The 71,246-nt window shown below is 44.9% G+C and overlaps 3 protein-coding genes across 6 annotated transcripts in view; 2 read left to right on the forward strand and 1 right to left on the reverse strand.

Moving 5' to 3' along the window:
- Window positions 1–9,012: 9,012 nt before the first annotated feature.
- XPNPEP2 (X-prolyl aminopeptidase 2) lies at window positions 9,013–33,804 on the forward strand. The gene is made up of 21 exons (XM_011384200.1): window positions 9,013–9,061; window positions 11,283–11,356; window positions 12,907–13,017; window positions 14,143–14,206; window positions 15,223–15,327; window positions 15,584–15,670; window positions 16,540–16,686; window positions 19,370–19,471; window positions 20,142–20,223; window positions 20,474–20,669; window positions 21,429–21,518; window positions 23,044–23,153; window positions 23,861–23,938; window positions 25,085–25,156; window positions 27,207–27,267; window positions 28,689–28,758; window positions 29,274–29,378; window positions 29,807–29,866; window positions 30,379–30,455; window positions 32,919–33,008; window positions 33,615–33,804. The coding sequence occupies exons 1-21, from the start codon at window positions 9,013–9,015 to the stop codon at window positions 33,798–33,800; spliced, it is 2,016 nt and encodes a 671-aa protein (XP_011382502.1). The 3' UTR covers window positions 33,801–33,804.
- Window positions 33,805–44,077: 10,273 nt separating this feature from the next.
- Window positions 44,078–57,450, forward strand: SASH3 (SAM and SH3 domain containing 3). Its single transcript, XM_011384201.2, has 8 exons — window positions 44,078–44,311; window positions 51,243–51,338; window positions 51,684–51,830; window positions 53,279–53,420; window positions 54,660–54,808; window positions 54,959–55,168; window positions 55,300–55,450; window positions 55,931–57,450. The coding sequence occupies exons 1-8, from the start codon at window positions 44,255–44,257 to the stop codon at window positions 56,119–56,121; spliced, it is 1,143 nt and encodes a 380-aa protein (XP_011382503.1). The 5' UTR covers window positions 44,078–44,254; the 3' UTR covers window positions 56,122–57,450.
- An 8,705-nt stretch (window positions 57,451–66,155) lies between these two features.
- Window positions 66,156–71,246, reverse strand: part of ZDHHC9 (zinc finger DHHC-type containing 9) — a 47,447-nt gene continuing 42,356 nt past the window's right edge. For all 4 annotated transcript variants that reach the window (XM_023525479.1, XM_023525477.1, XM_011384202.2 and 1 more), the window contains 2 exons: window positions 71,142–71,238; window positions 66,156–67,706 (listed from right to left, as the gene is read on the reverse strand). In XM_023525479.1, coding sequence (XP_023381247.1) covers window positions 67,590–67,706; window positions 71,142–71,238 — 214 coding nt within the window. In that variant the 3' untranslated portion in view covers window positions 66,156–67,589. The remainder of the gene's footprint in view (window positions 67,707–71,141; window positions 71,239–71,246) is intronic.

Genomic DNA, 71,246 nt, shown 5'->3' on the forward strand with positions numbered 1-71,246 from the left:
AAATAATCATACTAAGCGAAATAAGCCAAACAGAATAGGTTGAAAATCACATGATATCATATATGTGAGATATAAACCTGAAAGCAACAAACAAACAGGACAAACAAATAGAGACTCATGGACATAAACGATAAGCTAGTGGTTACCAGAAGATAGGGGAGAGGGTGGAGATAGATGGGGTAAAAGGGGTTAAATATGTGGTGACAGAATGAAATCTAACTATGAGATGTGAACACACAATACAATATATATATGTATGCCTTACTGTTAAAATCTACAGCTAAAACTTACTGGATTTCGTTAACCAATGTCATCATAAATAATTAATTATTTATGTGGTGACAGAAAGAAATGTAACATTGGGAGGTGAACACACAGTTTAAATATATATCTATATATATATATCTATATATATATACATATATATACACATATATATATGCACACACATATATATATATACACATATATATGTATATGCCTTATTGTTAAATGTACAGGTGAAACTTATTGGATTTCTTTATCAATGTCACCATAAAAATAATTAATTAATTTTTAGAAATAAGCACATATAAATAAAGAGATTGGACCATTAAAAATAATAATAATTAATCTAAAAAAAAAAAGATTGTCTACGGAATGGGACAAAATATTTGCAAACCATGTATCTGATAAAGAATTACTTTCCAGAAAATATTTTTAAAATCTCTCACAACTCAACAAGAAAAAAACTAATTTGAAAATGGACAAAGGACTTCAATAGATATTTTTCCAAAAAAGATAGGCTAATGGCCTACATTCACATGAAAAGGTGAATAACATTATTAGTCATTAGGAAAATACATATCAAAGCCATAAGATATCACTTTGCACTCATTAAGATGCCACTTTTTTTTAAAATGAGAAATAACAAATGTTGGCAAGGCTGTGGAGAAATTGAAACCTTTATATATTCCTAGTAGGAATGTAAAATTTTGTGGAAAACAGTTTGCTGATTCCTCAAAAAGTTAAATGGAATTACCATATGACCCAGCAATTCCGCTCTTATGTATATACCCAAAAGAATTGTAAACAGATGTTGAAAAAAAACTTGTACATGAATGTTGATAGTTGCACTCTTCACAATGGCCAAAAGGTAGAAACAACCCAAATTTCCATCAGTGGATGAATGGGTGAACAAATTGTGATATAGCCATACAATGGAATATTATTTAGCCATTAAAAAAATGAAGTACTGATATATGTTACAACTTGGATGAACCTTGAAGACATTATGCTAATTGAAAGCAACAATTATGTGACAAAAGGTCACATAACTCATGATTCCATTTATATGAAATGCCGAGAATAAGTAAATCTACAGACAGAAAGCCGATATGTGGTTGCCAGAGGCAGAAAGAAGAGAGGAGGAATGGGGAGTAACTGCTTAAAGGTACAAAGTTTCATTTTAAAGTAGTGAAAATGTTTTGGAGCTAGATAGAGGTGGTGGTTGCACAATGTTGCGAATGTACTAAATGCTATTGCATTGTTTACTTTAAAATGGTTAATTTTATGTTATGTGAATGTCACCTCAATTAAAAAAAAAAAGCAAAAAAGAACAACATTCCGGCAAACAAGGCAAGGAACTGTATCACTTTTTCTTACCTAGCCTCAGAATCCACATGGTGTCACTTTCACCATATGCTGTCAAAATAGTCACAAAACCCTCCAAGCTTCAAAGGGAGAAGATACAGTCCTCTACTCTCAATGGGAGAATACCCCAATGGTCATTGGTGATTTTAAGAAGAGCACCTATAGTGGAACGGTAGGGCCTAAAATCAGGCCACCCGTAGTGAGTGTGTATGAGGATGGAAAACTTGACTGAAGGGCTTAAAATACTTGAATCAATAAAAAGACATGGTATGTTCCAGGATAAAAATACTCAGCTTTATAAAAATAGATATTCTCCAGATTAGTCCATACATTTAATGCAATCTCAACTTGAATCATAACATAGATTTTTATAGGAGTTGAGGAGCTGATCTTGAGATCATCTAGAGAAGAAAATATGTAATTATGAAAAAGAAATATTTTAAAATAGCAGAGTAAGGCTTGCACTACCAGCTCTCAAAACATAACACAGACTATAGTAATTAAAACAATATGATGTTGGCACAGTGACAAAGAGATCAATGGAATAAAACAGAGAGTCTAGTACAGTCCCATGTATGTGAGCAAATATAATATATGCTAATTAAGGCTTTGCAAACTAATGAGGAAAACTATACTAGCCAATCAATGGTGTTGGGACAATTAGTTGTTGAACTGGGAAAAAAAAATACTGTTGGATATGTACCTCTTATCATATCCAAACATAAAGTCTAAATGGAATAATGAGCTAAACACACGTGTACTCACTAAAAATAATCTAAAACTCTATAAGAGAATATAGGATAATATTTCCTTTTCAAGTAAGTCATAAAGTCTATAAATTATAAAATAATATCGTGATAGATTTTTGACTACATAACAACTTTTTAATAAAAAAACAAACAAAGCTGAAAGAGAAAAAAAATTTGTGATATATAAATATTTGTAATGTGTCAAACAGGTAAAGGACAACTATGCAAGCTACATAAAGATCTCCTTTTTAAATCAATAAGAAAAAGACAAACAACCAAATAGGAAAATTGGTTAAGGAAAGGAACAGGTACTCAGAGTTTTAAAAATAAAAGACAAATAAAACATAAAAACATACTCAACCTTTATTAGCAATCAGGTAAGCACAAATGAAATAACAAAGAGCCAATTTTCACCCATCAAGTTGACAAAATTTTAGAACATTAATGATATCCAGCTTTGAAGAGATTGTGGAAACAGTTCTTTTTATGCCCTGTTAGTAGGAATGTGAACTGGTACAGCTTTTCTTGGAGAGAAATTTAGCAGAATCTACTAAATTAAAAAAATGTACACTTTTCTACTTCTAGGAAGTAGATCCTAGATAAGTCCTTCGATGTGTGCACAGATTTTCAGTGCACTTGTTTGAAATAATGCAAAGTCAGAAACCTAAATGTCCATTGGTCATGGACTGTAGGCAAGGTAGGGGTTTGAAGAAGGGTAAAGGTCTGGAATGGTCTACGAGGGCAATGGGAAAGGGAGCCAACTCAGAACGAGTAGAAACATTGCCAGGCATTTCAAGAAACCTGCCAAGTTTGGACATCATGAATTTGGAGTGACTCCAACCCACAGAGTTGTGATATTTTTGCCTGTGGAGGAGACAGATGGTTCGAATGCCCTGGGGTTCACTCATTTACCCACCAAATATTATGAGTGCCTATCAAATGCCAGGAAGTGTTCTAAGCTCTGCAATACAGCAGTGAACAAAATAAATAGGATACCTGCTTTCATAGAGCATGCATACTAGGGAGGGAGATGGGCAAAAAATATACAAACAAGTATATAATATAAAGTCAGGTAAATGCTCTCAAGAATAAATAAAGCAGAATAAGGGAATAAAGAATGACACAGGCACTGTTTAAGTACTGAAATCAAGAAAAGCTTCTCTACAGAGGTAATGTTCAAATGGAGATCTGAATGAAGTGAGGTGACCCATAATGATATCTGGAAAAAAGCGCATTCCTATTAGTGGGAACAGTATGCGCAAAGGCCTTAGGGTGGGAGCATGTTTTACTTAAGGTTGGAGAGTAGCAGGATGGATGTAGTGGAAGGACAAAGAGACAGGAGAGTTAAATGTGCTAGTAAAAGGGAAGTTTGGTGATTGGTTTTGCAGTTTGGACCAAATAGGGAGGTAAGTGAGCCAGGGGATACTGATAAATGGAGAGGAGGAGTATAGGGTAACAGGAAGTTTCAGTGAGGTCAAAAAACAGGTGTAATAGGAATGAGGAAGGTAGGACTTTTGCCAGAAGGAAGGGAGAATGTGATCAGAAAACAAGAGGTTGGAGTTCAGTATATCAGAGGACTGTGGTTCCAACGATACTAAGGTACAAGGTGATGCTTGTGGTGTGAGAAATTGGGAAGGAGTGGAGAAAGGGCTTTGAACTGAGGGACTTTGAACTTGAAGAACTAAAACATGAGATGAATTGTTTGACAGGAACCTTGATGTCACCCAGCGTAATGGCAGATATGTAGGGGAAAAGCAGCCCTGAGCTGATTACCATGATCCTCTACATCAGGGGTCCCCAACTCCCGGGCCACAGACCGGTACCAGTCGGTGGCCCATTAGGAACCAGGCCACACAGCAGGAGGCGAGCGGCTGGCGAGCCAGCAAAGCTTCATCTGTACTTGCAGCCTCTCCCCAGTGCTAGCATCACAGCCTCAGTTCCATCTCAGATCATCAGACGTTAGATTCTCATAGGAGCACAGGTCCCTGGTGGCAAAAAGTTTGAGGACGGCTGCCCTACATGACTGAGGAAGTGTTGGGAGGCAGATAATGGGAACTGTGACAAAATCAGTAAGAGAACTAATAGGGAAATTTGACCTAGCCAAGGGGTAAGGGAGAGCTTCTCAAATGAAGTGACAGTTGAGGAGACTTGAAGGAGAAGGAGTTGACAGGGCAAGAGAGGGAGGAAGGGCATTGCAGGTAGAAGAAAAAGAACAGGCAAAAAGTCCTGTGGTAGAGGGAGCTTGGAAAATAAGAGAGGCTGAAAGAAAGGCAGTATGGCTAGAGTGACAATGGTGAGGAGAGAGGCATAAGATGAAGGAAAAGTAAAAGGATCAGGTTACTAGATTAAATGATTGAGAAAATGCCAAAGAACTACCAAATGGAGACTTGAGTAATATTGACTAGAACCTTGGTGAGCCACAGGAGTGTTTTAGCCACGCATCTTTGAGTAACACAAGATCTCTGAGTGGGAAGTATAGGTTCGTAACATGACTGGCTGGGCTTAGGACTCAGCCAGGGCCCAGAACCTGATTTAGTCTGTGCCCACAGAACCAAACCAAGCTAACTGCCTCACATGGAGTTTCAACCAGGCCACTGTGTCTCCCTAACAAAGTTCCTAGCCCATAACCACCAACTTATTCTATGAAGAGGAGGAGCTATAGGCAGCTGAGAGCAGCCTGAAAGGAGCTGCCCTCTGGCTCCACCAATATCAGCAAAAGGAAGTCCAACCCTCACTGTGAGAAGATAACCTCTCTTCTGGCTGCCTGGTTGACTGGCTGGAGTGATCCTGGGTTGCCACAACAAAGACCAGCTTCCATGAAAGGAACTCTTGTCCCCACCCTGTGGCCAACCCTTACACACACACACACACACACACCACACAACTCAGGCGTGGCTGAGTTTTTGTCAAAGCAGGGCATAAGTGATGGAAGGGGTACCCAACAACACTATGACAGTCTTCTGGGAGCTAGACAATTGCCACCACCCCCATCAAGGGCATGAAGGACATTCCTTTCAGGTTAGCAGTTGTTGAGGTTCAGTGTCAATTATCCAAACTTGTGTTGAGCCCACTTTGCTAGGCTCTGTCCTGGATGCTTCGATGCATGCAAAGATTTATAAAAGCAAGCTCCTGTACTCAGGGACAGATGACATAGGAGAGAGAGTCAAGACAACAGAGGATTAATGCAAAGCTTTTAAAATAGAAGCTAAAGCAAAATATTATGGGGGCCCCCATGATGAAAGGATGAATTTGAGCCAGAAGTCAGGGCTTAGTGGATGAGGTGACTTTTGAGCTAGACTCTATTAAAGGGAGGCTTTAACCACTGAAATAGATTGACTTCTATCCTGAGGATAGTAGGAGCCATTGAAGAACTTCAGATGACGGCAACTGTGAGGCCCAATGAGGGATCAGGGGCTCTGAAGCCCTGCAGACTCAGATTTGAGTCCCAGTTCTGCCATTGGACCTGGGCCAAGCCATTATACTTCTCCAGCTTGTCTCCTCTTCTGCAAGTGAGGATCCCACCTGTCTCCCAACATGGTTAACAAACCTAATGAAAGGGTGGGAAAGGGTGGTCACATGCTATGCTACATGGTCAAGGGTGTACAGTCTTTCAGTCTTTAAGGTCACATCAAAATTAGATTGAAGTCTCTTTCCCACCTGCATAACTGTAGGACCTCAGGCCCCCTTTCAAGATTTCATCCTCAGTATCTTGAAACATCCCTAGCAGGGTGTTTCACAGTGCTCAGAGTCCCCTCAGGTCTCTGACTTTTCTGCTGCCATGGCACTGCCTGCCTGTGCCCTCTCAGGCAACATTGTTGCCACTAATCGGCCCCATGACTACTGACCCTCCTCATGACCACTGCCTGCAGTGTTATTTCTGCACCTATTCTGTTAATGTTTGTGCCCCTGCTGCTCCACAAGGCTACCAGGATGCCCTCTGCCACTCTGGCCTGCTGGCTCTCACTTCACTTTTCAGGCTTCCCTTGCATTGCACTCTTCCAGAGTGGCCCGCCGCAGAGCTGCTTGGAAGCCAATTCCTTTACATGCATTTTCTCAGTTACATACATGAAATGGTTTGTTATTATGATCTGAACTGTGACTCAGGACACCTACTGTCACCAAGTAGGAAAAAATGCAAAGTCGGGTAGGTGCATTCTGATTGCAGGCATTGGTGCCCAAAGAGGGCAGACCTGGATGGAAAGGTAGGGTGACAACCCTAGGGAGATATCAGGGTGCAAAAAAGAGGCATGAGCAGGAGAGACCCTGAAGAAGAACCTCTCCACTTTCAGAATCTGGCCTTGAGGTGAGCCTTGGACCAAAAAGTAAAACAAGAAGAGATGGACTGCCTGCACAGGCCATAGCAAGACTCCAGTGACCTTCCAAACATCTTTTATACAAGGACTCTTAACCATTCATCCTCCCCACCCTGAAACATTGCTTACCACTTCAGGCCTGTTGCCAACTTGGGTTTATGTCCCCCAAACTGATGACTAAAGACATTGGTTTCGAGATAAAGAGGTAAGGGAGGAGCTGAGATAGAAGGTAGGTGAGGTAATCATTGCCACCAAGGCAAGACAGGGATCCTGGGAACAGAACCAGAGGACTGAGTACTGTATGGAGCCTTGGTAGCCTCCGAGACCATCCATGGGCAGAGACCAAAAGATGCGAGAGGGACGACTATGTGTTTTTAGCTTCCAGAGTTGGTATTTCAGCCCAGCTGATCTTTGGCATAACATTAACTGCCATTTCAGCAGTTTTGAATGCCAGGGGCAGGAAGAGCAAAGTACAGATGAGCTAGGTTTGAGTTTTAGTTATGTATTTGGCTCAACATATACTTATAGAGCATTGACTTTTTATGGTAAGTACATTTCGAAAGCTTCACAGACATTAACCTGCTTAACCCTCACCACACCCCTAAGAAGTTAGTACTATTATTACCCCAACTCACAGGTGAGGAAACTGTGGGCTCACAGAAGTGAAGTCACTTGCTCAGCACCATGCAGCTAGTGGGTGACAGAGCTAGGATTGAAACTCTGGCAGTCTGGTTCCTAGGCTCACTTGGTGAAGGCAGGACTGTTTGTCTTAGACAGCTGTCTTCAGGGTCATCTGCACCCTCCCACCATGACCCCATCAAGTCAACCTACCTGCCCTTCGGGATGGCTAATATGGTGAACAGAGGAGGAAAAGGACTTTGAGGGGGCATTTCCTCAGTCCTCTGGTCTCTAGGAATAACTTCATTCTCAGTCCTAGAAGGGAAGAGATGGGCAGAGAAAAGACAGCAGGAGTGTCAGCAATTCCAGAACCACACAGGGTTCTCTCAGTCCTTGTTCCCAGGCTATTCCCTAAGCTGTGGGCAATTCCCTCATCTTTTATTCCTGGAGGTGGAGTTCCCTGAATCTCTTCACTCATTTAGATTCCTCTCCTTCAGGGAGTCCCATGAAGGACCCCCTTTCCCTCTTCAAAATGGTGTATTTTACTGTGTTTGGATGGATCATTTGAATGCTGCCTTAAACTTGTGGACATAAGTACGTTAAAACTAAGATAAAAAGGAATGGGTAGTTTGCCTCTAGGGACTTCCAGGCTAGGTGAGCACCTGTCTATTGGGTCTGTTTGTCTCTCAGAAGTATTTCTTTCTGGCCAAGAGTTCTAAAGGGCATTTGCTGGGAGCTGCTTTAGCACTGGTGCAGTAAGCTGCCCTCTGATGCAGTGGGTGTGGAGACAAGCTTGGTCTCAGTTTCTCTGCTTCCTCTGTAGGGAGTCATGCTGGTTAAGAGTGACTACAGAAGAATCAAAGTCCTGTTCTAGAAACTATGACAGAAAGATCATGTCTAGTGAACAAAATTTGTCTTCTGGGAGCCCCTAATCTCCCATTTCTGGGTTTTCTTCCCTCTTCAGTGGCATCCCTTGATCTCTTCAAATAGACCTTTAGGCCTTTTCCCTCTCAGGTGTGAAAGGTGCCAACAGTCCTAAAATAAGGGCAGTCTTCCCCTATACCAGTGGCTGGTGGCACTTTTACAGAGTGAGCTCCCCTGAGGGCACTCACCCCAGCTCAAAAAAGTAACTCTCCGACTATAACTAACTTCTCCCAAAGAGTGCAGTTATGCTTCCCAGGCACTAGGGAGAGAGGATCCTGGATTTTTCTGACAAAGGCCAGCTTAGAGGAGAAGGAAGGATAAACAACCACCTGAAAGCAAAAATGGGACTGCAGCCAGAGTTCCAGGATAGGAAAGCTAATAAGAAACAGCTTGCCAGAGAGAGGCGAACAGAATTCAGGAATGGCTGAGGCTGACTGCTGTACAGGGGGCTGGTAGAAGCAGGGTAATTGAAACCAGCTGCTGCTTCTTTGTCTCAAAGATCTTTGGACTCTGCCTGGGGCAGGCTCACACCCTACTCCACGTGACTAGGAGCCAGCAGAGGCTTCTCTGCCTACCCTGACTCCTGGAGACTTCAGAAACAACAGATCAGAAAGGTTCTCTCCATACACCAGTCAGATACCTCCTTTCCAAAGCCAGCCCCCACCCCCTGGCTGCATCTTCCCCAGAAAGGCCTGGAGGAAGAGATCAAGAAAAGAAAAGGCCTGCCCACTCTCCCCCATCCCTCCATCCATCCAGCACCAGCATCTGAAGACTCCATGGCCCTGGTTCCCTGGGCCTGCTGCCCCTGGCTTGTCCTCCTCTGTGGTAAGTGCATCCCATTCCCTTCCCCCTTTTCCTCCTGGTAGGTCACATCCAGCTGGAGATCAGCTCTGGCCTCCCCTTCTGGGCTCAGTGAGGGCTGGGGCACAGGTTGTCTTTTTTTCTCTTGGCCTCCCTCTCTGTCTTGAGGAAGAGGAACCCCAGGTCCAGTCCTTGGGGCCCTCAAGACTCAGGTCAAGTCTGGTTTGGCACTCTTCTATTCTTATCTGTTAAAGAAAAAAATTATTCTGGTACTTGTTAAAAGAGCAAGGAAGAATTTATTCAAGACTATTGCAATAGGGGCACCACAACAGGGGAGGAAGATTAGGTTCAATTCCGAGTACAGCAAAGATGGCCAATGATCAGAGTGAGGAGATCAGTAGATGGAAATTTCCTAAGAGGAGGCATCAAAGGTAGGGAGATTCTTGCTAACCCGACTGAACGGGATACTCATTGAAAGCAGGCCAAGGTGATTAGATGTCAAAGGTGATCAGATATTAAGGGTAGAGGAATTTCTCTAAACTAACAGCAAGAATCTTGCTAAGACTGGGTGATGCAGGCCCAGCAAGGACAGAACGGACATGGAAAGCCAAAGTCAAGGCTTAATCGAGAAGAGGCCTTGGAGGAGCTTAACTAAATTTTGGCTCTTGTTACCCTTATGGTGCCCTATTTGTCCTCTTTGGTCACAACTAAGTGCTCAGCTCAATATCCTCCACACCCTCTCCACCTCCAGCCTTAAGGAAACCTTCCTTCCCTTTGCTCTCTATCAGCAGGACCATGCTCATTTATTCAGCACCAAGTTCCTGAGCACCTCTCAAGTGCCAGGGACCAGAGAATGATTTGGCTGCAGATCCTGACCTTGGAAGCCATAGCCAAGCCTCAGAAAACAGTAATCTGGGTGTCCAGAGGACTTAGGTTGACTTAATTTTGCTTCTTATGTTGATGTCTTAGCACCATCATTTTGCCAGAGATCTGTTTCTGCAAAAATGAGGATTCATTTTCTTAAATCAACAGTATGGGTCTCATCTCTCCCTTGAGTTTATGAAACCAAGACAGCCAGGCAGGGTATTAATGGTGTTAGACCCCAGCCACCCTCCTTCCATCTGTAGCACAACCCATTCAGAAGGTAAAAGTATAGCATCTCCCCATACTCAGGCCCCCATTACATAAAGGCTGGAGAACTAGAAGGAAGGACTATCAGAGACTACTGGAATTTCAGGACCCAGAGCTTATAGGACCCTGTGCTTGGTTATAGTAGGTACTTGGGAAATGTTTGCTCAGTGAATACTAGATAACTCTCCTTGGATTACACCAAATTTGGGAAAGAAACCAAATTGGAAACTAAGTCTCCATACACTCTGTCCCGTCTGTGGCACCGCCCTTTCATGGTTGTTTGTTTGTTTGTTTGTTTTTGTTTTTGTTTTTTGTACTCAGATGGCCTGGGTTCAAACTACTGCTTTACTAGTGACTCGAAGTGGCAAAACTTACATGGGTTACCAAACCTATCTGGGCCTCAACTTCCTCTTCTATAGAAAGTAGACAATAATACTTACCTCACAGGGCTGTTGCAAGTATCAAATGAGATGCTATAAATAAATTGTTGACTTCAGTGCCTGGCACATAGTAGGAGCTCTTTAATGCTAACCCACCTTTCTCCATCAGGTGACAATGTCAGACTGTGATTGCCTGTCTTATATTTTAAAACTAACCTAGAATGATAGGCAGAGATTTAGATTATAAGAGTTGGTACAACTGGGTCTTGAATTTAAGCAAACCCAATATATAAATAATTAGATTTATAGAAGAGTAAAATGAAGGCGGGGTGATTATTTAGTGAGATCCTCTAGAACATTTCGAAGAAAATTTGAATTACTAAAATTTAATTCACACACAACTCTTCTCATTCAGTAGACCCTAAAGAGACCAAATTAGATTAGAAGGGAAAAAATTGATTTAATGAGTACTAAAACCCATCCAAAAGTAGCAAACACTTGCCGATGAATCAGGTTTCTCTGATTGTGACCCAGGGTGCCATCCAATTCAGCCTGATTTTCTATAGAATTTGATTATTTTTATCCTCAAGTCGAGTTGGACAGCATCCTGTGTTTGTTTCAAAGAATGGAGACCCTGCAGGGATAAGGAGGAGGGTTGGAGGAACATGTCCCTATGCTCTCTAGGAATTATCTGATCTCCAAGTGACCCTGGATTTTTTTCTCCGGGTTTCTAGCTTGTGCCTGGGGCAATCCAAAGCCAGCGGACCCAAAAACAGAGGATGTGAGAAACTGTTCATCCAGCCCTCAGGTGAGACCCTGACTTGGCCCTGCCGTGGCGGCCATCCCAGCACCACCTCCACTCTCCAACGCCCACCTCCACTCTCCAACGCCCGCCTCTCCGCCCCTGCCCCTCCTCACAGCTCCCCTTGTTCTTCCCATCCTCCACTGGCTCAGTTGTTACCCTTTCCCTCTTATCAGCCTTCCTCCTGATTTCTGGACTCTGGGCTTAGTTTCTGATTAACATCCTTCAAGACTGTCAGCACATTCTCAGGTGCATGACATCCACCTCCCTCCTTCCCTCCCATCCATTCCCACAGCAGGTTATCTACCATAGTCCTGTCTTGGGCCTAGGCAGCCCCACTAGAAGGAGGCGAGGGAGGGAGAGAAGGAAGGCAGGAGTCTCCTAGCTAAGTTTTGGCTGAGTCTAGGCAGAGGCCAGGAGGAGAATGAGAGAAAAGGAAACAAAAATTCTGGAGGAACAGAGAAGAGGGAGGCACAGAAGGAAGGAGATAGAAAGTCAGAAAGCTAGAGGAGCCAACAGAAGGTCAAGAGAGGGAGGCTTGGGATGTGAAGACCTGAAGATAGCCCACTATACTGGAGCTGAAAGGTCGTCCCTTCCTGGCTGGAGATCGAAGTAATTCTTTCCACAACCAGAGTAAGGGAAAAGAGCTTCTCCAGGCAGGGGTTGGCCAGAAGGTGAGAGATGATGGGCCTACCAGTATCCACTAAATCTCAGGAGTACATGTGCTTGTAATGACAACTTTATGAGACCACTGGGGCAGGCAGATAGGTGGTCTTCAGCCACATTACTTTTACATTAAAATAAACATGGATATATTGTGGAGTAGAAGGCAAAACAAAACAAAACAAACAAGCAAAAAATCCCACACTTTTTATTTTAAAGATAAAGCAGGCTTTAAAGAAATTTTGACTTAAAGAGATCTTTCTGGACAATGTCCCAAACTGCTGAGAGGTACTCATTCACTCTCCTCTGCCATTTGAGACCAGTGAGTGAAAACTTGAAAAATTCCCCAAGGTAAGGTTGCCCAGTGAAATACAAGACACCAAGTTACATCTGAATTTCAGATAATGTGTAACGTTTTATATAAGTATGTCCTAAATAGTTCATGGGACATACTTATACTAAAACATTATTCGTTGTTTATCTGAAATTCAAATGTGACTGAGTGAGCATCCTGTATTTTTATTTGCTAAATTGGCAATGCTACCTCCAAGGTATCTAAAGAGAGACCACCCCCCTGCACTCCCCAACACCCGGCCTGGCCCAGTGCCAACATTCATACCCCTACAACTCTCACCCACATCCTCATCCCAAAATCAGGTGCCATTACTGTCACAAAGGGTCCCTCTCTAAGCTCTTCAACACCTCCATCTCTGGTCAGCCCAGGCACCTTAATCTAGACGAACTTATAACATCAGCTGCTGTCCCATCCTTCCATGCCAGCCCAGCATGCCCAACCCCAACCTGCCTAAGGAGAGGCTGGTGGCTCCTTCGACACCATTTTCACTAAGCAATATATGTCTATGTGTGTGTCTTGTCTTCCTGTCACATGTCAGTACCTTCCAGTTACTGCGGTCAATACCACAGAGAAGCTCACAGCCCTCCGCCAGCAGATGCACACCCACAATCTCTCTGCCTACATCATCCCAGACACGGATGCCCACATGGTGAGGGACAGCTCTGCCTCCACCCTTGCCCTCTCTACTACCCCAGGTTGGTTTATGAGAACAGGCCACAAATAGGAAGCTGTTAATACTCAGAAGATGAAGGCAAAGAAAAGACTTAACAAGTGAAGGGAAGGAAGTGGGGAGCTTGGACATGGGAGTTTAGGGCAGCTAAAAGAATGTAATCTTTTCCATAGGAGAGAAGACATTGCCAAATCTCCTTGACTTCAGGCAATGAAACTATATACAACTTCAGAATCAATTTTGATTGCTTCCTAGATGGCAGACCCAGAATGAATGTTTAGGGAACCCTGCCCTAGGAGGTTAGAATATGGGCTGGGAATTGGACAGGAAGAATGCTAAGCTCTCTTCTGGATCTGCCCTTCCAATAACCTAATGAAATTATCCAGACCCTGGACTACATGAGTTTGGGATGTAGGCTGGGGGAAGAGAAGCAGACAGGAAACAATATAGTCTGAATAACTGCTTTTCCCAAAGCAGTGCCCCTGTCCATCCATCTTGCCCTTTCCCACCACTGGACCCCATCTACCCTATCTGCCTTCCCAGCGCCAACCCAGTTGGAAGAGAAGGAATTTCCAGTGTCAATAAGATTACTTGAATTACTTTTCCCACCTGCTGGGAAAGACTAAGAACCTTGGACACATGTCCGAACTTCAGTTTCTCCTTCTGTGAGATGGAATAATGAAATATGTCTCCAGTGATTATGAGGATCAAAATATAATAATGCAGAAGTTACTTATGATGTAGTCAGTGTGCTTACTAGTCTAGGGAGGAGGGACAGCTGGAGGGGAGAACCAAGAAGAACCAAAAGACATGATCTCAGACTGCACAGAATTTGCATTTGACAAGGGAGACAAGACTCCTTTGTAGAACAGTCCAGTACTAGGTTGTGAGTTTTACACTCCAAGAGATACAGTTGTTCAAAGGAAGAGAAGATCCTGAGAGCTGGAGAGAGTTGCAGATGCCATCCTGGAAGAGAAGCCCTGCATGCCTGGGCTTGTAAGACTGGTTAAATCTGACCAGAACGAACTAGGATGTGGTTGGGAGCCTTCCATGTAGGGTCTGACTTCATGAAGAAAGCTAACAATACTGTTGTTGATTTCCTAGAGTGAGTACATCGGTGAACATGACAAGCGGCTTGCATGGATTACAGGCTTTACAGGGTCTGCAGGTGACAGTCATTACCCTGTCCTCATTGCTTCTGTTGCCTAACCCAGAGGTGGTCACAGATTCCCTGGCGTGGTTAGTTCTCGTCAGCCAAGAACCCCAGGACCTAGTGTTCAGAAATTTCTTGCTACTCTCTCTGCTTCCCCTCCACCACTCCAAAAAGGGTCACCAGGGCAGATGTCCAATCAGGTTCCCCAGAGTACACATCTCATTGTCCAGCCAAACTTCTGCATGAAGAAGATAGCCCTCTTGGTTTCCCTCCCATGCTCACTGCCTCTGCTGCAGCCTCATCCAGCTTAGCACTCCCTGGGCCCCTTTTCTGGAATAGTCAGTACTTCTATGTCTAGCCACTAGGAGCCTGCTGATTTCCTTCACACAATGGCTCACTTGGGGACAAAGTTTTACCTTGCCAGTCCTTTAAAGAGCAACAGCACTTCACGTAGCCAAATGTAGAAATCCTTATGGCGTCCCAGTTTCTGAAGAGGCCTCATACCCTGATCCTGGCCCCTTGAATGAAATCCAAGCTTCTCTTGCTAATCCTTAAACATTCCTCCCCTGGGCTTCAAGCTGTCTTGCCTTAGCCATCATGGGCCCTTCTCTTTACCAAAGTTTCTGGGTTTATTTTCTCTGCCTATCCTCAGCTAAGCCCCTGGCTTAGTGTCCGTATGACATTGAGTCTTGATACTGACTACACTACCTTTCCTGAGAGCACCTACATGCAGCATCGACTCTTTTGGACTGCCAAAAGCAGGCCCCGCTTCTCCTGACAAAAGTCCTAATGGCCGCCTTAGGAGAGGCCCTCAACACAAAGCAGAGATGCCAGACCCAGGACACCCTTTCTGCTGGCTTCCGTCAAAGCTCTCTTTAACATCTCCTGCCTCATTTCCTTCCAATGAGGGAGAGAAACTTTCCAGAGATCCCTGTGACATTCTCAAAGCCAGCACTGTATCACATATGCACTAACTAAAACCACATCCTTCACCTTTACCCTCACTTTCAAGTTTCTTTGTTCTTCCCCAGGAACCGCAGTAGTGACCATGGGGAAAGCAGGTCTCTGGACTGACAGTCGCTACTGGACCCAGGCTGAGCGGGAGATGGACTGCAACTGGGAGCTCCATAAGGAAGGTAAAAGGACTACATGGATTCCCCCCACCTCAGCCCTGGAACCTGGACTAGGTTTGGGGACATACAGATGAGGGGATGCATGAAAGGCCATGCTGGGTCCCTATGAGAGCTGAGGAAATTTGAGGTCATCCCTAAACTTTGAGAATGCTATCAAGAAGAATACACATGGCAGGACTATCACAGACAGAAACCTGGCTGGAGAGCCTGGGGCTGGCCCTGGAGGTGACTCCTGTATTCCTTCATGTCTTTCTCACAGTTGGCACTACACCCATTGTCAACTGGCTCCTCACTGAGATTCCTGCTAGAGGGCATGTGGGCTTTGACCCTCTCCTCTTCTCCGTTGGTAAGTTCTTCCTTCAGTCCCTACATTTGTCCACAACAATGAAGGTGACTCAGGTTCCCTGGGATGTAAAGAAGTGAACCTTGATAGAAGGAGGGGCAGGGTGACTCTAAATATAGAGTATTTGAACTTGTGGTTGTAAAATATTTGCAATAAGAATGTAATCATGGATTATATAGTAAAAATATATTTAAGAGAATAAATACAGCATTTTTTAAGTCATGAGTGCAGAGACTCAACCTATAAGCCTCAGGTTAGGATGTCCTTAAACCCAGAACCATCACCAGTCACCTGGAACTCTACCAATTAGGGCACTAGAATCGCTTCTGTAGCCCTCTTCTGGAAGGCAGCTTGGAAGGGTCAAAGTAGTTGAGAGGGCTTCTGACTAAAAAAGCATAATTCCTTCACCTCCAAGGAATACAGCTCCCTGAGTTCTGGGATCTCAGCTGACTGGCAAGCCTCCCCCCAAGGATGGAGTTCTTGAAAATATGTACTGAAAGGCTCCCACTTAGGAACTTGCTTCTTTGACTACCTTTCTAAAGGCCATCAACCATTCCTTTGGGTTGTAGTATTAAAGCTCAGTTAAAATGGTTAGTACAAAAAGAGGGCCCCACAGCCAATGGCACTTTAAAATGAGCTTAGCCAATTGGCTGTGGACAGCATTGGGTGGGCTCATGGCGATTAGGCCTTAAAAGTGGAAAGAAGAAGGACATACCCCAGGAGGGCTAGACTTCTTGGAAAGGCTCTGGGCAGCTGGGGCTGCAGGAGCAGAATAGGAGGCAGAGTAGATAAGTACTAACTTTGCCTGAGTCACAGTTTTTCCCTGAGGTATAAATAGGCAGAGAATACGTTACTCCTTCCTATCTCTGCAGCCTCCTGGGAGAGTTATGACGCGGCCTTCCAAGGCTCTGACAGAGAGCTGGTGTCCATTACAGCCAACCTTGTGGACCTGGTGTGGGAGTCAGAGAGGCCTCCAGCTCCAAGCCAGCCCATTTATGTCCTGCAAGAAACATTCACAGGTGATTCCCTAAGCCACTTCTCCTTCCCAGCATGTAGTTCCTTTGGCTGGAAAATTTGTCCTTAACAGGTACCAAAGCAATGGTTCTCGAACTTTTGTGTACACCCAAATTGTCCAGGACGCTTGTTTAAAATGCAGAATCCTGGACCTTTTAAAAAGTGAGTCTGAATCAAAAGATCCCCAGACCATATTTAGAAAATGCTGGAATAATGAATGTTAAGATTTGAAGCAAGAGAGAGCAGGAAGGAAAGAAACAAGAGAGTCAGAGAAAAATGAAAAAACACACATTTTTAAAGAGAGAAAAAAACATGACAGTTGCTTATCTGGTATTGGAGACCAGTTTGTAATGAATTATTCAAACCTTGACTTCCAGCCATCTGTGATGAGGAATTTAGATTTAAGATGCCTGGGGTTGGCTGGGCCATGGTGGACAAAAGGAGTAAATAAGCTCTGAGTCAGTCTGTGGCACAGATTAGGGTTCAAGTTTTGGCTAGACCACAAAGGAAAGTTCACTAACCCCAAAAACTTAAAGATCAATAATCTTGACCCTGTTGACACCATCTAAATATGTCATAAAAGAACAGTATGTTCTATGATTCTTATTAGAAGTAACTAAAATCCTGACTGTGAATCGGTGTCTTGGCCACCACCAGCCTCTACCTTGCCGGGAATTCTGAACGAGCCAATGGACTTGGATTCCTAGGAATATTGGGCAATCTGAAAGGCTCCTTTCCCCCATGCAAGTCCATGCACACTTATTGTTTGGGAAGGAGTCAAAAAAGCAGGAGGGAAATGTCAAAATAGCAGGTCTGGTGAAACAAGTTCAAATTATGTCCAATTTTCTTTATCTGTTCTGATGTAACTTGCAGAATCATTCTTTCTACATCTCAACACAGTTTGTACAGAAACTTGCTGTCCAAGACTGTTCGATCAAAAATAAAACTCATCTCATTCAGATAAAGAAGAGCACAGTTATGTCGGGAAGGGGAGGGGATAAAGGGGAGAACCTCCCAGGGACTGGGAGATAGTTTGTGTGAGTTTTGTCACTTCCTACAAGTGAGGGGAAGCTGAGTCATGGCAGGCTAATAATCTTTAAGGAAGAGCCATCCTGTACCAGAACTGGGCCTGGAAACCCAAGAACAGAGTTCTTAAATCTCTAAGGTTATAGAGTTGAAAGAGACTCTCTCTAGCAACTCAGAGGTTTAAAGAGCAGAAAGGGCAAGAGGAAAAACATGAAAAGCTAGTTACTCAAAGACATTTCTATATCAGACAATTTAAATTTGCTTTCATTAGTTGTCTCAAAAAAATATATCACATCTATAAACCTTGAAATAATTCAAAATGAAAGAAGCCAGTCAGAGAATGCTCCAGATTGTGTGATTCTATTTGTATGGAATATTTAGCAGAGGCAAATCTATTGAGAGGGAAAGCAGATTAGTGGTTTCCAGGGGCTGGGGGAAGGTAAGAATGAGAATTAACTCCTTATGGGCTACAGAGTTCTTTGAGAAGGATGAAAACAAAAATGTTCTGGAATTAGATAGTGGTGATGGTTGCACAATCTTGTGAATGTTCTTAAAGCCCCTAATTATGCACTTCAAAATGGTTAAAATGATACATTTTATGGTATGTGTATTTTACCACAATAAAATAAAATAAACCTTACGAAGTATTATACCCAAAGTTTTTATTCTTGTTGAATCGTTTGACCTGTTGGCATAAAGTGTTTTTCTAACAGTATTAAGTTATTTATGCTAATCTCTGAGCCCATCTAGGACCCTTAATGTTTATGACACTCTGACAGTAAATTCCTAGCCCTGCCTAGAGGTGGTAGACTCTTTACATGCATTGCAAGGAGCAGGAACAAAAGATGAAAACTAAAGTCCTAGGACCAGAATACAAGCATCCCAGCAAAGATAGCTCTGTGATACAGAGTTTAAGGACAGGTTTGGAGACTGACAGTGTTAGCAACATAGTCCGGTGTCTATACAGATTAAGAGTGTAAGCCCATGTAGTCAAATAGACCTGTGTTCAAATTTCAGCTCCACCCCTCGCCAGCTATAAGACCCTCGATTAGTCACTTTACCTCTCCTAAGACTCAATTTCATTATCTGTAAATTGGGCCAAGTAAAAATTAAAACAATGTAAGCAAAATGTTTGGCCCAGAACTGTGGCTTATTAAGCACCAGGGATACTGCAAAGAGGAGACTTAAACATGGCCCACCGCAATCCCTTTTCCCTTCAACCAGGGCTACTCTCCTAATCTCTGTTCTGCATGCATATTTATTGATCAGAAAGTTATACCAGACTTACTATGTCCCAAGACACCATTCTATGTGCATTACAAATATTAATTTATTTGATCCCCATAACAATCCTATTGAGGTAGACACTATTATTATGATCCATTCTAATTTTACACATGTGCAAAATAAGACACAGAGGTGCTAACTAAGTTGCCCAAGGTCACCTAGCTAGTAATGGCAGAGCCAGGATTTGAATCCAGACAGTCTGGGCCCAGAGCCCATGTCTCTAATGACTACACGAGTAAGAGTTTGTTTGAAAAAAAGTGTCCTACTGCTTTTAAAGAAATGAAAAACTATTTTCCTAAGGGAGCCCTCTCAGGAACAGAATGTCAAAGAGAAGATATTGTCACTTATGCTTTCTTTCGGCTTCGTTGCTACTAGGGAGCACCTGGCAGGAGAAAGTATCTAGCATCCGCAGCCAGATGCAGAAGCACCACAAGGCCCCAACAGCTGTGCTTCTATCAGCGCTTGATGAGACAGCCTGTGAGTACAGATTTACAGAAACATGTAGGCACCTGGGTTGTCCTAACACTCAAGCCTCCTGCAGCACAGGACTCCTCCCCCAACCACAAGGTACCCATTGGCTCTGAGAGCTCCTTGGCCATGGCCTGTGGGAACTAAGATGGAGAGGGAGCAGGATATCATGTTTGTCGAATAAGGCAACCAGGAAGCCCAGAGCAAGCTGGGGCCAACCCCTAGGCCACTGAAGAATGGCCTGACCACAGCAGCAAAGGCTTCCGTCTCAAGAAGGGGAAGAAGCCCAGTAAACACCTCCCAGCAGTCTGGCCACCTTCCCAGGGCACTCACATACAAAGCTTTAGCCCCTAGTGTGGCTCTGTTCTGTCCCAATGTAGCTCAGAGCTTTTTACCTGACCCCAGCTCTAGGCTTCAGAAAATCTTGGACCCCACTGAAACTGTGTGTTGACTACTTGCTGGATATTTGCATTTTTCTGGGAGAAAAGGTCCATAGCTCTCATCTATGCCTCAAAGACCCCCCACCAAAAGACTAAGAAACATACAAAGGTAGATGATTCAAGTATGCTGCTGGAAATCTTTGAGAGAGGGCAAAGCAAACAGTGGGGCAGAGGCGTCAGATGAGCTGGCCTCAGGCGGTTCAGCCTCATAAATAGTATCCATTGATCATTTTTCCCAGGGCTCTTCAATCTTCGCAGCAGTGACATTCCTTATAATCCCTTCTTCTATTCCTATACATTGCTCACGGACTCCTCCATCAGGTATGGTTTTCCTTGGCTTGCTATGGTGAACTTCCTACAATTTCCACTCCTTACTGCCCCATCATTTACCCAATCCCAATATGAAGCCTTCCCATGAGCTTGGAGCTTTTCCTGATCTCTTGACCCCTGTTTCCACCTACTCCAAATCTAGTCTGCTTGGCTCCCTGACCTCCAGCAACAGAGAGCCTCTGGTCCTTTGCATTGTCCTTAGAGACCCTCAGAACCCTCCTGGTCTTGCCTCTTCACCCAGATTATTTGTAAACAAGAGTCGCTTTAACTCCGAGACCCTGCAGTATCTGAATTCCAGCTGCACCGGCTCCATGTGTGTACAACTTGAAGATTACAGCCAAGTCCATGACAGCATCCAAACCTACGCCTCAGGAGCTGTGAGGATCTGGATCGGAATGGCCTACACTATGTATGGGCTCTACAAAGTGATACCCAAGGTGGGTTTGCCAGGCTACAGCCCAGACCAGGTACTTCACCCCCTTCATCCCTGATAAGCGTCACCTAAAGTGGGGCCGCAGCCCTTCAGCCATTCAGGCAGTTGGTCAGTCAACAAAGGTGTGGTGAATCCCCTTCTAGGCCTCTTTGGAGAGAAAAGGAAGAAAGGAAGCTGGATGTCTGTCCACAGAGAGCTCAGAGATTATCAAGGAAGCTAGAGGGAGTACAGCCTGGTAGAGCAGAGGCTTTGAGGTCTCCAAAACTGAGCCTGAGTTCTGGCACTGCCCCAAACTGGCTGTGCAGCAATCTTGGACAACTGACTTAGCTAAACTGGGCCTCTGTTCCCTCACCTGCAAAATGGTGATGAGAATCCTAACCTCAGAGAAGTTGCTCTGAGGAACTTTAGAGGAGATAGTGCCTGGTACACAGCAGGCACTCAATAAATGGCAGATGATAGTATGATATGTGCAGGAAACTCACACTGTCAGAACAGCCTATTAACTGGCAGGAGCCAAGCTCTGATTCATCCCAGAGCACTGGTAGGATCCTGGGGCAGGGAGAGATGGAGGGAGGGAGGGAAATTTAAGCTGGACTCGGAAGACTAGGAAAGACCTGTATAGCCAGAAAGCACAGAAGGAAAGATCTTTGCCACCATAGGGACCAGCAAGACTCCCCTCAGCCAGGTTTTCCGGCCAATCCTTTTCAAACACCGCTGTGCCCTGGAAGGGGCTCCCAGAACTCTTCTTCTCTGCCTGTGACAGGAGAAACTCATAGCAGACACCTACTCCCCAGTGATGATGACCAAGGCGGTGAAAAACAACAAGGAGCAGGCCCTCCTCAGGGCCAGCCACGTAAGTCCATGGGCAAGAAAAATAGACTTTTGAGAGCTCCCAGTCTGATGGTTCAGAAAGGAGACCCTGCAGGAAGAGCCTGAAGAAGCCCTGTCAATGAAACAGAGAAGTGGGCATAGAACTCCTGGGCACCCACCTGTGCTTTACTCCCTTAGTCCCAGCCATGGCACAGTGATTCAAAGCACAAGCCCTGGAGACAAGGTGTCTGAGTTTAAACCCCAGCTCCCCCACTCAACTCCTAGATGGGTGACCTTGGGCAAGTCGATTCATCTCTCTGGGCCTCAGTTAACTCATCTATAAAATGAAGATCATAATAGTAATCTATAGCACAGGGCAGTTTTGAAGATTAAATAGCAAATGTAAATAAATATATATTATACAATAAATAAAACACATATATTATAATATAAATAATAGAATCGTCCCTCAGTATCCAGAGGGGATTGGTTCCAAGATCCCTTCAGATACCCAAATCTGCAGATGCTCAAGTTCTTTATGTAAAATGGCATAGTATTTGCATATAATCTATGCACAACATCCCATATACTTTAAATCATCTCTAGATTACTTATAATGCCTAATTAAATGTAAATGTAGTATAAATAGTTGTTATACTGTATTGCTTAGGGATCAGCTTTCTGATTTTTGTTTAATATTTTTGTACCATGGTTGGTTGAATCCTTGGATAAAGAACCTATGGATATGAATGGCTAACTGTATATAATAAATATTCATAAATGATTAATATGTTTAACTATTTAAATATATTGATTATAATATATAATCAATATATAATATATAATTACATATTATATAAATATGTGTATGTATATACATTTACATACATATAATGTATATCTACATATAATATATAATAATTATATAAAATATAATAATAATATAAATTATATAAATATATACTTGTATATAAAATATAAATATTACATTAAATGATATATGTATTGCTTTGTGCACTGCCTGGCACATTCCAAGTGTTAAATAAGTGTTTGCTATAATGATTTCTTCACCCTGGCAAGAATATGGCTCACTCTCGGATATTCTTGTTAAAATAAAGATAAAGCACTTCATTTTAGAAAACTTCTTCTTATGGAAATTTTTAAACGTACTTAAAGGTGGAGAAAATAACATAACAATCCCCATGCACCATCACCCAGTTTCAACCGACATCAAGTCATGGCCAATTCTGTTTTGTCTGCAAGCCCATGTTCATTATCTCCACTCTGCATCCTCTGCTGCTGGGTGACCTTAAAGCAAATCCCAAATATTATATCCTTTCTTCTGACAGCACATACTAAGTATCTCTAAAAGATAAGGACTCTTCGAAACATCACCACACTGTGATCATATAAATAAACATTAACAAGAATCTCTTAATATCATCAAATAACTGGTGAAACCCTCACATTCTTAAAGCTCAGCTCTCAGATCAGCCACTTGATCTTGTCATCTGGGAGGCCTGGTGAAGACTGCTCCTCAGCCGGCTTCTCTGCTTGGCCCACTCCAGGTGCGGGATGCCGTGCCCATGATCCGCTACTTGGTCTGGCTGGAGAAGAACGTGCCAAAAGGCATAGTGGACGAGTTCTCTGGGGCAGAGCTGCTGGATAAGTTCCGAGGGTGAAGGACCACGGCTGTATTTTTGGGTTGATTATCTTTTAATATGGAAGTGGGGGCAGTGAGGGGAACTTGGTCTCCTTACTTAGGGGAAAGGAAGATCCTCCCTGTATTTGGGGGCCTCTCTGGATCAAAGAGTGACACGTTCTTGGGTGGTTCCGGCATTGGGCAGGAAATAGATGACATTATCTGGCCCTCCTGAAAGCTGGACGACTTCAAGGGCCACAACCCAAAAGTGCCCTCTAGTGTCTGCTTCAGGCACGAGTCTCTTCTCCTTGCGGGAGGCTGGCTAAGGCCTGTTGGCCCCTGGACCACTTGAGCATGTCAATTTGAGGAAGGAGGTATCCTGAGGGCATGTTTGACTCACGCCATAGGCAGACTGTAAGTTTGAGGTGCAGGATGCTGCTTCAGGGCTGGTGGGGGTTTCTTCACTCTTACTATACTACAGACACACTGAGAGTCATACAGATCTTGGTTTCCTCTTCTGTAAAATGGAGGTGGAGAGGGAATAACTGATATCTACAGTTTCTCCTTCTCTGACCTGAGTGCTCTATTATTGGCATGTTGGGAGTTGGGAAGATGGAATCAGGGCTGGGATAGTCTGGCTGAGGAAGAGGAAACCATGACCTTCATTTATCCTTAGTAGATATCTTGGGCCCAGCCTAGCCCCTGAGCCCATTCATTGACCATTCCTGCCTTGTACTTTTCAGGGAAGAAGAGTTTTCCTCCGGACCCAGTTTTGAAACCATCTCTGCTAGTGGTCTGAATGCTGCCCTGGCCCACTACAGGTACTTCAGGAGAAAGAATTTTCTAGGACTATGTGGAGGATATCCCAGTATATGTGCAGGGAGGGTGGAAGTGGAGGAAGGAATGTTTTTGGAACTGAGTCCATATTTAACCTGTGTATCCTTTAGCACTGTAAGGGCTGTGGGTAGGGAGTGGAGTCCAGTAGGGGGTTTGAGAGTCTCCTTGGAATTAAAAGACCTGAGCATTTTTTCCCCTATGAGGCTGGGGCTTTGTGAGCTTTCGGGGCTGAGGGATCTGTAAGGGAAGAAGGGCTGCTGCTGGATGCTTTTCCTTGGAGCCCTGTGAGTTATTTATAATAGTTAATTCTTAAAGCTCACAAGTACATGAGGAGAAAGGCCCATTCATTCAGCCTGAAACAACTAAGGTGAGCCCAAGATGTAAGCTGGCCAGATGTTTGGCTCCATAGAAAGCAAACACCTGATGAAATTTGAGGGGCCAAGCTGAATAGATACCTCAACCTGGCATGGACATAGCAAGGAGAGAGAGATTAGATACCCTCCAAGGGCTGGCCTGGCCTATCCCAGAATTCTCTCCCCTGGTGTCTCCCAAACCTTGGCTCAGCCCTTTTTCCCCACTAGAGAGTAGTAGGATAGGAACTCTTCGGCCTTACCAAATTTTGCTCTCCAGACTCATCCTTAGGTACTCACCCTACCTGCACCTTGGCTTCTCAGGGCCCTTTGCTCTCAGAGGCAGCAGAAAGTGAGAGGAGGAGCACTGAACTAAACATTTGGGTCCAGGCCCAGCTCCCTTCTGGCTTTACCATGTGGCTTCATGTAAGCCCTTTGACCTCTGCAGGCATGTGTCTCTTTATATAAAAGGAGATGGCTCCACTGGATGCTCTCTAAGGCTCTCCCAACACCCACATTCTGGGTTCTTTCACTCCTTTCTGAAGATCAGGGCCTTGCTCATGAAGTACAGGATAAACAGATGCACCCTGAAGACATTAGTGTCAGAGGTTGAGTACTCTCCCAGGGCCCTTTGGGAGATAATGACTTCTCCAAAGGAGTCAACCTGAAAGCCCAACCCCCAGGGGTGAGATGGGGAAGTTCCTCTGCTTTCAATAAGGACCCCCACTCCACCCAGCACAGGGTTAGGCTGTTCTTTTTCTCAGTGTCTCTCCTTCCTAGCCCGACCAAGGAGTTTCACCGCAAGCTGTCCTCAGATGAGATGTACCTGGTGGATTCTGGGGGACAATACTGGTATGTAGCCCCCACCCTGCCCTGGCCTAGCTGTCTCAGCTCAAACACTCTGGGCTGGCCAAAGATTTTTCTTCCTGGGTGTGGATTCTTTATCTGAGAACAGAGAAGCCTGCATTGAATGAGCCTGAGCATCTCTCCCATTTTTACACTTGGGAGTGAGGTGTCTCTGCACAGTGGGAAACAGGCCAAAACAATGTGGCTGCCCATGTAGTACCTCAGTGAGAATCAGGAAGACTCCCTTTGCTCAAATAAAATGTTTTTAAGTTGGCATATTATTACACAATCTGAACAGCCATGCTCAGCAGCCCTGCCTGGCTGTGTGAACACTGCACCCATATTCCCACCCACTCATGCACACCTTGGACACAGCCCACTCACCACTAGCACCAGGCATCCTCTTCAGCACTCTCCCCCACCCTGCCCTCACCACTGCTTGGGTAAAGTGAACATGTCATGTTGAGGATGGGGTCAGGATCCGCCCTCTAAAAGCGACAGGTAGGTGAGAGAAACAACCTCAGGGGACACTCAGAGCACAGTTGGGACAGGGCACACCCATCAGCATGAGTATGTGTCTCTGAGTAGATATGTGTGCATGCTGTTCTAAGCGCATGCACAACCACATGTAGAGCACTCTCCTTTGTAAGAGGGTGCTATCCCCCTGCACCAGGACTCCACAATCTGTGTGTCCACCTGTGTGTTCTCATTGAAATTATTATAAAACCATGAAGTTAATGGCATCCCTTTAGATGTGCTACCCTGAACACCCGGATATGATGGTCATGTAGAATAGGCTAACCTCATTCTTTCTAAATTTGTGATCAATCATTCACACAGGAACTGAGCTAAGAAGAACTTGAAAATCTCCCCTTCTCATCTAGGAAACAAGTGAACTATGGGAAGCTTAGAGTGGGAAAAAGATAGGGGTGCCAGAACTGATGAAAGAGTGAGGAGTAGTCTCGAACAGTTTGCTGTCCTATATCTTGTGGCAATGGTGAATGTGCTAATGACAAATGTGCTTTGCATGTTCTTAGTGCAGCTCTGGGAGCCAGTGAGGCAGGCACTCAGCCTAGCAGCCTTTCCTAGTCATAAGTGTGGCTCTGTGTGTACTAGAGATGGCCAGTGTGCAAAAGGGAAGTCAATTTGTGGGGTGTTGCTGGATTGGGGTGCACCCAGAGCAGGGTGAGGTCGAGGAAATGTCACCTCACTTCCTCTTCTCTCCTTCTAAAGAAGTTTGTTACACCCTGTGATCTGCTCCCAAGGAGGAGTCCCCAAGGCCCTGGGATCATTTCTCTCTTTCTCTTCCTTCTCCCCCAAGAGTAGCCACATGGACCATCCTGGGGGAACAGCTGTAGCTGGTGGTTGGGAGTCAGACTTCTTGGCTTCTGGCTTTGGTTCACTGAGACTCTGAGTAAATTTCTGGATCAGATCCATGTTTACAATGGAGAGAACTGTGGAGAGTGAGAGCTTGCTGCAGGCCTGGCTTCACTGAGGCTCAGAGAGGGAGAGAGCCTCTGGCCTCAGCTGCCTCATCTGTGAAATGGGGTTAATGAATCCTGCTCTACTGTCCTTCCCAGGGAGCTGCCAAAAGTGTTCTATAGATGGTAAATAACTATCTGAATGTGTGAGTGTTATGACCTCTCTAGACCTCAGTTTCCCCATCTGTAAAAATGAGACAATCCCTTCCCACCTCTCAGAAAGCCTAGAAGAAGCCCTGCTTTAGAGCCAGCCTGATCCAAACAAACCTAGGTTTACAAAACAGCCAAAATGCGGTGGGGGGGGGGCAGGAATGAAGGTGGAATATATTTGTGGGAAATCAGAATTGCCCAACAACACAGTGATTTGAACTTGATAGTTTTGCAGAGCCCCTTCATGCATAGATGCTGAAGATAGGCATTTGATGATGGCAGCCATCTTCTTCCTTTCATACCTATCTCACCCCAACCCAGCCCTGCTGCTCAAACCCCAGTGGAAAACACACAGAAAGCATATGGCCATGATCCCTACCCATAGGTGTTAGCAGAGCTGGACATGTTGATTCTCTTCTCCACAGGGATGGAACCACAGACATCACCAGAACAGTCCACTGGGGCACCCCCTCTGCTTTCCAAAAGGTAAGCATTGGACCCAGATTTCCCCTATCCACCCTCATTCAAGGGACATTCAAGAAATCACTCCAATAAGAACCTTTTTATTTTATAGAGGCTAAAACTGAGGCCAAAAGAGGTTAAGGGGTTTGCCCATAGTCACACAGCAAGTTAGTGCCAGCAAACCCAATGTCCCCAGCTACTTCCCCAGAGATGTCTCAGGCCAGCAACAGAACTCCACAATCTGTGTGTCCACCTGTGTGCTCTCATTGAAATTAGTACATAACCATGAAGTGAATGGCATCCCTTTAGATGTACCCAAGCTTATCGTCATCCTATTTCAGTAAATCAATGAACAAATATTTATTTGGTGCTGTCTGTGTGCCTAGCTGTGTTCAGCAGAAAGGAAGAAGAAAGACATTCCAGGAGGAGAAATGGCACAAGCAGAGTCTCAGAAGTAGAAAGGAGCTGGAGGTTTTCAGGAAATAGTGAGGGCTGGTCTGCCTGATTCAAAGGTTGGGAATTCAACTATGTGTGCTAGGGGGTTTCTGGGGAAGGTAGGGAGCAGGGAGCTGCATTCATGCATTCAGCGAGCTGACTGTGGCTCAGACATTATGCTGGAAACACTGGTCAGGCCTCAAGGAGCTCACAGTTTAACAGGTTGAGTCTGCTGCCCCAAGCTGTTGTGCCCAAGATGACAAGCTTGTGTGTGTGTGTGTGTGTGTGTGTGTGTGTGTGTGTGTGTGTGTGAAGGAGACTCACCACATCACTACAGGGAGTGACCAGAAAAAGAGGCTACTGCCAGCCCACGTTCCTTTCTCTTTCCACAAGGTAACAGCCCTGACTAAGCAAGGCTGACCTGTCATATTATCAGACCACGACCCAAACTTAAGGCCTTAAGAAAACTAAAGGATGATCATGTTAGTGGTAATAAGAGTGCTGTCTTCAATTTGAGTATTTACTCTGTTTGGAGCACCTTACATGCATAAGTCTACCTACTCCTCCCAGCAACATTATGAGTTGGTACTGTGATTGTCCCATTACAGGTGAGAAAACTGAGGCACAGAGAGGTTAAAGTTCATTGCTCAAGTCTCAAAATTGTGGGTGGCAAAGTCAGAATTCCAGCCCAGGGAGTTTGCCTCCCAAGACCCTGCTGTCACAGCCTCAGCTTACTACCATCTACAAGCATTCCAGTAGACCAACCAAAGTGAACCAAGCCCCAGCTTTGGGCAAGTCCCCCTCAGCCTCCTCTGGCTATCTTCCAGAACCTGGGTGACCACTCATGAGTATGCACCTCCCCCCACAACACCCTCCTCACAGACCTGGGTCCACACACCTGTGTATACACAGGCTTAGATCCCCACACCTGTATATACACAGGCCAAACAGCTGGAAACTCCCAGTAGTCCTCTCTTATGTGCCATATTACTTCTACCTCTCCCCATCAGGAGGCATATACCCGCGTCCTGATAGGAAATATCGATCTATCCAGACTCGTCTTTCCTGCTGCTATATCAGGTGGGTTTTGGAGACCAGGCTGGACCCAGAGCTTTAGGCTCTGATTTCACTAGACCCAGACCACCACCCTTGGGGGGATGGTTAGTGGGGAAGGGATTGTATCATCATCCCATATATTGTATAGATAAGAAAATCCAACCCCGAAAGGGAAAGCAATTTGCCCAAGGTTACATAGAGGGTTAGTGGGAGAGCCGGGCCTTGAACCCAGGCTTCCTGCCTCCTAATCTAAGGGTAGCTCAGAGGTGGGGGAGGTTATTGTGGGCTGCAGCAGTCATGTGAGGATTCCTGGAGGAAGTAGCTGCTTTGATTGATGGAGAGGAATTATAGTAGAGTCGTCAGTCCAGGTAATGGGTACAATGTAAGGTGTGTTGGAGACAGTGCATGCTTACCTGCCTCTCAGGGGTCCTTCTCCACAATTACCATCCTGGTAATTGGCTCTGAAACAAGAAAGCAAGAAGGATCAAGGTGAACAGTCTGGGTTCCAGTTGACTGACTAGGGGCCATCTCTCTTCCAGGACGAATGATAGAAGCCTTTGCCCGCAGAGCCTTGTGGAATGTTGGGCTCAATTATGGTCATGGGACGGGCCATGGGATTGGCAACTTCTTGTGTGTGCATGAGTGTAGGTGTTTCTTCAATACTCCCTTGGGGTCTTCCCTCTTCTGAAGGTGATAGAGCCTTTCACAGTTACGGAAATGACTGAGACCCTCAGAGATGCAGTAACCCATCCAAGGTTGGGGAGGTGATGCTCCACAGGGTAAGTGAGAGATACTGGCAGCTGGACACACCTGCTGCCTGCCTGGCATCTGGAAGGGCCCCAGAGAGAGGAGCAGCAGGTCAATGCCTAGTGGCTGCCTGACATAGACTCTGCAGAAATAAAAGCCAGAGCCAATCTCAACTTTACCAATGCCAGGTAGACAATGATGTGGTGGATAAATGCTGCTAGAGACACCCAGGGGTCCTCCGTTACCTGCTGTTCCCCAGAGTCTGCTAGTTTCCAAGCTGGTGAGTATAGGAGAGCTCATACCATGCCTACATCTCCCTTTCCAGGGCCAGTGGGATTCCAGTCCAGCAGCATTACCATGGACAAGGGCATGTTCACTTCCATTGGTATGACTCTTGGGCTGCACCTCCCTCTCCACCTTAAAACTAGTCCAGGACTGCAGTCTAGGAAGCATAACAGGCACAGATATACCTGGGCTCCACTGTTGCCCTCCCTCACCTCCCCATCCCCAGCCACAAGTGGATTGTTCCACCCTAACCCCAGACCCCTTCAGCCCATATGCTCATTTTGCCCTTGGGAGTTGGTTTCTGGTGTACATTCAAACTCCAGAGTCCCCTATCAAATGCTGGGGTAACAGGACAGTGGCACACAGGGAGATCCAGGACCCGAGTGAGCCCTGAAGTCTTCCCTACTGGGCTACAAGGTAGGGTGAGGGAGCTGAGGCTTGGAAGGTGCCTCTGGGTAGCCAAAGAGCATCTAACAAGTGATGAGTCTGTCCCAGTCACCAGCCAAGGGCAACCAGGCATCCGTGTTCTCTAGCTACTCCTCAATTAGTACAGAAAGCGCAGGCTTGAGTCCTTCCCTTGCTTAATGCCATCGGCATCTCTGTGTCTCCCAGAACCTGGTTACTATCAAGATGGAGAATTTGGGATCCGTCTTGAAGACGTGGCCCTCGTGGTAGAAGCAAAGACCAAGGTAAAGCACCACCAAGATGAGTTGGAGGTTTGAACAGCATGGCAGTAACTTTGGGCTGTGTGTGCATGGAGGTATAAGGAAAGCCAATGGAGAGGGGCATCTGAATGTGTGGACATGAATTAATTTGGTGCTAAGTCTTCCTTAGCACCAGAAAAATTTCATAAATCAGAGTTTCTCAAACCTGTTTGCACATTAGAATATTAGAATCACCTGAAGAGTTGTTTTTTTTTTAAATGCTAATGCCCAGGTCTTACTCCAGACCAAATAAATCAGTATTCTTGCTCTAAATTATTGGTTTTCAGTGCATATAATAACCACCAGGGGAACTTGTTAGAAGTAAAGATTCTGTATAATGGCAACCAACAAAATAAAATACTTAGATACAAACTTAAAAAGACTTACATGGAGAAAATCTCTACTGAAGAACATAAAAAAAAAAAAGATTTAACTAAATTATACTCTCTGGAAAGAAGCTTCAACATTATAATGAGGTCATTTCTCTCTAAGTTAATCTGTACATACAAGCCAACCTCAATTTCAGCAGTGTTAACTGGTGCTTTTATAACTTCACAAAATGATAGTAAAGTTTATTTCTAAAAATAAACATGTAAAGATAGCTACATAGCTAGGAAAATTCAGGGGCGGGGGAGAGCAATAAGGGAAACTAGCCCTTTTGGATATGAAGCTACCATAACTAAAACATTTTGACACTGGAGATGGGAGAGACAGATGTAACAGTAGAACACAAGAAGTAGTCCAGGAATAGATCCTCTAATATCTATAAATGAAATGAGAATTTAGTTTACAATAGAGCTGGCATTTCAAAACAGTAAAGAAGAGAGAGATTGTTTAATAAATGGAAGGGAGAACAAATGACTAATTTGGGTCTAGGGATTAAGCTAAAATTTTCATTATTACACCAAAATAAAATTCCAAATGGACCAAGGTTTAAACGTGAAACCATAAAAGATCTAGAAAAAAACCTATATGAATTCATTTATAGTTCTACAGTGGAAAAGGGACTCTCTGTGCAAGACCCGAAAGCCATGAAGAAAAAGATCGGTAATTCTGCTTAAAATTAAAAGATGTCTATATGGAAACAATATCATAAATAGTCAAAAGATGTATGACAAATACAGCACATATGTCAAAGAAAAGGTGGATGTCCTTCTACCATGAGCTTTTACAAATCAATAAGACGAAAATAGGGAAAACAGAAAAAATGGGCAAAGGACATGAAGAAACAGGTTACTAAGATCAGCACAGATAGATGGTCCATAAATGTGAAAAGATGCTCAACTTAATTCTTAAATAAATTCAGATCAAAACAATAGAATACCATGTTTCACCTATCCGATTGACAAAAATGAGAGACTGATGACACACAGTGCTGGTGAGTTTGTGAGGAAACAGGCACTCCCATAAACTGCTGGGGGAAGTACAAATTGGTACAAACTTTCTGGAGGGCAGTTTGACAATATCTTTCAAAATTCTTTTTTAAATGCCTGTGTCTTTTGTTATCAGCATTCCCTCTGCCAGATATATACCTTCTGGATATAGTTCCAAAAGGTCACCAAGATGTTTATATACAATGATGATTGCAGTATCAATGGCAAAAATTTAAAGAGTGAAAAAAGCCTAAATATGCATTACTGGTTTAATTAATCATCATCCACATACTATGGAATTTACATAACTCTTTAAAAAATGAGATGTATCTCTCTGTGCTAATATGGAGTGTTCTCCTAGTTTACTATTGAGATGGCGTGGGGGAAAGAATGTGCAGAAAAGTGTATGATAGAATCAATTTTGCACGAATTTTTAAAATATATACATTTATATACTGTATATGCCTAAAATGTTTTCAGAAGGAAAACAGTCGGGGAGGAGACTTTCATTTTTATTGAATATCTTTTTGTGGTTTGAATTTTTTAAGTACAAACATGCAAGAGCTCTCTAAGCTATTTTTTCTTCTTTATACTTACCTCTATAGATAGATCCATCAATATATACATAGATAGAAATATAGATAGATAAAGATATATAGATACAAATAGAGATTAGATAGATAGAAAAACCTAATACTTATCTTAAAGTTATTTAAATGTAGGTTCTCAGCTCTGCCCCACAGAGTCTTACTCTAGTTATCTGGGGGAAGGGCCCCAGAATGTACACATTTAAAAAGCTCCCTAGGTACTGTGTACATGTAAACACTTTGAGAAATACAGACCTAAGTCTAAATTTAGGAACCAGCAGAGAAGCACGAAAGGCAAGGCGCTAAGTGGTAGAGAAGTGGGTGGCCAAGGACACCGTGGGAGGCTCAGGCCTCCCCTGAGTCTTAGGTCTAACAAGGGTCAGTTTCTGTGCCTGTGGCCTCTGAGTGGAGTGTTCCAGCCCTTCCTTCAGCCTAGCTCTTCCTCCTTGTTCACTTCTTGCTTTCTCACCTTCCCTGTGGCCTCCCAGTACCCAGGAACCTACCTGGCCTTTGAAGTGGTGTCCTTGGTGCCCTACGACAAGAACCTCATTGACGTCAACCTGCTGTCCCCTGAGCAGGTGAGTGCCTCTCAGCACTGTCTACCCTTCAGCTTCTGAACCACTGCCTTCCCTTTCCTCCACCCTGAGCCTTTCTCACCTCTACTTTCCCTATCCCAAGACCTTTGGCCCCTTCCCCTTTTCTGGGAGGGCCCACACTGAAGGCACCTGGAGGCCTACACTGGGCTATTCCTCTCCCACTCACCAGAGAGAACTTCTAGAACTCTCCAGGCAGACCAGCTGCCCCAACCCCAGGTAGTAAATTCCTGGGGAGTTTGAGACTGGGTCTCTGGACTCTGCCATTAATCCCTTCCCCTCTCTGGGCCACAGGCCCCTCTTCTATAAAATGGAATACTAATGCTTGCTCTACTTACTCTCATCCCTGGGCCTGAAACCCACTCTCCCCACCCACCCCATGAAAGTCACTATGACATTAAACAGCCACTGTGGGAAAGTACCTCTGAAAAGCTCCAGAGGATTCCTGTGGCCTGATGACGGCTGGGGACCTATGGGATCTATGGGTCCTTATGGGAAGCTGAACTACCACAGCAGGGGACTGGATGGCACCAAGACCTTACCTCTTAGAAGTTTACCCTGAAGAAACCCTCATCCTCTTACCCTTTGCAGCTCCAGTACCTGAACCACTACTACCAGACCATCCGAGAGAAGGTGGGCCCAGAGCTGGAACGGCGCCAGATGCTGGAGGAGTTAGCATGGCTGCAGCAGCACACAGAGCCCCTGTCCGCAAAGGCCCCACACACCACCTCCTTGTTCTCTCTGTTGGTAGTCTCCACTCTTACCATCCTCAGCTAGAGTGTCTAGAGGCCCAGGACTCCCCTGTTGACTCTGACTCAGTTTCCCTCACCCTGTACCACCCATGCCCCAAGACCTCCTACTAGCTCATTGCCTGGAAACCTTTGCTCTCAGCCTCCTTCTCCAGGACCAAGCCTAAGGCAGACCCCCTCTGGGCTTATACACCTTACACTTGGTTACCAAACCCAAGCCCGGTGATAGGAGAGCCAGCTACTTCCTTTCCTCCTGTAAGCCCAGTAGGCTTAACCTATAATGTGATAGAACCTGTTGCTGCTGCCCCCCATCCACCCCCTGGGGAAAAAAAAACAATATAAGGCAGTGCCTTACCCCTAGGGATTCAATGGCCCTGAGAAAACCCTACCTTATCACCACCTGCTGATATAACCAGAGCTGTTCCCACTCACACTGCCTCCTGACTCCTTGCCCCATGCCCTTGAGGCTGCCTGTGGCCACCCCCACCTGTCCCTAGTCCTACAATGGCCTCCTGGCTTCCGCCCATAGGCTGAAGGAACGAGAGATACCTCTAGGCTCCTTGCTTTGCCTATTGAGGGAGAGGAAGGGAGGGCAGCTGAGTCCTCTGGTTGTACATTGACACCCCAAGGTCAGGGAGAACAACCAAGGAAAGGGTACGTACACCACCACCCCAACCAACATGTGAACCCATCATTACTCAACCCTGGGTGGGCTCCATGCCAAGTGACAAGATAGGGAGTTAAGCTATAAGAATTTGGCCATGAGGTAGGAAGGAATACAAGGAGCCCTCAGGAATATGGCCCTACCAGAACTTGGAAACAGCCTGAGCAACAATGCCAAATCACTACCCCAGATTCCCTAGCACATGGGAGCCCTTTTAACTTTCCAAAGTGCACCCACAGTGACAATACTGTTAAATGCTCCAGCATCCTTGGATGAACATTAACCTGTATAGCCAGTGTCTGGTTACCCATTTTACAGATAGGAAAACTGAGCTCCAGACAGGGTGGGACCTGCCAAAGGACACACAGTGTTTGGTTGGGGCATAGTGAGAACAGAATTGGCCAGCAGTTCAGCTCTTTTACATTTTACCACCATGCAGAATCCCTTAGCCTACCTCCCAGCCCCCTCCTGGTTCACTCAGCCCACTGTTATTAGGAGGAAAGAGTTTTCTCCAATCAACCCAGCCGTTAGCCACCTGGGCTCACATCCTGCTAGATGCTTAAAACAGCCTGGCAACGAAGCCTGCTTCTGTGTTTTGCATCGTATCTGCTGTGTTGCTGGGGACTGTTGTTACCTGTGGCTTTTGTGGTGGGAGAGGAAGGGGAGAGGGTGAGATGGGGGCAGGGCTGTGAGGCTCCCAGAAGCTTGGTTGTGGAGCACATGTGCTTGAAAATGTGCCCGTGAGCATGTGTACATGTACATGTGCTAGTGTTCTTGTATTCACAAGCATGCCACACCCAGCCAACTATCTCCTGTGCTAAAGGTCATGGAGCCTTGTGGAGGGGATGGAGGGAGCCCTACACTGGCAGATTTGTCAAATATGGTCCAAGAAAGTTGGGACCACCACCTTTGCTCAGAGGAGCACAGTCAGAAGTTGGAGAGAACCAAGTCTCTGGGGCAGAGTGCTGGGCAAAGGCACCAGGCAGAGGAGTCCCCTGGCCTGGGACTACCAGACCTAGTTTGCCGAGTCTCAGGGTGGCCTGTGACAGTTATCAACACTGATGCTTGCATCCAAAGGCCACAGTTCTGAGCCATCCTCATTGAGAGCTTCTAGCAGCCAACAGTGGGCCTCGGTTAGCTGAGTCGTTTGCTCCCTTATATGTTCACCCCATGAAAACAGCTACTAATAATATAACTAAAGGCATAACCATGATGATGATGATGATGATGATCATCATCATCATCATCATCATCATCATCACTACTATCTACTGAGTGTTTAGTATGTACAGTACACTGAGGTTTACATGAATTCTTTTAGTGTTTAAGTGTACATTATTGCATTTTCTCACTTAGTCCCGACGACCTACGAGAAGGAGCTTTTATTGTTCCCATTATATCAGAGAGGCTCACAAAGATGAACCAACTCACTCAAGGTCACTCATAAAGGAAATTTTAAAAACAGGATTTGAACCAGTCAGTGGACTCTAGAACTCACTTCCAGAAAAGGGCAAATGGTATGCCTCCTACCATTTTATGGAGAAAAAAAAAAAAAAACAGGCTCAACCAGGATCACACAGCTGGTGAACTGGGACTCAGACCCAACTTATGTTCTCCAGACTATATTGCTTCCCCAGGTCCTTCCTACCCAGGCCTTTACTTTTAGGCCCCAACACTTGCTCCTGGGATTCAGGAAGGCCCTGGGTGCCTGATCAAGACCCACTCATAAGCCTTTCAGCCCAAGGTGGCTCGCATGACCCCCTTTCCTCCCTTCAGTGCAAGACCTAGTGCTCTGCCTTGTCTCCTCCCCATAACTTAACTGCCCCTTCCAATCCATCATCTTAGAATTGAGAAACCCTGCCTCAGAAGCATGGCTGCAGAGAAGACTGCAGTCACTCTCCTCCCTTCCTAAGCCCCAGATGGCCAGTACAATGATCATCCTGCTTCAAGGGCTGCCCTCTGGATCAAGCAAGGAAACATCCAGGACACATACAACATGGCTAATATATGAAGAAGCATTTGAGACATCACTGTGAACTGAAGATAGATAAATGCCCCCTTGGGCTCTGGTCCCTTACGCTGGAGGATGGGGCTTTAAAAAAAATTTAAAAACCTTGCTTGCTGATTGCCACTGTGGATCAGGCCATGTGGAAAAGCCCCTTTTCCTAGGAGTTATGATTCTAGGGTTCCAGTACCAGTTGTGCCAGCTGTGTGACTTTGGGCAAGTCCTTTCACTTCTCTGGTTTTCAGTTATTCCTCCTGTAAATGACCTGTACCACCTGCCTCATGAGGTTACAATGAGAGGCCCGTAAAATCTGGATGTGACAGTACCCTGTAAGCCAGGTAGCCACACAGACAAGAGATGATAATGCTATTATTTATCCTATGTGACTTCAACAATTGCCTCATCTTTGGGGATAGGTAAGGAAAAGGTTTGGGACCTAAATTTTATATATAAATCATCAACGCTAGACAGGCTTTTGAGTAAGTAATTTGTGTTTTTCCAGCTATGCTCTCTAGAACCCAAACTTCCTCAGAAATGCCACAAGGAAAGCTCTGTCACGGAAAGAGCTCTAGCCAAAAGCAGCTCATATGGACTTCCCATTGAATTGTATTGCAAGTAGTTTGCAAGTCAGTTTCATGGGTCATCTACCTTGGCAGTCGCACAAGACCTTGTGCTTAGAAGGGCCCATCCTTGATTTAATGCTCTACTGTCACTGTCTTGAAATTTTTTAATAGGTTTTTAACAAGGGGCCCCACATTTTCATTTTGCACGGAGCCCTGCAAATTCTATAGCCAGTCCTGACTAGCAGCTCCCTGACTAAACAAACAAACAAAACAAAAAGCAGGTTCAGTCCTTTCAGTATACAGATAGAGAAACATCAACAGCAGCCAAGAAATAGGAAGGGACTTGCCCAACGTCAGTCACATTGTGTGTTGGGGCCAGAGGTGGGATTAAATCCCCAGAATCCTGACTCAGCTCTCTTCTACCTCCTCCCTGGCTTTCACTGTGTGCTTCTGTCACTCCTTTACTGCCTCTGATGAGGAAACTGAAGCCCAAAAAGAGCTGCATGAGGTCATGCAGCTGTAACAACAGTGATGATGATGGCATTGAGGTACATTTCTTCATGCTTTATATCTTTTTGTGGAATAGGAAAGAGCATGGATGATAGATATATACATATGGAAAGAGTCTAAATGGTCCATCTAAAAATTTATAACTAAGCCAGTCTTCTCTCATTTGCCAGCCAGCTGGTTCCAGGTCTTCATGGGCTGAGACCACAGAAGGGGCAAGGCTGGTTACTCTTCACCCAGCTAAACCATGTCAGCAGTGAATTTTACCAACTCACTGGTCACTTCCTCAAATCAGTGGTTGGGCACTCTTGATGCAAAAAAAAAAGTAGAAATATGAAAGATTCAATAGCAACTGTTTCCTCCCTGTCTATCCAACCCTGCCCTCCAAAGTTGTCTCAGTTGGGAGTAGGAGGTGCTTCCCAACCCCACCCAGCCAGCCAGCCCTTGCCCTGAGGCCACCCATCTTCTCACTTCCGTGTTTCTTTGTGAAAAAGGAACTGAGCTGAGTAGGGTAAAATGGGTAGTTGAGAAAGCCCCAGTGGTCCATAGCAAAGGCAAGAAGCAGAAAAGCTAATTTCCCTCCCAGCAGTCCCACATAAGTAGTTCCAGGCCCTCTGGCTTATCACACCTCCTGTGTTGTAAAATAGCTTGGGCTGGGTGACCCTGCCCTTGACAAGGTGGAGATGCAAGTATATGGACCATAGGGTAATGGACCGGAGATTCAGATGGAGTCCAGAATAGGTGTAGAAGCAAGGGTCAAGGCAAGAAAAGAAATTCTAGGTGTAAACTGACATAAAGTCACCTACAAGGTACCAAGCACTTCCCATGAAAAGGGTACTGGGCTGAAAGTGCTTTCTCTGTGTGAGTAGTCTGGGTAACAATTCTGCTTACACACACACACACACACACACACACACACACACCATTCCTCATCCCCAAGCAAAGCTCACATTATCACTGTTACCATTTTCACTAGAGCTCATTGTCCAAGGTCACTTGTCCAAGGTCATATAGCCAGTAGGTGACAGACATATGGCAATTTGAATTCAGTTCTACCTGACTCCATTTCTGTGATATCTCCTCCTGCTCTTCTTCTTCCCTAGAGCCCTAGACAATTGTCCCCTAGACAGCTCAGTGACATTTGTCCTTGTAACCTTGAGACAGAGACTTAGGCAGAGTAGCCCAGTCCCTCCCAGTCTCCCATAGAAAGGGCCTCCAGTGAATTTTTATCTGAGCACCAAGACCCAACCTCCTCTTCTGATGATAAATGCCACGCTTCCTGCAGATGTTTGTTTGTTTGTTTGTTTGTTTGTTTGTTTGTTTGTTTTCAAACCAAGAACTTATCACAAGTTCAGAGATTCAGAAATGACTGTCTCTCCTTCCCATCAGTCCTTGCTACTAGGAGCTCGCCAGTGTCCCCAGAGCTGTAAGCTCCTTATGTGCTATCTGTGTGCATGAGGAATGGATACTTCCCACTTGAGTCCCTTGCTTGCCTCTTCCCTCATTTTCCTCCCTGTACTTTTGCTATTCTTGCCCTCCCAGCCATGATTGCCACCATGAAATCTGCTAACAGGTCAGGCCACCAAGTGGTCTTCACCTTAGAAATGCCTATGTATTTTTAAAGGACTAAATGGTCTCTCCTTGAGCATTTCTAGAGACAGGAAGATCACTGCTTACCAAGGCTGAGCTGGTATCACCTAAATATTGAAAATGTTTTCCTTGGAACGAATGCAAACCTTCCATTTATCTGTTCCCCATCATTCCTAGCCACCCAGAACACAATCCCCTCCACTACTTGAAAGCTGTTTGAAGTCAACTTGCTTTCCTATCCAACCCTCTAGGCCAAATACTACAGCTGCTGAGTACTCCCCAGGTTTACAAGGGCTCCACTATAGGTCACCTCCACTTAATCAGTCCTAGCTATCCAGCTGTTGTGCATATAATGTGACTTCCAGATGCCCACCTCATCCTCTTCACTTTCCTCTGGGCTTGCTCCAAGGTGGTCCTATGGCACCTAGTCTGGCACCCAACCAGTGTAGGGTGTCAATTCTCCTATCTCCTCTTTCAGGAACTCTGCATCAGAGGCACTTGTGCCTAGTGGTTAATAGCATGGGCTATAAACCAAGACCAGACCTGTGTTTAAAACTCAGCTCTCATCACTTCCTAAATGTGTCTTACACAGTTTGCTGAAACCCTCAGCTTCCTCCCTGGAAAATAGAGATAACAAAGATGTTTCCCTTACAAGGTTGTTGTAAAGCCCACCACCTGCTACAATGTTATTATTTTTAACCGGATTTTTTTTGAGGGGGGCGGGCAGGGAGAGGTGATAATAAGAATCATTTGGGAAATCTTTCCAAATATAAGTATACCTCGCTATCCAAACACTTATTACTCTCAAATCAACACTATACCTATTTAGAGTGATGCTTTCACACATGTCAGGGTCCTACCTGACCCAAATAACCCATCCATTATCTTCTATCAAATTAAGATCTCTTGGGGGATTCCTGGTCACTTCCTCAACACACACACACACACACACACACACACACACACACACGCGCGCACACACACACACACACACACACTACAGTATTACTGCTAAAATCAAAGGTCTCCTGCCCCGCATTTATACTGGGCATATCTTTGCAATAATAATCCCAATTTAAACTACAGCCAGCCCTCTGTATCCTTAGATGCAAACCCATGAATATGGAAGGCTGGAGGGCCAACTAAGGAACTTGAGTATCCAAGGATTTTGATATCTGCTGGAGTAGGGGGTGGTCCCCGAACTGATTAAGGGAAGAGGCATGAGATCTACACAAATTAACAAGTTATATTCAGAGCCTGCAATGTGCTGCCAGACCACAGGAAATCTACAGAACAAAGGAAGATTCCTGCTGGGATAATTAAAAAATTATTCACCCACACCTTGAAAAGAAAACAGGAAAACTAAGTTTTTAAGTTGTACCCTACACAAAATAAACCCACTCATTCATTCCCTTTTACCAGACCACAGGAAACCTATACAACAAAGGCTGAGATTACTAATATGCCTTTAATGCTGCATACCCATACCTTTCATACTACATACCCAAACCATCAAGGAAAAATAGGGAAACAAAGTCTTTAAACTTTAATTCATAGAAACTAAGAATGACATCTAAGCTGAATTCCTTGAATATTTGGGATCTCTCTCTTTCTCTGTCTCTGAGAGGAAACCACATTCTGTCTATTGAGCATTATTTCTTCTCTAATAAACTTTTCTTTTGTCCCTACTCTGACGTGCCCTTGAATCTTTCCTGCATGCAGTCAAGGACTCTCTCTCTCTCTCTCTCTCTCTCTCTCTCTCTCTCTCTCTCTCTCTCTCTCTCTGTGTGTGTGTGTGTGTGTGTGTGTAAGACGTGAGTCCCCACTTGGGGGAATTCGTCCTGTCTTGCATCAGAACCAAGACCTCTCCGATACTAAGGGATGACTGTACTTACTTCAGACCATTGTGGCGGGATTAATATAGTGCTTGGTAAAGAACAAGTGCTGGACAAATATGAAAGCTTGCCACATCACCTAGGATGCAAGCTTCCAGGTGTAAGGGACCTTGACAGCTATCTTTCTCGCATCTCCTGAAGGTGCTTAGCACAGGTTCTGCATAGAGTTATCTCCTAGGTCCTATTTTCCAGACCATTATCAAGTTTGAGGTGGCTTTGTTCAGTGAAATACTGACCTGCATCACTTCTTAGCTGAGGGCTCTGCATACCTGGAACATAACCTATTAAATGCAAATATGTTTCCGAGAGGGGAAACCTATTTAAAAAGTGTTTAGGATCCATTAGCCATCTGGGGTCTGACCTAATGGGACTCTGGCCAGGGCAATATGCTGGGAGAGAAAAGTTGGGAGAAGACAAGTCCAGCTTGGGGAGCCCTGGACCCCCAGAATGGAGTCTGCTTACCAGAGGAGATAGATCTAATAAGGAGCCGGAAGGGCAGGGCTGAAAACACTCACTCCCTTCTGTCTTGAAGGCGATACTTCTCTCTATACTTCTCTCCCCTCACCCCCTCAATACACACACACACACACACACACACACACACACACACACACACGCACGCACCCCTCCCCCTGCCTTTTCCCAGGCAGCCTGGTTAGGTGGTTGCCTTTGAAGGCTCTGCGGTTAAAGTGTGAGCTGGGCTGGCTGCTCGGCTGAGCAAACAGGAAGCGGGGCACATCCTGCATGACGGCCAGGGATACGGAAGGTTCTGCCAGCAGCATGCTCCCTGGCCAGCCCCAGGTTTCTCGAGGCCTTGGAGCCTTATCTCTCACTCAGCACCCCACAGGGCTGTCCTCCTGGCCCTGATCACACCTATAGGCACCAAAGGCCAACTAGGTCCCCCACACCACTGCCAGGCACCTTCTCATGTAGTGCAATCTCAGCAGATTCCAGCTTAGCTGGGCAGCCTGTGAGGGGCTTTCAGGCTGGAAAGCACTGGCCCATGGGGAAGAAAGCTGGGGGCACCCAGCTGCGGGTGCCGATCTTTTCATGTGTCTGCCAGGCCTGCTGAGCCAATGAAGTGTAGTTTCAGTTTGTAGGAGAAGGACCTTGTCTTACCTGAGCTCACCCTGAGGGATGGATGGTTGGAGAGAGTGGGGCAGGCTGGGGGGTAGGAGGGAGGAAGTATAAGAACATCTTGGGAACAGAATTTCTCAAGTGCCACAGTGGAAAGCTTTAAAAAGATTTGTACCTTTGACTCTAGGATTCCCCTTTTGAAAACCTATCTTAAAGGAAAAATTGTGGATGTGAATATTTACCTTAAGGCTATGCAATGAAGAGTAAAAATATTAAGCCAACCTAACTTCGTTGGTAGGGGGCTGGTGAAATAATCATGGTACAGTCATACAATGGGCTACTTGGCAGTCATTAAAATCACGTAGTTGAAGAATATTTCATAGCATGAGAAAATCTTAATGATTTTCAGTGTGTTCAGTGTGATACCAACATAGTTTTTGTGAAGTGTGACTTTTTTAATTTTTAAAAGTATTAATATTAACCAATGTCATCACAATAAATTTAATTTAAAAAAAATATAAAATATATTAAAACAGCTTTATTTAAGTATAATTGACCTACAATAAACCTCACATTTTTAAAGTGTACAATTTGACACGTACGCACCCATGAAACTATCACCATGACCAAGATAGTGAACATATCCATCATTCCCAAAAGGGTCCTTACACTCCCCCTGATCTCTCCCTCCTCTCCCCATCCCCACAACTACTGATCTGCTTTCTGTGAAGTATTGTTTTTAAACACACATACACACACACACGCATAGTTAAATGCTCAAAAACAGAAAAAGATATCCACCCAAACAGTATGGAAGATGATTATGGAGAATTTTTGAATTTTTATTTTTATGTGTATCTGTGTCTGCTAAATTGTATATGATGAATATCAATTGCTTTTTAATAAAAATAAGTCATTGGAGTTATTAAAATATCTGCTGCAGATAACCCACAAAGTGAACATTCTAAACGTAGCACATAGGCATTCGAGAAACGCCTGTTGAATGAGACATTTCTGGTGGTGTGGAGCTGCTTGTAAATGCTTTTCATGGTGATGGCTATGGTGATGATAAATATATGGGTGATGGTCAAGAGTTTTTGACTCTAAGGTGTGACTGCTCTGGTGAGGATGACTGTAGGTGTGCTGGTAGCAATGGAGAAGATAGCTGTAGGGTGATGACTGAGGAGTGATGGCTGTAAGAGTGATGGTTGTATAGGTCAGGGCATAGTGGAGGTGACTGGCTGTGGTAATAATGTTTATAAGGGTAATGGCTATGAGAATGATGGCAGTGCAGGTCATAGTGGCAGTGGTGAGGCAGATAGAGGAAGATAGCTGAAGGGTATTGACTAGTGATTAATTGCTCTAATGATTATGGCTGTAGTGGTGTTGATGGCAGTGGGGATGACTGCAGAAGTAATTGTTATAAGGGTGATGGCTGTAAGGATGATAGCTATAGAGGCAAGAGCATTGTGGGGGTACTGACTGTAATATCCATAAGGGTGACAGCTGTGAGGATAATTATTACAAGCGTGAGAGCAACAATGATGATGGCTGAGGATCCTGACTCAGGGGTGGTTGCTGTAGTGATGATGGCTATATGTGTGTTGATGGCAGTGGGGATGACTAGAGGGGTGATGGCTATTAAGGTGATGGCTACAAATAGGAGTGATGGTGGTAGGGGTGATGCAAGGTGACCAGGATCATTGGCCCAACAGGCAGAGAGATGGTACAAATTCTGGTTTCTGGATTCTGGTCAGTGAGATAAGAGGTCTGAGTAAGCCGTATCATATCAAGTTGATTGGCCACCTCCAGGGAGACGGAGCAGAAGGACTGGTGATGATTGACCTGAGACAACAAGGTAGGGACATTTCTCTGCTTGTTCAACCCAAGAGCTGTCTGCATCAGAATCTCTGGAGACTGAACTGAGACTTCCTTCCTCCCTGGGGGCCGTCAGGGGCTGCGATTGCTGTAACAGTAGGTCACGTGGCAGAGCTTCCTGTATGCTGCTGCTGCCGGGTGTCCATGGCCCTTACCCCTAAGCTGCCAGTGCAACAGTCAGAGTGGCGGCCAGAGACTCAGTCCATGCAGTACCCCCTGGACAGTGCTGGTGAGGCTAAACAAGAGGCCTCCACATCTTGACACTTAAAGAGTAAGAACGAAGTGTCGCCGGGATAGAGGACCATGCTGCGTCGCAAGCCCTCCAATGCTAGCGAGAAGGAGCCCACTCAGAAGAAAAAGGTGAGAAACATTTCTGGGAACTCACTTCTTCCTTCCCTCTGCTCGCTCAACCCATCCCCTCCAGAACTCATAGAAGTGGGAAGAGCCAAAGGCCATACATTGAGTCTGTAGGCAAGGGCCATTCTCCTGAGGGCAATGAGACAGGGGCTCGAAGATTACTAGAGTATCAGAAGTACAGAAGAGACTTCCAAAATTCTAAAGAAATAGAGTTACAGAATAGACTCTTAGAATTCTGTTTATAGAATTCAACCTTGCAATGATGGGATACAGACCTAAAATTAGGGGCTATAATCCTAGACTAAAATTTGAGAATCACAAAATAAAATTCTCAAGTTGAATCCTAAAACTATACTTAATTGTCTCTGCCCTACCCTGGTCCTGCCACTGCTTCGGCTCAAGCATGTCCTCTCAGGAGCCATCTCACTTAAAGTGTCCTGCTGGGCCACCCCATTTGGAGCCATGATGTTCCCAGAGCCCCTGCCCTTTGGCTGTAGCTGGGACTCTGCTCACTTGGTTCAACTCTGTTGCAGCTGTCCTGCCCCACTGGTGATGGGGCCAACCTGGAGATGGGATAATGGGCCTTCAAACCTGCAGTGGAATGCAGAGGGAGCATAGAGGTTCTTCCTGGGTAGGAAGAAATTATTTGTGAAGAATGAAAAATTATGCTGGTGAGATGGGGAGTAAGAGCGAGGGCTAAGGAGGAAAACTTTGGTGGGGAAGATTCTTAAGGCCAGGGAAAAAGCAAAAAGCAGCTGTCATAGACAGCTGAGGTATTCATCTTCCTAGAACAGAGGCCAGACTACAAGATTCCTTGAAGACTCTACCAGATCCAGGCTTCTCTACTTGGATTTAAGGATTTCTAGACTTAATTCTTTGATTTGATTATAAAATTCTCTCAAGAAATCAGCAAGTACATCCCGCACATCCAGCAAGATCCTAGGACCATCCAAAAACAGTCCTGAACCAGGTCCAAGAGGCCAAGGCCTAGCCCTAGGCCTAGGTCCAGGGCCTCCAGGCCCTCACTGTTTCCCCTAGAGCTCAACCCAGGTGCCCTGTGGGGGAACCCCCTTCTCAGGGCAGCAGCTCTCAGGCTGAGGCTGAGCCAGCTGAAAGGCTGAGCTTCAGGTCATTGGCGTGTGCATCCTGCCCCATCTCAAGTCATAGGGTGGCTGCCACTTCCGGCTGTACTCTCCCCACCCCAGCTGCTTTTCTAAGGTTGCAGTGGAGGTGGGTGGGGGTTGGGGAGAGATTTATGAGTTTTCACACAGGCTTTGTCATCTGCCTGTTCAAGCTCTGCTCAGCGCTGGGCCTAGCCAACTTGCCATTGGCTATCTCTCCTTGGTGAGCGGCCCGCTTCCCCTTACTCTCCGCCTAATGGGGGTGGGAAGCCAAGACTGTTTTAGACACTGATGGGCCCCAAACCACAGGGAAGCTGAGCTGGAGGAAAGAGTCAAAAAAGAGCTGACACTTTGATGCTAGTACCGTGTGCCACCTCAGGCAGAGGTGCCAGGGGCACACAAAAGGCAAAAGTCCTAGTCTTCTTACCTCAATTTCATTTTCTCAATTCTGTGCTTGGTGGCTGGGCCTCTAGAATTTCCCCCAGGCCTCTCCCAGGAGAAGCAAGACCCATGTGGTCCTCCAGACAAAGCTCACCCCTCCCTGCTAGAGCCTGGCAGCCTCTGGAGCCACTTTCCAAGACCCAAACCTTGGAAATGTCTTTAGAAAAGCTGAGGTACGATTCCAGAAGGTGGCGACAGTATCTTCCCTGGGCCTGGAGGCAGTGGCTTGCTCCACCACTCTTACCTTGGGCAAGGTGACGTGGTGGAGGGAAAAACACCAAGGCAAGTGAGGCCTTTCTCTCCTGCCCCTGCTCCTCCTCCCAGGCCTGCCAAATAGAGAAAGTGTTGTGCAGGGTGCAAGAAAGTAGAGTTGGAATCCTACCAAGTTCTAGCTGTAGGACCGTGGACAATTCATTGACCTTCTTTTGGTCTCAGTTTTCTCATCTCAGAAAAAGGGTTTAGCTCCTGATCTGTCTACCTCAGAAGGTTGCATGGATCACCTGAAACAATAAATGTGAGAGTGCTCTGTTTAGCTCATGCATGTGCACATGAGGAGGTGTATGCTATAGGCGTGGGCAGGGGTGAGAAGCACATGACAAAAAAGAACAAGAGGGGGTTCCAGACCTGAAGTGAATAAAACAAGACTGAATAGCACTAAGAGCCAGCACTGAATGAGAGCTCATCAGGTGCCAGGTGCTGTGCTGTGCATTCCACCCATCTCTTAGCTCCTTGGGTTTTCATGACAACCTTGTAAGTTAGGGACAGGTATTGTCTTTAACCCTATTTTATGCTTGAAGCTCAGAGACTTATCTAAGTTCACACAGCTCATAAGCTACAGAGAAGAAATCTAAGCCAAAATTTGTCTGTCTCCAGAGTGTTAACCTCTCTCCCTCTACACTCTTATCCCCTACTGAGCTCAAAAGCACTAGAAGAATCTGATGAGCATGAAAGACAATCCATCAGTAGGAGGGCTCTGCAGGGAAGACCCAGATGGCTATGGAATGAGGGACCTTCCAGGCAGCAGAACTGAGGCGGGAACAGGCATTCCAGGATGGTAGGATCAAGATGTGGCACCTATTGGTCATCATGAAGGATTGTGGAGGCCCTGACTTAAGGGTGGGGACATACCCCTTGGCTGCCCTTTGCAGATTTTTGCCTCCATCAGGGTCTCTCTCTGCACTCCCTTTGATCTGTTAGGAGGTAGGATATGGACAAGGGTTTGTCCTGGGACTTGCCTCCCCTAAGGAAGATCCCAACCCACAGCACCCCTACTTTCACAACCTGAACCTCCTGCCAAATGAAATGCAGAGGAATCTAGGCTCCCATTCAAGTGCTCAATTGTACCCTCTTTCCAGTCTCTTCCTGCCCGTCTCTCTTCCAATCCCAGCACACTACCCAGGCTCCCTTCCTATAGAACACCTCCAGTAGCACACCCCCACCAGGATGCACTTTGTATTTCCAGTGGCTCGTTAGTTCCCCCAGGCTAATGCCCAATTCCTTAGCATACCTGGCAAGGGCTTTGCATGGCCTTTTCTGCTTTACCTCCCACCATATGCACTGGCATACCCACAATTACATCACCACACTGGAACGTCCCTGACTTTCGCTGCCATTTAAACCCTTCTTAGCAACTCCTGGAGAAACCCTGGCTCCCTTGCATGGCCCAGCTCAAATGTGTTTCCTCCACCATGAAGCCCTCTTGAGCCCTTCCTCCTCCATGCGCCCATCTTCTCTCCTGGTAGCTCCCTCCAAACGCCACCTGAAGTAGCCATTGCACTCAATCTGTTTCTATAAAGGAAGATGACTTTGTAAGCTCTGAACACAATAACATGCATAAGTTTCCAGAGCAGAGATGTGAGTTCAAACCCCTGTTCTTTCCACTGCCAGCTGTGTAACTGTCTAGGGCACTGGGAAGTGAGGCCGTAAGACGGAGTTATGGTGAGGTTGGAGTGACTTGGCACACATGAAGCCCTTGACAGGGTGCCAGGCATAGGGGAGGTATTTTAACCTCTGGTTACTGGATTTCCACACATGCACGGTCCAGAGCCTGGAGCCTAGAAGGTGCTAAGTATATGACTGGTATAGAAATGAGCTGAGAGTCTAGTTGTGGGGACACATGGGGAAAACCAAGCCTGCTTAGGAACCAGGGGAAGAAGATGCCAACAGGAGCACTGTGAGGCTCTGAGGGAATAGTCAGGGGAGGCTTCCTGCAGGGAGCAGCACCTTTAAAACCGGATTTGAAAAACCTGCTTATTAAAGTATAATATTCATACAAAGAAGTGCATAAATCAAGTGTACCAATCAATGAATTTCTATAATACACATCTCTGTGTAAGCAACATCCAGATTGACAGAGCACTTCTAACACTCTACAAGATTCCTTCATTCCCCTGCCAGTAACTACACAGCCCTTTCCCCAGGAATAACCACTATTCTGACTTTCAACTGCATAGAATAGTTTTGTCAGGTTTTGAACTTTCTGTACAAGGAATCATATGTGCAGCATACTCTGGTGTCTGTGAGATTCATCCATATTGTTGGGGAGAGCTGTCCTAAGTTCATCGCTATATCCTAGCCCCTTTTATGACTATGCCACAATTTATATATCCATTCTACAGTTGATGGGAATGTGTTTTTTTTTTCCATTTAAATTGGATTTTGAAGGAGGGGAGAAACTACGGTTGACAGAGAAAAAGGTGGAGTGTTCCAAGTGGAGAATGCCCTGGGTAAGAGCCTGGAGGTGGGTCATAGGAAAGGCTAAGGCATACACAGACATTTGGACATTCACTGAGGGTGGCTGTGTCAAGCACTCATTCCTTTCATCCTCCCAACACCCTGGTGAGGTAGATGTCCTTGCCTTCATTTTACCCACGAGGAAACAGAAGCCCAGAGAAGTTGAGGAATTCAGCCAGCTTTACACAGCTGGTCAATGGCAGAACCAAGATGTGAACCTTTACCAGCTGACACCGAGTGAAGAGACTGGGGTTTAAGGAGGTTAAATAACTTGGTGAAGGTCACACGTCTCAGAGTTGAACTCAGCAATGTCTGACATCAGAAAAAAATAATTCTTTCCAAAATGTTAAACATGAAGAACAATGTTTGGTTCTACCTGCCCCCTGGGCATGACTCCCAAGAAGGCTTCACCCCAAATGGGGGTCAGGCAGAAAATCCAAAGGTACTCAAGGATATCCACTCATAGTTGGGTGGGAAGTCACTTTGGAGACACTGGAAGAGATTCAGGATATTTGAGGCTATCTCTGAGGTTGGAGGTAGGCTGGGCAAAAGGCCACTCTGGCTGGCTGACCCCCACCCCAGTTGCCTGGAGAACTTGTACTGCCCTTCTCATGTCCCAGGGCTGAAGATCAGCCAGCTGGGCCCAAGTCCCAGTACCACCCTCACACCTCTTTGGGATAGTTTCCTCCACTTTGGGCTAAAGCTGGGACAGAAGGGCCCTGACACAAGGTCCCAGGAGCCAAAGTCCCCCTCCCAGTTCCCAGACTGTAGATTAATGACAGGAAAAGGAAAGAACTGCGATTAGAGGGTGGCTTGGCGGTGAGTTTACTCTGCCCCAACAAAGCTCACTTCCGGCCCCACACCGGCCCTCCTGCTTGCTTTCCAGGCTTGCCAGTCTCTGGGGTTTCAGGGGCAACTATAAGCCTCCTGGCCTCAAACTGAGGTGGTGGAAGAAAGGTCATTATAGACCCCATTGGCCTATAAATAGCCCAGCCTGTCTTCTAGGCCCCAGGCCAGCCTGTTGCCCACCCTCTCTCTGTTCCCTCTTTTCCAGGCAGTGAGAGCAAGAATTCATCTGGGTGGCTGCATCCTAGTTATATAAGAGGAAGAAATAAATGGAAAGTAGAGGAGGGAAGAGGAAAGAAAGGAAGCAAAAGAGGAAAGAATAGTGGGTGGGGAAAACCAAGGAAGAAGGATGGAAGGGATGCATGGGAACCAAAGTGGCCATACCATGCTTTCCCCCCACCCCCAACTCCTTTTCCACCTCCTTTTCCAGCTCCTCAAAGTAGTATAGAAGAGGCTTTCTAACAGAAGTTGTAGGTGTTCCACCCAGGAGGCCTTCATTGTGATAGTGTCTGCTTGACCTGACTGCTGACCTAGTTTCTGGTCAGTTAGCTTGCTGCAACCTTGAGGAAGGTGTGGCGCCTGACCCTGATTGCTGACCTGCCTTTGGTCAAGACCCACCAAGAGAATAAAAGTGCTTAATTGCAGTCCCCAGGAGTTGGGGCTAATTGTGTATGTGTTGGGAGAGCAGGTGATATTGCCCCAGCCCTGAAAGGTTGTCACTGGACCCTCCTTTCATAGCAAAGAGGATGTGAAACTTTCAGCTTTGTGCAAGTTTGAGGCTTCAGTTCCTCAAGCCTTTATCTCCTGTGTCTGCAGTCTATCCTGCTCTATCTGTCTGGCCATCTGTGAACCCTGGTTCCTGTGTGTATCTATGGTCTTGACTGTTGGTCTTTATTCAGGCTCAGCCTCCACTTCTTGTGACTAAAACCTGCCCTCATTACCTGTCTGGCCCTGGTTTCTGCTGCTGTCTTGGTGTGTGCATGCACATACAGTTAAGAAAGCTCATTTCCTGAAAACAATCTCATCACTGCAAACAATAGGTCAGGCCTAAAATTCTGAATATCAGCACACATCAACAGTAGCCAGTTCATCACATTAGTAGATAAGGTTAAAAAGTGAGATGAAGGAAGAGAACATGGCAGCTTTCTTTTACTAAATTATCACCAATCTTTTGTGTCTCAAATCTATGGACACCTTTTCTGACTGCTTCTGCTGAGGTTTTTGAGAAAGCCTAATGCCAGCTCTTATTGACTCCTGGGATTGTTTTGCTCTTCTTGGGACACAGATTCACCAGGTTTGGGCCCTAATGCATTTACAGCTATCATTGTAACAGACTATGCTTGCAGCAGGCCCATAACATGAAGGCCAGGCTGTGGGGTTTGGGTTTGCTGTGTTAAGTAAAGGTGATGCTATTGTTCGTGTTGAGGTACGTCTCTAGGAGGAAATATGTGTTTCCTCCAACTCGTTTAGTCTTTCACTCCAGGGTTCTGGGAACCAAACATCAGGTATTGGTGGAAATGTGGACTTAGTCTGAGGCCTAAGTGAGGTCCAAGTCTCCTGAGGTCAAGAGCTTACTCCAGGGCCAGCAATGGAGGCCATTGTCTGCTGAAGAACAGGATGAAGCCAGATAACTCCAAGTACATCTTGGTGCTTCACCTCATTAGCCCTGGGACCTCAGGACACATGTGGCTGCCCAGACCTGGAGTATGTGCACATGTGTTGGGAGTGGAAATAGCTCCTTACTCAGCCAGCCATCTTAGCACCACCGATTGCAACATCTCTGCTTCTTCCAGCTCTCACTTCAGCGTTCCAGCAGTTTCAAGGATTTTGCCAAATCCAAACCCAGCTCCCCAGTGGTGAGCGAGAAGGAATTTAATCTGGATGATAATGTGAGTTTCTGGGCCTCCTTGTTGAGGGGTCTGGCTGGGAGGGAGGGAGGAGGGGAAAGAGGAGTTTTAAGATTGGTGAGGTAAAGTCTGCTTTACCTCAGAAGAAGGTCCACCTCTCCCACCTACCAAAATCCTGGGCCCCAGAACTCACCTGCATTGTTTTCTATTACAAATTAATTATAAATTAATAGGGCTGAAAACAGGACTGGGGCTAACAAGGAAGGGGATGGGAGCTTCTCATTCCTGCCCCTCCATCCTTGCTGAGACCCAAAGTCTTCCTTCCCCCAAGTCTTGAACCCATGCAGGAGCACCAGGGTCTCTAGACCTCTTCATTTGTTGTCACAGATTCCAGAAGATGATTCAGGTGCCCTTACCCCAGAGGATACTGGGAAGAGTGGCAAAAAGCTGGGGAAGAAGTGGAGGGCCGTAATTTCCCGAACCATGAACAGGAAGATGGGCAAGATGATGGTGAAGGCCCTGTCAGAGGAGATGGTGAGACCTGGGATCCAGGGGAGGGGTAGAGGCAGATAGAACAGGCATCACTCTGACAGGGTTGGAGCATGGCCACCTTGACAGCCACTGCTCAGGTACCATGCCTGAAGGCCCGATTCAATACAAGAAGAAAGGTCACATGGGAGCAGAGCTCACTCATCCATGGACATGGCAGCAAGGCACCACAGTCCTGAGGGACCAGGAGTGGGGTCTGAGGAGGAATGAAAATTGGGATAACAGAAGCTTCCTGAAAAGACAAACTGGAGGAGGGTGGGTAGCTGAACAAGAGGTGAGATCACCTGAGCCAAATTCGCCCACCATAAATTTCTGCTTGGAACCAGCCCCTGGGGTTGGGAAGGCTTGATTCAAAGAGGAGTTCCTATGAGAGAAAATTGGAGAAGGCTGGCTTTGGCCCAAGGAAGGAGGGTGGGACACACAGCTACGGGGCAGACACAGTTAAGTAGCTGAAGTTACACAGAGTCTGGCGTGCTTGTGACTCTTATAGGAGGCTCCAAGGCAGTGGTGTGCTAGAGTCAGCTAGTGCTGGCTCATACCAGCTCAGGACAGCAGTTCATCAAATTTTCAGGAATTTTGTGAGTCAGGTATGAAACACAACAATATTGAAAATTAAATTATATAAACTAAGAATTAAATGAATTATATTAAAAATAAAGAGAATACAGTCAATTCTCAAAAGTCCTAATTCTTGGACTGCTTTTCACTATTCTCTATGCCCCTGAGGTTATTTTCATCTATAGTCTCTGTGTGGAGGAAATAGCCTATGATGGTGCTCTGCTTGGTCGGTGACATCATACTGGTAGAATGACATGAGCCATGAGGAGCATTTATAACACAGGAATTAGTGACTGCTACACATCAGGGTTTTTATTCCCAAAGAGCCAGTTGTGAAAGAGTTACCTCTGCACTGTAGTATGGTGAGGCTGGGGAGCTCTGGAGGCAGGCCAGCTAGGGAAGGAAGTGGGTGGTGCTTGTTCACAGCCTTAAGAACATTCTTCCATTACTTCTCATCTGGAAACTTGGGGTGATCAAGCACTTACCCTCAAGTAAAGATTGAATAAAATGACAAAGGTGCTTGGCACATGAAAACATAGTCAAAAGTAGTAACTGTTTGACTGTGTCCTAGCAACAGCTTTGAGTCCAAGCTCTGCATGTACATTTAGCCCTTTAAGCTGACAAAGCACATTTACACGTGACCCTAGCTGAGCCTTATTCCATGAGGTGGGCAGGGCAAGGACTGTCATTCCCACCTTACAGAAGAGAAATCTAGAGCTCTAAGAGTGCCATGGTACCTGTGAGTGGAAGAGCTGGGGCTGGAGACAAGCCCCAGTCCTCTGCCAAGCCCATGTTCATTTCCTCTGGACCCGGGGCTGCTCCATGTACACCCCAAGAGAGGCCACTCAGGGCTCCTTGCCCCCCTTCCCATGTAGGGAGATACTCTGGAGGAGGGTTCAGCCTCCCCGACATCTCCAGACTGCAACCTGGACAGCCCTGGCCCTGAGAAGATGGCACTGGCCTTTTCTGAGCAGGAGGAGCGTGAGCTCCCAGCACTCAACCGCCAGGAGTCAACAGGTGAGTAGGGGATGTGGGAGGACACATGCTGAGTCTGGAGAAAAAAACTGTGTTAGGACCAGGCAAGTTCCTGTTTGGGAGGAGCAGACAAGAGAAATGAACCTTTATGGTTTGCCTGCTGTGAACTTCCCAGCCCTCTTCACATTAAATCTTCACAAAAACTTCATGGATCAGTACTATTATTTTTTTTAAATAATTGGGCCAGTACTATTATTATCCCTACTTTATTGATGTGAAAACTGAGGCTCAAAGAGGTTAAGTTACTTGCCCAAGGTGACTCAGTCTTGAACTCAGGTTTGCCCTAGAGGAGCCTCGACTTGCTGTCCCCAGGCCCTGGAGGACTCAAGGGCAGAAGAAGGGCCCCATTGCCATCTTGGACCAGTCCACTCCCACCCTACCAAGGAGAGCTAAAGTCTACACCTGCCTGGGCCTCTGACATCTCAGGCTGGGAGTAGGAATAATGGGTCTCCAGCTGTGAAGACTCAGCCTCTTGGACCCCAGACCTTGGTTTGCTGGACTCAGGGTACCACTTGGCATCTTCTAGATGTCCATGGGGCTGGACAGGAGGTTCTAGCAGCCCTGCCTGGATGAAGGCCTTTGGCCTTTGGGCTACAGACCTGCAAAGGAACCATCTCACCCCTCAGGCTAGTTCCAAGTTCCCCATTTGTTCTCTGGCTCTTCAAACACCTCCCTGCTCCTCAACTGAAAGCCATTTAAAATGCCCTTCATTCTGCCCTTCCCAGAGAGAAAGAGCCCTTCTGAGTTTCCAGGTGATGTAACTAGATACTGAGTCTTATTAAATAGAGAAAGTAAAGGGTGTGGCTTCTTGGGTGGAAGGAGCACTGGAGTGGGAGTCAGGAGACCTGGAATGTAATAGACTCAGTGCTGCCAATTTTAAGGTGACAGACCTTAGGCAGGTCGTTTGGCCTGTCTGGCCTCAGTATTCATGTGTTCATTAGGGTGTTGGCCCAGTTGGTCTCTAGAGACCCTCCCAATTTGCCCATTCTTTGGTTTGTGAGCTGTTTCTCCTTCTTTAGTCAACTGTTCTCATGTCTAAGGCCCTGGAAGTGAAGCTGTGCTGCAGCAGGGTGACCAAGGGGATGGGCCAGAATCCCTGCTGTAGTACAAGAGTGGCCAGCATCCATATTTCTTCCCAGCATGTAGCCCCATGACTTCTAGAGAGACCCCCTTGAAGGCCTGGGGCAAAGGTGACCCTCCTTCCTTTCCAATCTCCTGCAGGCAGTGAGCTCTGCAGCCCCATCCCAGGCTCTGGCAGCTTCAGGGAGGAACCACCTGCCCCTCAGTACACAGGGCCTTTCTGTGGCCGGGCCCGAGTTCATACCGACTTCACTCCCAGCCCCTATGACCACGACTCGCTGAAACTGCAGGTAAGATTGGCATCCAGGCCCCACTTGAGCTTGGCGGGTTGCACCCATAAAGGAGGCTGGACTTAGCCACGGTAGGACAGTGTCGGGGGAGGCTCAGGGACAACCCCTCAACTCTCTCCTGATCTGCTCTGCTCCCTTCTCCTCCCACAGAAAGGAGATGTAATTCAGATTGTTGAAAAACCACCTGTGGGCACATGGCTGGGCCTGCTCAATGGCAGGCTGGGCTCTTTCAAATTCATCTACGTGGATGTGCTGCCTGAGGAGGCTGTGGGGCCTGCCCGCCCCAGCCGCCGACAGAGCAAAGGCAAGAGGCCCAAGCCCAAGACTCTGCATGAACTGCTGGAGCGCATTGGCCTAGAGGTTTGAGCTTGAACTTGCACTAGCATCTAGGATCAAGGGAGGCACCCTTGCCCCAGCTATGTGGGAAAGGAGGGATCCCAGGCAGGGGTGGCTTGTAAGCAGCCACGCTGGCGGCCTGCCTCTGCCCACAGGAACACACATCTACTCTGCTGCTCAATGGCTACCAGACGCTGGAGGACTTCAAAGAGCTGCGGGAAACACACCTGAATGAGCTGAACATCACGGACCCACAGCACCGGGCCAAGCTGCTCACAGCTGCAGAGCTGCTGCTGGATTACGACAGTGAGTGGGTATAGGAGCCAGGTGGGGGTGCCTGCTGGCAGTTCAGGGACGGGAGGCCTCTGCTCTGGGCCCAGAACAGTGGGAGGATACTTTCCACACTTGAATTCCAGCCTCAGGCAAAGTTTGTAGGGAGTAGGAGTTTAAGGGATTATCAAGCCTCACTCTCTTTGGGATGCTAGGGGAGATTTAAGGCCAGAGAAGGTAAGGCATGAACTCAAGGCCTCAAAGCTAGGTGATGGAGAGGCGGGATTCAGGTGCAGATGTCCTGGTTCCTGGCTTATTGCTGAAGAAGTTTGAACTCTTAGGCCTGGAAACCACAAGAAGGGCAGGGGTCGTGGTGGGTGCCCAGATGGAGAGACTGCCTACAGTGTCCTTACCCCCAGGGTCCCTACCCCCTCACAGGGCTCTCTGGGGCTTCTGACCTCCTCCCTGCTAAGTCTCAAAATTCCACATTCTGTATCCCACTCTCACCCCTGGCAGCCGGCAGCGAGGAGGCAGAAGAGGGCGCCGAAAGCAGCCAGGAGCCAGCGACACACACTGCGTCAGACCCCAAGGGGGACATTCCGCGGGACTCAGGCTGCTTCGAGGGCTCAGAGAGTGGGCGTGATGAGGCGGAGCTGGCAGGAGCTGAGGAGCAGCTGCACTGCCTCTCCTTAGCCGGGTCACCTTGAGCAGAGGTGGCAGTGGTGGGCCAAGGCTGGGCCCAAGCAGCACAAGCAGCAGGGATGGACCTGGCCTACCGCAGTGGCCTGTGCTGGAGGACTAGTGGAGGACTGGAACTGAGCCCGGCCCTGCTCCCCTCAGGTCACCTAGGTCGAGAGAGGCTGGGCAGGGCCCTACAGGCTTGGCGGGAGTAAATGAAGAGCCTCTGAGAGCACATCCCACCTGCCTGGCTCTCTCCTTCTACCAGCTACTGACAGCGCAGCCTGCTCTGGCCATGGCCACAGCCAAGTGGGGCACCAAGGAGCCTCCTTGCCCAAGTCTCTCACCACCAAAGCCTCCCAATCCTCCTCAACCCCACAGCACCTTCCCTGAGGCACTGCTCCTGAAAAAGGGGCCAAGTCAGTATTTCAGGTCAGTCTCAGGACCTTAGGGAAGCTGGCCATTTAAAAAGATTCTAATTGATCATGGGTAAATCCAGACTGCCCTCAATAAGGTCTGAAGAAAGCCACATGTACCTTTTCTCCTCCTAACTTTCTGATAGGTTTAGCCACTAAATCACTATCTGATTTGATCCAAGTGTCTTCCCCAATCTGTCTAGGATGGTCAGGATTAGAATAGATAGATTCTGAGGGCCTTGCCAACTCTGACATTTTGTGACATTAAATGTTACCCGTGGCCCAGGACAGCAGTGGGGTTTACTGAAGGGGCTGGAGGGGCCTTGGGCTCACAAATGAAATGGCTCCTTATGCTCATCTGTTCCACACCTCCCCATGTAACTCAGGACAAACGGTAACTTACCCCAGCTTAAAACAATGCCCATATCTCATACAACGTGTGCCCTCCCCTTCCACTTCTGGCCCCTTCAAATGACACTTCTCCCCAAGGTCAATGGAAGATGGTCAGACCTGGCTTCCAAGGGCAGAGTGGCCCCTAAGGAGCAAGATGCAGGTCTAGGCCCAGACTTGGCCTCTTTTGTGAGTCCTTACAAGCAAAGAAAACACAAACTAGGCAAGTCCACTATCCCAACTTTACTAAAGATTTTGATGTACCCTGAGCTCCAGAAGGGGAGGGAGAATGTCTATTGGTGTGAACCTCCCTTGACACCAGTGCCAAATCTGTGCCCTGAATTCTAGAGTAACCCTTCCCCGGGACTCAACTGGCCCAAGGACAAATAGTGCCCACTAAATCTAGGACTGCGGCTTAGTGGACACATTTCAGGACCTACTACCAGGAACTTTGGTAAAGCTAACTTGCGGGGAAGGGTTTTGTGTAAATATAAGGGGGTGGAGAGGGATAGGTTAGCAGCAATAAATATAAGTAAAACAAAATTACTGTCTCCAGTTATCTTTCCTATGGAAAGAAGGTTGGAGGAGAGACAGACCAGTCTCCTTCAAAGCTGGACACAGAAAAATGTCTCCATTGTCCTTTCAGGGCCATCTGCCTCTTCCCTAAAGATGATCAGTGCCCTTGATCCTGTTGACTTAAAGTTCCAGTTTGAAGCCCTAGCTGGCTCCACCTTTCCCAATAACCAGCTCCCCTAGGAGCTCAGGCTCTCAGTGCCACAGGTTTTCTGGGGTCTGAGAATTAGGAGTAGCTATATCTCTCTAGAATTATTCCTTTAACAAGAGTCTTGAACACCTCTACCCTAATGAGGAAGGCCCTGCACTGGGGGCTGTCCAGGGTCCAAAAGGGAGAGATTTGGATTCAGCTGGGCCTTTCCTCTGAGGCCACCTCTTCTTGGGCCCCACCCTGTGCCCACAGAAGCTACACCATCTCCTGGGCAGTGAGATGGAGACAAGGACTTCTGGCTTCCTTTGTTTCTGCATTAACTGCATTAGGGAGGGCAAACTGGAATGAGAGCTGCCACCAGAGTAAAGACAAGGCCACTCTACTTCCAGGCTTTCTTCTCAGGTACACTCATCCCACTGCCAATAGTGGCTGTGGGCATCAGGGAACTGTTAGAATCATCCTAAGCAAAGAAACAAGGAGCTCAAAGGGCCTCAAAGCTTCAATGGTACTGAATAATGGCTGCCATTTAGTGAGCACTGACATGTGTGCTAGGCACCAAATGCTTTACATTTCTTCTTTCATATAATCTTCACAGTATCTCTGAGGTAGGTATCATCACCTTCCCAACTTACAGAGGATAAACCTGAAGATCAGACAGTTTAAATAAGTTGAGTAGAAAGTCCACCAAGCTTTCAGAGCCTCCCCCAGCCCTCTGGAGGGCAATCTGACCCTCTGTTAAGTGTCTTTGACACTCTTTGACCCAGCCATTCCCCTCCAAGGATTTGATCCACAGAAAGAGCCACACAAGTACATACAGATATATGGACAGACATTGGCGACAACTTTGTCTATAAGACACTGGGAACAACATGAATGGGGAATTAGTTAGAAACATTATGGTCCATTCACACAATACCATGCAGCCATTAAACATAATGTTGTAGAAAAATATTTAATGATATAGGGAAAATATTCATGACTATTTATTGTTTACTTTTAAATTTTAAAATTATACAAATAATGTACAAACATTTTCGTTGTAAAAGAAGTCCACGCTATATCACAGGGAAGACTCAAGTGCTGTAACATTATTATTCGGGTGATTCCATTTTTATTCAAGAAAAGGAAAACATACACAAGAAAAAGACCAGAAAGATCTGCAGCAAACAGTTACCAGTGGTGATATTGTGAGGTGAGCAGGGTGGGATCGGGGGAGTAATGGAGAGAAATATTTACTTTCTACATTCTTGTTTTATTTCAACTTCAAAAGTATCTATTATTTTAATATCTATTTTTAAAAGGAACAATATTTTAATTCTTGAAAAAATTACAACTAAATAAACCAATAGGCCCAAGCCTCTGGTCTCCACAAATTTAGAGTAGTAGCAAAGTCATTATCTTGCTGCCTTTTGGCACAGGCTTCTGGAAACATAGCGAGTAAGGGGTAAATAATGCCCAAAATGCTTAAAATCCACACACACCAAGGGGGACCTTATAAGAGGAGATTCCTAAACCCTTTAAAAACCCTGGTTAATACCTATCTATTAAATCTAAGCTGGATAAAGGAAAATATCAGAAAAAAAGAAATGAGAATGAAAGAAGGATGTTTTGAACTTCTCCCTTATCCTGGGGAGGGAGTGGGGGGCATCTCAGAGCTACCGGGCTGTAGTTTGGTCTGTAGGCTGAATACAACCTGAAAGTAGAAAGTTGTGCAAGGACTCCAGTGATCACAGGACTTTGGGAGGGTCAGATAAAGAGAGGTAACAAGGAAATGTAGACTGCAGGTCAAGACCTGAGGGGTCAGAAAGGCAATACCAGTTGGGTCTACAGCTCAAGGCCCAATGTTCTTCCTCCAGGCAGGGCTGCTAGAACCTCCTGTCCAGCCCCATGGACATCTAGAAGATGTGGTACCCTGAGCCCAGCAAACCAAGGTCTGGGGTCCAAGAGGCTGAGTCTTCACAGCTGGAGACCCATTATTCCTACTCCCAGCCTGAGATGTCAGAGGCCCAGGCAGGTGTAGCCTTTAGCTCTCCTTGGTAGAGTGGGAGCGGACTGGTCCAAGATAGCAATGGGGCCCTTCCTCTGCCCTTGAATCCTCCTGGGCCTGAGGACAGCAAATTGAGGCTCCTCTAGGGCAGGTGAGGCCCAGCTGATAGGAGTTAGGGCCTACTTGATTTTAAGTCTTGGTTTTGTCACTCTCTTAGCTGGGTCTGGGTCATCTTGGACAAGTCACTCAACCTCCTTGAGTCTCACTTTGTACATCAATAAAGTGGTGATAACAGTACTAGCTCCATGGAGTTATTACAAAGATCGAATTAACTAGTATATGTAAAATACTCACAAAATCAACGTTTAGTGGGTGATAATATGTCAGGTCCCCTCAATCCATACCACCCTGCTACTTGCATTTCATTCCCCTCAAGGTTCATCTCTCCTCAGACCCGTAGTTAGTGTAGTAACCAAGAAAAAAGGCTTTGGAGTTAAATTAAAGTGTCTTCAAATCCTGGCTCTACCACTTATTAGTTACCAGACTTTAGGTAATTACATACATATACATTTCTTTTCTGTAAAATAAGAATAATGATCTACATTGCAATATACAAATGTATCAAGTCAACATATTGCACACTTTATACTTATACAATGTTATATGTTAATTGTATCTCAATTAAAATAATTTTAAAAATGAAAATTAATATAAAAAAGAATACCAATCTAATAATACCTACCTCTTCGGGTTGTTAGATAAATAAATTAAATAATGCTTATAAAGTTCCTGGCATGTAGTGACAATAAATTGTGGCTTCTGACCTTTTGTAATCTCCAGGGCACTGAGCTCAAGATTGAGCACAAAGCACCCTCCCCCTTGTCAATATGTACTTGTCTGCATACTAACTGCTATTGCCCAGAGACAAATTGATTTACAAGGTCCAAGAGCATGCTGGGATTCAGGATAGATGGTGCCAGCTCTGGTGCCCAGAGAGGCTGGTGATAGAGAGAAGCCCACATGAGAAGCCTTGGGTAGCCTAGCTCTCCCTGGCTCAGAGCATGATGGGCATTAGACTTATTTCAGGCAACTCCCTTGAACATCCATGGGCTGCTAGAAAGAAGAGGATAAAGGCCAGATTCATGAAAAAAGAGTTGGAGTCCAGCCAACTCCTCTCTAGTTCAGGTTTAGAGGTGCCTTCTTTCCCCTGGGCCATCAGGGGAAGTAGCTGGGGGCATCAGCACAACCCAGTTGAACTATCTCCTTTCACTTGCTGCCTCTATTTCTCACGACCTTGCCTTAGCCTTCTCCAGGTAGGTTCTGATCAATTTCCCCAAAATCCTGCAACAAAGGCTCTTGCCTCCACAAATTCTCTCTCCTTAACCTCAAACCTTATAGCAGTGTGCTCTGACACAGGCCACTGCCGCTGCTTCCAACTCTTGCTCATAGAGATCCCTGCCCAGTTTTTTCACAGTGGAAGCCAAAGTGGGGCCATTAGTGACTACAAGTTTAATAAGAAAGCTAAAAGAGGTTTTTAAAGAATAGAGGACATTGATCACTGTAGTCTCAGTGAGATCCAACACCTTCTCGACCCTGCCAAGTCAGGAAATTCAGGATGAGGTATGAGGTTTCCCAGCTGGGAAAAAGAAGTAGCTCTCTCACCTCCTTCACAATAGAGGCTACCTTAGCTTCTCACACAAAGTAGGCCCCATTCTATATTATTCAGCCAAAAATACAATCAAGTGGGAAGGAACTGCCTCCCCTCTAGACCCAGCCAAGACTCCTCCTTTAGGAAGGCCCTAAATAAATGTAATTCTATAGCACTCGATATGTAGGCTTCACCTTTTCCTATAACTTCACTGTTACTAATATAGCATTTGTATACCATTGCCTCTGGGACCTGCCAGGGATAACTCAGAAAGAGCCCAGGGCAATGGCCCTCACAAAGGGACAGCCAACTTGACTGTGGGAACTCGACAAGGCAACTTCCTGACTTCCTGTGCTAAAGAAATCCCACCAGTCTGGAGAAAGAGTTAAGAGATTTAAGTTTAAAACAAAACCCCAACAAATACCCCCATATCAGACTATTTATAATAAGCCCTCTATATGCTTAAAATGGAGAGATCATTGGCCAAATTCATCCGAAATGGCAAAATTTAAAAAAAAAATCCTAAAATCATTGTTGGTTCTCATCTTACAAGAAAATGGGGTCAGCAATGCAATTTCTCCTAAAGTTAACCCTAGTACATGGTCAGTTTTCAACAAGTACTTATTGAATGTTAAATAAATGAAAGGCTCATTTTATTCAAGTGACACTTGGAGTTATTCAAATCCCTTTATCTGTCTACACCTGGGTTATGCCAGAAAGCAACCTGGACTGAGAGTCAGGACATCTGGATTCTGGTCTTTGCTCTACTAGTAACTGTCTAGGTGACCTATGGTAAAGACACAGTACTTAATTCAATGAGAGAGAGAGAATGTGCAAGAACGAGAGAGAGTGTGCAAGAACATGTGAAAGTGGCATGGACTACATGATCAGAATGTTCTTTTCAGTGATGTCATTCAACAGAGCCCAGGTTTTATGACAAAGAATCATCATGCCTCTAATTTGAGCACAAAACTACAACCCTTTTAGCCACATTGGAACAGCCAGGTAGCTGAAAATGGGCAGTGGCTGGCAGAACAGGCAGTGGGGGGATTGCGGGCTGAAGAAAGTAAAGAGGCATGGAATGTTAAGGAGGTAATTATACCCCAGGTTCCAGAGTTGGAAAACTACTTCTAAATTATGGCCTCTTCATTTCTTCACCCATGGGAGAGTATGAGCCATCAAGATCTCATTTATTAACCAAGTAGAAAACCCCTTAATACCAGAAGAAAAATAAACACAGCCAATTCACAGAATACAAATGGCAAGAAACATAAAGCAGAGGGGAGGTACAGAAAACGTTTAACTTCATTGTTAACAAAATGAACAGAAATTAAGTAACACTGAAATATCAGTTTACCACTATCAAATTATCAAATGTTTAAATGAGATGTGTTGAAGAAGGCTCTCTGAGACGCTGCTGGAAGGACAATCTGGGACAGCCCTTTTGTGAAGTAATTTGGCCATATTTGTCAGAAGCCTTTAAAAGAGCACTCTCTTTGACTCAGTAATTCCACTTCTAGGAATCTATCCTAAGGAAATAATCACAGATATGCCTACAGATAAAAAAGTTCACAGCATTATTTATAATAATGATAAATTGGAAACTCCTAAATGTTTGACAATAGGGAAAGGGTTATGTACATATTATGGAGTCATTAGGAAATATTTTCAAATAATTTATAATGATATGAAAAATGCTAAGTAAAAAAGCAGGATTACAAAACAATATTTGTAGTTGAATTCCAGTTATATTTAAAAATACACACGCACGCACGCGCGCGCGCGCGCACAAACACACACACACACACACACACACACACACACACACACACACACAAAAGACTAGGAAGAAATACACCAAAATGTTAACAGTGATTGTTATACCTTTGTAATGAGTTTATGGGTGATTTTTTAAAATCTTCTTACTTTCCTGTACTTTCCCAATTTTCAATAATGGGCATGTGTTACTTTTAAAATTAAAAAGCACATCAAAGGTGCAAGGAGAGGAGGTTTGTTTTCTAAGTTTTCCAAATATTTAGAGGTTGAAAGGGACATTTGAGATAATCTAGTCCAATGGTTCTGAACCCTATCAACCCCAACCCTCTCTTGGTATATACAATATTTTGTAATGTACCCTGTGCCACTTTGAAATGAATTTCATAGTTAATATAACATATTTATACACATAATTTCCAGAAGAGCAATATAATACACTAACTATAATATAAAGGAGAAATAAAAGGAAAGTAGTTTATAGTAAGATAATATATATTTCAATATACAAATGCTTAGGCAAGACTATACTAAAGATATAAGAAAGTAGTCAGATGCTTCCACTTATATATGTACATTCACTGTGAATTCGACTGCTAGAAAGGAAGCCTAATACATGTATGTTATACTGGCAACTTAAAAATCCATGAATGGCATTGCTATTGGTGACATGATTTTCAAAAGTCACATCTCTTGGTAAAATTCTGAACAAAATAAAGTACGATCTTCCCTCAATTTACACAATGATTGCATTCCTGGAAATGCAGTGTAAATATTAAAACTATAAAACGTAGTTTATGGTCATTTGTATAATAATTAGGCCCAATTGATTATACTAGGTTTTTCTACCTACGTTAACATCTTATAGGCCATTCAAAAGTTTCAGATATAGATTTCTAGTTCCCATTCTCTTTCCATATTTATCCGAAACATGAAATCTACAAAGACTCCTTTTTTGTGAGTTGAGTTTGCATCCTTTAAAACTGATGATATTCACAGTTTTAGCCTTTGATACTATTTCTAAAACCTACCATCTAAGAACAGCAAGTGAGTCCTAGAATGTATTTTCAAAATTGACACAAATGCTTTTTGAATTTTTGGAAGCATTGCTCTTCTTTAATAGCACCAAGGCATGAGAGCAAATAACCATTTTTTGAAAACCATTTACTGTGATCCTTTGGTGATTTTCCCTAGCTTGGCCCCAGCCTCAGGAGTATAAGATAAACTGAGCTGGAAGAAAAGGACCAACAGGGCCACGCTACGGGGAGAGGGAGAGGGACTACACTACTAGGTTACCACTTGAGCCAATCCAAGCGGTACCAGAGGGCTACCAGACAGAAAACAGGTCCCTCTCTATGCCCAACTAAGCTAAGGGCCTTCTCAAAGGAAGGGGATCAAAAGGTAGGGAAGGGGGCTAGTCACTCATACTAGGCACAAGTAAAGAAATGAGGCAGAAGCACAAAGAAGCAGACATCCCTGTATTTCTAAAACCATTCAAGTCTCCTTCATTAATTGGCTTCTCCCAAAAAGAAAGATTTCTTTATTAAGAAATACCAGAGAGTGAAAAATACACCACACATACACATTTGTAGGCTCACGCAAAAGTGCAGAGATTTATGTATTAAATTGCATTTAAGTTAAAAAATAGATTTTAAAACAAAATATTTTTTTTCTTTCCCCAGCAAGGTAAAGTGATTTGGTCAGTAGGAAAAGGGGCTTTAGTGGTAAAGGCAGGAAGATTAGGGCAGGAAGAATGGAATTTAGCTGCTATAGAATTAGAACTTACCTCTTCCACTAGGGGAAAAAAAGCAAAGAGGGAATGGGTGCTTTTCGCTAGGGCGAGGGGCCCAAGAACAAAATAGTCATAAAGAAATGACCCCAAATAGCCAAATTCCACCAACCCCCAGAGATTTTGGACCCATCCCAACCACCCTTGCCTGGGGAAGTGGGGTGCATAGGAAATTTAAGGAATGTGGAGAAAGGGAAGAGGCAGAGAGAATGTCAGCCATTGAAAGGAACAAACAATTTAAGGCCTATTCCTAGGGAAGGACCAATTCTTCAATCTCCCTTCTGATCAAAACTCAGATGGACAGTCCCAGCTGGTATGTGGTATGAATAGGATAGATTTTCAGACCAGAAAATACAGATTTATAAAGGAAAAGAAAGGGAGGGTGTACAAAATAGCAAAAAACTAAAAAATAATCAGTTCATACTAAAGAGATTTCCATGTTGACCTTTCATCTCAGAAAGAGAATGAAGAAAAGTGGTTGAGGTTAAGTTGAGGGAGGAGAGAAATACACTCTAGCCCAGGAGAGATAGGCTGAGACAGGATGGACTGAGAACCGACTAAGAAGAAATTTATCTGAGTGGCAAGTTAACTGGTCATACTCTCCAGGCTTGACTTTATTTTGAACTGACTAAAATATAACTACAAGGACAAACTGATAGAGCCGGAAAGAGAATGGTAAAGTAGAGGCAGATAGGAAAAGAATCTGAGTCAGCCTCCCTCTGCCTCCCTCTTCCCCTCGTCCTCCCGTCTCCCTCTCTGAGGATCATGAAATTCTGCTGTAAGGAAAATAGGAAGACATAGAGAAAACTCTGGGAGCAGCCAAATTTCATTAATTCTGATTAACTTGGAAGAATGAGATAGGAATTGGTAAGAAGTCTTGATTACAGACCACTTAAAAAGAAATATATACCATCGCTTGTAAAAGATCACTAACAAAATATTTCCCAGGGGAGGCCCTGATGAGCTTACTTTAATAACCAAGGCTTATTTACAATCAACATCATCCAACTGCATAAACAGAATATCCTAATAAAGAACACTTTTCTGTTAAGTTAATATAACCCCCGACTCTCCCCATTTTGCTAACATTGTATATTGCCTTGAAAGCCCTTTCTTCATACTCCAAAATAAGGTAAACTTTGGCCCAGAATGTAGTAGAGATCAGTGGAGAGTTTGGGAACTATCTCTCCAACCCAAGGGTCCCCTGGAAAATGGGAGTATGGCTAATAACAAGCAACCTCTTTGACCCCACCCCAACCCCATACACACCCACACAAAGACACTCACACCCCCATGGTGGTCCTTGAAATGGAAAGGGGAAGGAGGAGGCAGGCAGTTTGCATTAGACACAGTTTAATCAGCTTCGAATAGATTAAAAGTTCTAGTTTACACTTCCCCCCTCCCCATAAGTCATCCAGACAGGGCCCTAGCTTAGAAAGAGAAAAACACAGGTGTTCTAGGAAATATAGCCACATATAATACATAAATCTTCTTCCCTGAAATAGAGCAGGTCCTGAGCAGAGCTGACTGGGGGCCACAGCCCACCCCCAGGGTAAAGCGACTCTGGGACTCTGCCAGTGGAAGTGCTGGAAGAGTGAGGCTTGGAGGAAGCCCCCGGTGTGGTTACCAAGCCCAAGGTGGGCCAAGGCCTTGGAGTAGGTTACCCGGGAGGGCAGCAGTGCTGGGATTTCCCTTTTCACTCTGCCAAGGCCTAATGGAAGTACTAGTTGTCCTGTTTTTTCTTTTTTTTTTTTTTTTGAGGGGACGTAGGGAGAGAGGAGAAGAGAGGAGAGGAGAGCCTCTCTGTGCCTTGGTTTCCCCATTTGTGCATTCAGGGCCTCTGCAGGCCTCACACAGGGAGTCTGAGGGAGTAGTGTTTAAGCGAGCACTTGGGCTTCCTCTGAGGAAAGGGAACCATCAAAGTGCAGACTTTTATTACTGCCATTTCTGCTCTTAGTGGGAGCAAGAGTTAGAAGGAAAACAAGTTAAAAAGGGCTATTGAGAAAGGAGGAGAAATTGAGACAGAGTGCGAGGGGCCATGACATTGGCATCTCATAAATACTTATTGAAAATGGCACAGGTATTCAAAAGTTTCCAGGTAGTCTATAAGAAATTTAAATTGTTATCTATACTACAACTACTTACATATATCTAATTGGAAAAGACTGGGGCTTGAGGGTTAGAGAGTGAATGGGGGACAAAGGAGAAGCTACATGAATAAATACAACAAGTGGAAGCTACCTGCCCCATTCTTAAAAGGATTTGTTGACAATGTTGGCACTTTGTAGCCAGGAGAATCCTCCAACCCCTCTCTCCATTCTCTTCTATTCTGAAGGCCCCTGGCCAGAGTTCTCTGTGACTGTCTCTGGACTCATGCCATGCAGCAGCTGGAGAGGATTTGAGCCAGTCTCAAGAAACTTTAATCCCAGAATTGGACCAATCACCCCAAGCAGGAGAGCTGGGATTTGGAGGGAAGAGAGGAGAGTCCAAGGAAACTCTGTGGCTGAGGCTGTGGGAAACCAGTGCCAGGGCCCAAGAAACCCATTTGTCCAGTTACCAGAGGTCACTGACATCTTCTGTGACTGCCTTGAGTCCAGGGGAGGGGGGAAACTTGCAGCAAGAAAACGTCAGTGTGCAACTGGGTGAATAAAGACCAAAGAAAAACAGTAAAGTGAACAGCTTACTTGCTCTCTGTCTCAGATTTATCTTCTCCCCTTAAATCTCTCACAGCTCTAATTAAACACAAACAAAAGTCTCTTCCACAAATAGGCTACTTCTCAGTTTCAGCCACCTCCTGTGGTGGCTCTGGGGGTACCGGGGGTGGCATTTCTTCAGGAGTGCTGGTGTCCTCCGGCATTTCATTTGAGCTCAGATGTTCTGTTAGAGGCTGAGAAGGAAAAGATAGCAAATTCAATACAAAGCACACTCTCAAAATCCAATTGAAGATAATCAGTACACACTGAGCTCTTCCTGTCAACCTATCAACCACACCAATGTTACAGATATGCAATCAACACCAAACTCAGAGCCAAGACCAGACCGTTGTCATCTTCTCAGCAGGATGCAACTGATGTTTATTTGAGTTCTATTCTTAACTGATGTGGAGAGATGCTACCATTATTATTCATGATAATAATAATGGGACCACAAATAATTACACAGGTCCCTGCCCTTCACAACAGAATGTTATAACATACTTGTCTAACAACACCTGATCAGTGGTTCTCAATCTTGTTTCTGCCCTAACACACAACTCACGAAAATAGTGATTCTAAACCAAAGTGATTGGGATAGCAAAATTTTACAATGATATATATGGTTTTGAAAATGTCTCTAGAGGGATTCTAAAATACCACCCTTTCCCACACTCAGCTGAGAATCACTAACCTAAATTATTATGATTTAAAACCAGACTCATCACAAAAATTATTATCAAAATGATGATAATATATAAAAGTGGGTTTGCTGTATTTCAAAAAAAAATTCAAATTTTAGGAAAGTAGAGAACAATTATCTACCTTATGAAAAGCATTCACTTAAAGGTAGGATTCTATTTTTAAAGAAAAATTCAAGTCTACTAAAAATCTATTATATAGAACTAATAAACAAATTCAGCAAAGTTTTAGGATATAAGATAAATATACAAAATTGATTGTATTTCTATATACACTCAATGAATAATCCAAAAATGAAATTAGGAAAATAATTTCACTTATAATAATATCAAAAAGAATAAAATACTTCTGAATAAACATAACAAAAGAAGTATCAAACTTTTACTCTGAAAACTAAAAACGTTATTGAAAGATATTAAAGAAGACCTAAATCAATGAAAAGACAGCTCATGTTAATGGCTTGGATGACTTAATCTTCTTAGGATGGCAATACTCCCCAAATTGATCCATAGAATCAATATGATCCCCATCAAAATTCCAACTAGCTTCTTTGCAGAAATTAAGAAGCTGATCTTAAATTTCATATGGAAATTCGAGGGACTCAGAATAGACAAACAATTGAATAAATAAAGAATAAAGTTGGAGGACTCACACTTCTTAATTTCAAAACTTACTACAACACCATAGTAACCAAGACAGTATGGTACTAGCATAAGAATAGGCATATTGATCAATGAAATAGGATTGAGAGTCCACAAACAAACTCTCACATTTATGGTTTTGATGAGGGTACCAAGACAATTCAATGGAGAAAGAATAGTCTTTCCAACAAACAACATCGAGACAACTGGATAGCCACATGCAAAAGAAAGAATTCGGATCCCCTATCTCATGCCATAAATGAAAATTAACTCAAAATGGATCGAAGACCTAAATGTAAGAGCTAAAACTATAAAACTTTTAGAAGAAAACAGAGGCATACATCTTTATGACCTTGGATTAGTCAATGGTCTCTTAGATCTGATCACAAAAGCACAGTCACAACAACATAGATAAATTAGACTACATCAAAATTTAAACCTTTTAAAGGACACCATCAAAAAGAATGAAAAGACAACCCACAGAATGCGAGAAAATATTTGCAAATCATATATCTGATAAGGGACTTGTATATAAAATATATAAAGAATTCTGGGGGTGGCTCCATAGTGTAGTGGTTAGCACGTCTGCTTTACACACAGAAGGTCCTGGGTTCGCACCCCAAGTGGAGCCACACACCATACCCCAGGCGCGCCAGGCCCCGGGTGCACCAGGCCCCCCAGATGTACCAGGCCCCCCAGGTGCGCCAGGCCCTGAGGATGCCAGGCCCTGGGTGCACGCCCCAAGCATGTGGGAGGAGACACCCCACCCCGCTTTCAGAGATCCAGTTCTTAAGGGGAAATGACAACATCCATAGGTCAGGGGTGGAAGTGTGAGGGAGGGGAATTAAAGATGGGAAAAATAAATAAAAATAAAATATATAAAAAATTCTTACAACTCAACAATAAAAAAAAACTCAAATTGACAAAGGATCTGAATAGACACTTCTCCAAAGATATACACATGACCAAGATGCTCATGAAACGATGTTCAACATCATTAGTCATCAAAGAAATGTAAATCAAAACCAAAATGAGATACTACTTCACACCCGCCAGGATGGCTAGAATCAAAATGTCAGATAATAAATGATGACAAGGATATGAAGAAATTAGAACCCTCATATACTACTGGTGTAGATGTAAAATGCAGCCACTTTGAAAAACAGTCAAGCAATTCTTCAAAAGGCTAAAAATAGAGTTACCATATGACCCGGCAATTTTACTCCCAGGTACATAGTGAAAAGAAATGAAAACATGTTCATGCAAAAACTTGTACATAAATGTTTATAGCACCATTATTCATAATAATCAAAATGTGGAAACTACCCAAATGTCCACTGACTAATGAACGGATAAATAAAATATGGTCTAATCATATAATGGAATATTATTCAACCATATAAAAGAATGAAGTACTGCTACATGCTGCTACATGGATGAACCTTGAAAATATTATGCTAAATGAAAGAAGCCAGTCACAAAGACCACATACTATATGATTCCATTTATAAAATGCGTGGAAGAGGCAAATCTGTAAAGAGAGTAGATTAGTAGTTGCCTAGGGCTGCAGCTGGAGAAATTGGGGAGAAAGGGAAAATAACTACTAATGAGTACAGGGTTTTTGAAGGGGAATAATGAAATATTTTAAAAGTGATTATTGGGATGATTGTACAACTCTGTAAATATACTACAAACCAGCGAATTGTACATTTGAAATAAGGATTTTATGGTATGTGAATTATATTTCAATAAAGCTACTATAAAAAAAGAAAGCTCTGATAACAAATTTTTAGGAACATACTGTATAAAGTATATCTTGAGCAGGACAGCTGGGAGAGTCCCCACAATATCTGCATATTCCAGTGAAGAAGCACCCTTCTACCAAAGTAACCACACCACTAACTCCAACCCACTCTCCAACCCCTATCTTTGCTCCTATAGCATTTTATGCTTCCCTCGTCAAGGCACTTTTCATGATGTCCAGCAACAGCCTGTTTTCTCATCTCTCATCCCCACTAGACAATGAGCTCCTTGAAAGCATGGACATCATTTGCCTTGTTCACTGGCGTATCCTGCACCTAACACAGTGGCTGGCACAGAATGTCGAAGAAATCCTAATCTACCTCAAGGGCACAAAGATCTTAGGGGATGCAAGGACAGAAGCAGAGACAGGGCAGCTAGAGTGACTGGACGTGAAACTGCCTAATTATATCTCTAAGGTGTAAATTTAGCCTACATTCTCTATCACCGACTCAGCCTTAAAGTCTTAAAATCAAGAACACTTACTGGACTCTGTGGCAAGAGGCTGCTACTCGTCTCTTGAGTACTGGGAGGTCGACTTCCACTTTCCTCCAGTGGCAAAATACCCCTTCGATCCAGCACACTAAAGGA

This window comes from Pteropus vampyrus, unplaced genomic scaffold, assembly GCF_000151845.1.
Source record: "Pteropus vampyrus isolate Shadow unplaced genomic scaffold, Pvam_2.0 Scaffold566, whole genome shotgun sequence".
Lineage (NCBI taxonomy): Eukaryota > Metazoa > Chordata > Mammalia > Chiroptera > Pteropodidae > Pteropus > Pteropus vampyrus.

Excerpts from the sequence above, each read along its gene's own strand:
- XPNPEP2 (XM_011384200.1), top strand. The coding sequence starts at position 9,013 with ATGGCCCTGGTTCCCTGGGCCTGCTGCCCCTGGCTTGTCCTCCTCTGT. Across the intron at positions 20,670-21,428 it reads TCTACAAAGTGATACCCAAG|GAGAAACTCATAGCAGACAC; the intron begins GTGGGTTTGCCA and ends TGCCTGTGACAG. Across the intron at positions 23,154-23,860 it reads CTGCTGGATAAGTTCCGAGG|GGAAGAAGAGTTTTCCTCCG; the intron begins GTGAAGGACCAC and ends TGTACTTTTCAG.
- SASH3 (XM_011384201.2), top strand. The coding sequence starts at position 44,255 with ATGCTGCGTCGCAAGCCCTCCAATGCTAGCGAGAAGGAGCCCACTCAG. Across the intron at positions 44,312-51,242 it reads AGCCCACTCAGAAGAAAAAG|CTCTCACTTCAGCGTTCCAG; the intron begins GTGAGAAACATT and ends TGCTTCTTCCAG. Across the intron at positions 55,451-55,930 it reads GCTGCTGCTGGATTACGACA|CCGGCAGCGAGGAGGCAGAA; the intron begins GTGAGTGGGTAT and ends CACCCCTGGCAG.